At 34.3% G+C, this 72,089-nt stretch overlaps 3 protein-coding genes, 1 non-coding gene and 1 pseudogene across 4 annotated transcripts; all 5 read left to right on the forward strand.

Annotated features, from left to right (window-relative positions):
* Positions 1-9,307: 9,307 nt before the first annotated feature.
* On the forward strand, positions 9,308-10,904 carry LOC127898882 (receptor kinase-like protein Xa21). The gene is made up of 3 exons (XM_052431383.1): positions 9,308-9,421; positions 9,635-10,039; positions 10,344-10,904. Exons 1-3 carry the CDS (start codon positions 9,308-9,310, stop codon positions 10,902-10,904), a joined length of 1,080 nt encoding a protein of 359 aa, XP_052287343.1.
* A 633-nt stretch (positions 10,905-11,537) lies between these two features.
* Positions 11,538-14,966, forward strand: LOC102630271 (probable LRR receptor-like serine/threonine-protein kinase At3g47570). Its single transcript, XM_052444021.1, has 2 exons — positions 11,538-14,257; positions 14,359-14,966. Exons 1-2 carry the CDS (start codon positions 12,991-12,993, stop codon positions 14,736-14,738), a joined length of 1,647 nt encoding a protein of 548 aa, XP_052299981.1. The 5' UTR covers positions 11,538-12,990; the 3' UTR covers positions 14,739-14,966.
* On the forward strand, positions 11,578-12,753 carry LOC102623726 (putative receptor-like protein kinase At3g47110). Its single transcript, XM_052431384.1, has one exon. The coding sequence runs from the start codon at positions 11,578-11,580 to the stop codon at positions 12,751-12,753; it is 1,176 nt and encodes a 391-aa protein (XP_052287344.1).
* A 23,666-nt stretch (positions 14,967-38,632) lies between the features above and the next one.
* On the forward strand, positions 38,633-38,736 carry LOC127899019 (small nucleolar RNA R71). Its single transcript, XR_008050786.1, has one exon. It is a non-coding gene; the product is annotated as a small nucleolar RNA R71 (small nucleolar RNA).
* Positions 38,737-43,737: 5,001 nt separating this feature from the next.
* Positions 43,738-46,009, forward strand: LOC102629977 (G-type lectin S-receptor-like serine/threonine-protein kinase LECRK4; annotated as a pseudogene).
* Positions 46,010-72,089: the final 26,080 nt, after the last annotated feature.

Below are 72,089 nucleotides of genomic sequence, written 5' to 3' on the forward strand. Positions count from 1 at the left end.
GGATTGCAATTGCAAAATTTTGAGAAGTTAAAAAACTAATTTTGTTTTATATATAATTTTTTATGTCTTTTTAATAAAATTACCTCATGGTATAATTAACAGATTTTGAAAAAACGAATAAGAATAGCTTTCAAAATCAAATTTTGCTTGATAATGGATTTTATCTTTACAAGTAAATATGCTCGTTACAGTTATAAGAGAGAGAGAGAGAAAACTCAAGGCGCTTGATACGGTTTTCAATAGAAAACATCATTTAGAATGATATTTAGAATAAAAAATCTGGAATGTCTATCATTATTTTTTTCAATAATCATTTTCATTTATAATGAAGAGATGACAAAAAAATAACATTTTTGAATTGTATTATATATATAAAAATAACTTGTTTGAATTGTATTATATATATATATATATATATATATATATGAAGATCCTTCCGAAAAATGGCTTTTGTAATATTACTACAGTTTTTGTCTTGTAACTTTTAAGAAAATATCCTCTTTTCAAATATTAATTCTACCAAAAACATTCTCTCTATTTCCATTTTTATAAATTAAAAAAATTTTAAGAATCCAAAACATCAAGTTTATTTTTATAAACAAGTTCATATAGTGTTGGAAGACAATTAATAATTGACTAGAGCTTGGGGAATTCTATACATTTTCTGATCATATATGTTTGTGATTCATGATGTTGATGAATTCGCTTAAAATCATAAGCGATGATTGAAATTTTAATCTTTGGCAGGAGTGTGATTCTTTACTGGTCATCAATTTGTTGAGGAGTCGGCGTTTGGCCCTCCTCATGCGTCGAAGTTAATTTCATAAAGGAAAAAAATAAAAAGATTCAACAACATATTCATATAAGACAAAATTTTCATCTTTCATGGCAATCACGTTAACAGTTGGACTGTTTAAGTTTGATTTATGAACTATATTTTCATGGTTCCCAAGCATATTTATCAGGAGGGTAACTCCATTGTTGATTGTTTAGCTAACTTGAGTTTCGAAAAATGATTTTGTCTAGCAGGATGAGCCACTTCTTGTTCTTATTGGGGAGCATTTACTTGAAAATTCTTGGGATATTCTAAAATATCGGTTTAAGTAACCCGAACTTTTGATTCTTTTCTTAATAAATTTTTATTCTCATTCGTAAACTACATATTGGACTTCTAACATATTAATTATAACAAAATAGTTATACAATCTCTAAACCAACATAATTATATGTAAAACACTTCATCACAAGAACACTGGTGGCAGCCAACTCTTAAAATCTCAACCGACTAATTATTCATCTGTTTTATGAACAACATATAGTTCACACAAAAACACTCGAGCAACATCTTTCTATAACACTTGACATTAAAGGAAATTACACCAATAAAGGAGAAAGAAAACCCAATACTTCAAAATCATCAAGATCAAAATGAACCACACCCATCTTCAAAATCATAAGAGAATAAACCACACCCATCTTCAAAATCTTCAAGATGATCAAATGAATTGTACCCACTTAAATAACCATCATGATCATCAAACGAAAAGCACCCACTTTCAAAATCATCACGATCATCAGACGGATTGTATCCACCTTCAGAATCATCGTGATCATATGCATTAATGTACCCTCTTTCAAAATCATAGCGACCATCTAAAGAACTGTACCTACCTTCAAAATCACTAAACGAATCATACTCATCTTGTAAATCTTCAAAATAAGGTAAAGTATATCCATCTTCAGAATCGTAATAAAACAAACCATATCCATCATCAGAATTGTCCTAGAATGAACAACGTCCATCTTCCGAACCATCAAGATCAGATGTGCCATAAACATAATCAAATATTGTAGTTAGATCCATCTTTCGATCGCTTGCCTGGATCTTCAAGGTGTAGCATTTCACACATTTACTTATATACGGGTATATATGTCAGCAGCTATTAATTAATTTTCTAGAAAATCTAAGTACTTAATTAATAGTTTTCTTTTCGGGTATCTCAAACGTTTTTCAAAGATTTTTATTATTGAAGGCATTATCTACAAGATAAGACTACAACTCTAATTTTCATTTCTTGATTAATGTTCCAATGTTCAAACTCCTTCAAGTTCCAATGTTCAAAGGACCGAATTTTGTTGAAGGCTTAGGGTATTTTAATTTAATTTTTTAACAAAAAGTTTTGACACAATCTTGAGTCATTAATTTCAAGAAATCTCAATAAACATAATTAATTAAATGTTAATTTGATTTTCAATATTTTATCATTAGATTGTTTAAAATTAATAGTTTAAAATTTGTGGTAAGATTTTAAATAAAAAAATTTAGTTTGAAATCTGTAATGTACTAAAATTATTTCATAAAAATTTTTGACCAACAAGTAATGTAATTACAAATTTTTTTTGGGGGGGGGGGAGGGGGGAGGGAAAAGACCATTTGATTGGCTATGTGACAGCTGGCAGATAGTTCAGTCTAGAAATGAGGGCGAAATTTAATGAAGTAGGGGACCAAGACTTAATTTTCAGTTACTTCAATAGACCCCCTTTTGTTGAACAAAATGATGTTTGAGTTTTATTTTTTATTTTTTTATTTTTCATTAGTTTATTATTTGTTTTCAACCATTCAGTGTCCGATGCTCTTGCTTTTTTCTTGTTCTTGTTCAATAATCTTAATTCAATTCAATACCGTGAACATAAAATATCGCAGCACGTAAAATTGTACTTGAGCCTTGGGTGAAGTCGGACATTAATTTTTGAGGTCATACGAAAATAAGAAAATGAAAATGGTGATCAGAATCAGCTTTTACTTTAAGAAAATCAAATTCTTTTCAGAACTTGAAATTGAATAGCTTAGTTTGGCTCTAACATAAAATTGCGATTGAAATTGAATCGACTTTAGCCTACTGATCATTTTACTTTCCTCCATTGACACTGATGCATTCAAAGTTCAATGATATTATGATTAAAATTACAGCACCAATGTCATGATAAACATAAATTTTGTAAATTACACTTAAAATTAATAAATGAATGGTAAATAAGTAAATTAATATAAAGTGGTAAATTAATATTTTAAAATTGTAAATAAAAATATTTGTAAAAATAACATAAAACTTGTAAATTAATATTAAACTTTAATTTAAAAATAATTTATTTATTTAGGAAAAAAAATTACTCATCAATTGAAAGTAAAAAATTTGTATTGAAAACAATTAGAATAAATTATATTAAATTAGCTTAACCATAAATTCTATATTCTTACTAGCACATTTATAAATTTTTATTTTTCATTTTCTATCATAGTATTTGTTTACTATACAAGTTAATTAAGCAAAATTATTTTTCTTAATATAGATCAAGCTTAAACAAAATACAAAGATATTCTTTTATTACTAAGCATATACGAAATATCCAAAATGTGGATCTAATTTTTAGCTTTATACATATTTCATGTAGTTTTAAACTAGAAAATAGAACCGCGCTTCACGCGGCTTTAAAAAAAGAATTTAGTATTATTCTTTTTTCTTACTTTACACTTGATGAAACTGATAAAAAATATGAATTGACTTTTTTTAAAGATGAGGCAGCCTTATAAAAAAAAAAAAAAGCTATTAGCCAGCAATACAAATAAAGAAGCAACGCAAGATAAAGAATAAAATGAGAGAATAAATTATAGAATGATTTTATTCATTCCAATTGTGTGTGTACAAAACAAAAAGATGAGCTCTCATTTTATAGTTATATAATCACTCCATGAAATTAATGAAAAATTATGGATAATAATTCCTTGTGAGATAGTGGAAGTTATAGGGAAGCTAAAGGTTGCTAATGGGAGATAGTGGGGAGACTAAGAGAAATATGTTATGAACATCTACATTTATTTTAATAAATTCATAACACTCCCCCTTGGATGTTGATTACAAAGAATATGGCTCATTAAAATCTTTACATAATTGTTATTATGTAATAACAATCAAATTAATTATGAGAAGATGAAAAGCCAAATCTAAAAAAAAAATTCTTTATTTATTAGATAATAGAGAATATACAAAGATGAGAAATGGTGATGCCACATCACCTTCTTAAGTCCCAGCTTTATATATATATATTAGAAAATAGAATCACGTTTCACGCAGCTTTGAAAAAAGAATTTAATATTATCTTTTTTTTCTTAATTTATACTTGATGAAACCGATAAAAAATATGAATTGATTTTTTTTTAAGATGAGGCAGCCTTATAAAAAAAAAAAAGCTATTAGCCAGTAATACAAATAAAGAAGCAATGCAAAATAAAGAAGCAATGCAAGATAAAGAATAAAATGAGATAATATATTATAAAGTGATTTATTTATTCCAATTGTGTGTGTACAAAACAATAAAATGAGCTCTCATTTTATAGTTACGTAATCACTCCATGAAATTAATGAAAAATTATGGATCATAATTTCTTGTAAGATAGTGGGAGTTATAGGGAAGGTAAAGGTTGCTAATGGAAGATAGTGAGGGGACTAAAAGATAAATGTTATGAACATCTACATTTATTTTAATAAATTCATAACACACCCTCTTGGATGTTTGTTACAAAGAATACGCCTCATTAAAATCTTTACATAATTGTTATTGTGTAATAACAATCAAATTAATTATGAGAAGATGAAAAACCAAATCTAAAAGAAAATTTCTCTATTTATTAGATAATAGAGAATATACAAAGATGAGAAATGGTGATGCCACATCACCTCCTCAAGTCCCAACTTTATATATATACTAGTGGCATTGTTGAGGGAAGATGAAAGAACCTCTCTTCCTATGTTAATTAATTCATGTATTTTAAGCCACTAAAGTTTAATTGCTAGCATAATAAAATAAATGAATGTTTCAAAAGACTTATAATTAATTATTATTAATGGTTACATATTGTTGGATTTAAATAGAAAGAGGAAGAAATATGTACAAAGAATATCCACCAATATTTTAGATATTTTAGATAATAGAGAATATAAAAAGATGAGGTTGAGGGAAGATGAAAAAATCTCTCTTCCAATGTTAATTAGGTAATGTATTTTAAGGCACTAAAGTTTAATTGATAGTATAATAAATTTTGAAGAAGCCAAAAGACACTCAACAAAAGGTTGCATAATTAAATATGAAATTATGGCATTAAAATTAAGCCTTAGTGGCATTGTTGAGGGAAAATGAAAGAACCTCTCTTCTTATGTTAATTAATTCATGTATTTTATGCCACTAAAGTTTAATTGCTAGTATAATAAAATAAATAAATGTTTCAAAAGACTTATAATTAATTATTATTAATGATTACATATTGTTGAATTCAAATAGAAAGAGAAAAAAAGTACAAATAATATCCACCAATATTTTAGATAATAGAAAATATAAAAAGATGAGGAATGATATATATTAATAAAGTTACTATTTATTAAATGAATTAAATACAATCAAATTAATTATGAGAAGATGAAAAGCCAAATCTAAAAAAAATAACTATTTATTAGATAATAGAGAATATACAAAGAAGCAAAATAGTGATGCCACATCACCTCATCAAGTCCTAACTTTATATATATATATATATAGATTTTACTTTTTACTTATACTAAAAGATCATTTGGAGTTGCTGTCCAAGAGATTTATAAGGAGGACAAAACTATCTTGCAATAGTGGAAATATATTAGACTTATAGGCTTAAATTTCAAAACTTTTAATTATTTTTTTATTTTTCAACAAATAAGAGGGACTGAAAAGTAATTTATCAAAAACCAGGGGTACCTGGTAGCCGGGGCACCATAGCTTTTTACCACAATAATGCTTTATTACACAATAGTCCTTCTTGTTTTATGAAATAATAAAAATTGTAGGTTTTGAAATTTTAACATATAAGCTGTAATTTAAAAATGATTTATTATTTTCTCTCTCTTATTTTCCATGGTTTAATATTAATCATGGTTTATTTTTTTCTCCTCCACACTTCTTTTTTTTTTAATAAAAAAAACTAGTTTCTTCTTCTCTTTCTTTGTTTTTTTTTTTATAGAATTTCGTAGATAATTTTTATATTTTTGAATTTTCAAAGACAATAAGTGGATTTATTAAAAAAGAAAATAAAATCAAAATCAATCAATTGGATTTGATCTAATAGTGGTTGTGTTTGGTCTCTTGTTTTTAAGTTGATTTTATCATAGTTATTGGGTGGTCTTCTCTCAAAGATAATAAGCTTATTTGGTTAATTTTTAATACAATCAATTGGTTTAGTGATCAAATTTTGCCAACTGAATCTAACTTATCCTAGTATTCTAAAAATCTCTTGACACTTGTCCTTTAGTGTTAGTATATGATTAGAATATAATTATCTTTATTTTTTAATTCATTAACTACCAATTACTTAGTATTTTTTTCTGGGAAAATATTAGATCATGAAAGAATCCTGATTTAACTACCTTTAATCACAAAGTTTCAATCATTAACATTAGAAAGAAAATCTTGTTAAAAATCTTGTTAGGATTTAATTACATTTATTTAAAATTAATTGAATACGTGCAAACACTAAAACAACTTACTCATCTCAACTTGTATTATTATAATTATTATTAAAAACTTAAACCATAGATTTTTTGCCTAATATGAAAGAAGTTTAACTAAACACTGAATAACTTTTTTAAATTTTGACTAATCAAACAAACTTTACTTTATTTATTTCTATCCCTTTTACCCAAAAAAAAAAAAACTTTTTCAATTTTCATTTTGGTTCATAAAAATTAAATCGATAAAGCTATTAGAAATCTTTACATGAATTTTATCTTTATTAAACTCATTATAAGTCTCTACAAATTTTACCAAATAAAAAAAAAAGCTAGCAAGATTATACGATCAAATAAACATGATAAAGGTCGTATGAAAAGGGAGAATTAGGTTAATCTATTGAACACATTTCTAGTTACCAACGCCACCACTTAGCATTTAATTGCATGAACAAATTGTCAAATAAATTTTCCTATTTCATCTTCACGCTTTTGCTATGCAATTACTTCGCCGAATTCTCTTTAATATTTTTTCACGTTCAGGTCAAATTTCCAATACATACTTACAAAAATTATTGGAATATAATTGATTGTCCAGGACAGTCAATTACTCGAATGATTGTCCTTTTCTTTTTCTTTCTTTCTTTTGAAGTAGATTATACGGCTTACTTGACTGGAAATGATTTTTTATTATCTTTTTTTGTAATTTTTATTATTAATAAAATTCCCCTGCCTCAGCCAAGGTTTGCGAAAAGAAAAAAAATTGTTTTTCTTGGTTGACCGTTAAATTGTATTGACGAGTCCTATTAAAAGCAACAAAGAATGTAGGGAAGTGCATGTCGTAGCGATAATAATGCTTGTTATTTTCCTGGCGTGTTCAAAAAGCAAAGTGCATTTATATTTTCGTATCTTTTTAAAACTAATTATTCTAACAATTGACTTTTCAACTTAGAAAACTTTTATAACTTATGATCAAACAATCTAACTTGGCATGTTTTGTTATACTAACGTATTAAACATATTTAAATTTAAATTATTTTGAATATTATGTAAAATAATAATTTTAATATATAACATTTAATATTCCACGTATACTAGAAAATGATTTATTAACAAACAAAAACTTTTTTGACTAATGATGAAACAATCAACTTTTTTTTTTATTTAAAAATGTTAGAAAAGATTCTACCAATAAAAATATTTTTGGTGAGTTAAGATTGTTTTAAAATTATTGATTAGCTAATTTTCAACTTAGCGGTGCTCTTCTAGTTGCCTCATTATTAAGGGCCCTTTTGAGATTGTTATTAGGAGGCCTAAAAGTGTTTTTGAAAATTTAAAAGCTAATTTTAGTTTTTGGTTAAAAAAATAAAAATCACTTTTATTAAAATCAATTTCTCCTACAGCTGATTTTGAAAAGTATGGAAGAAGCAACTTTTAGAGTCTGATGTTGAGAATCAATTTTATCCTTTAATACAATTCCAAAAATATCCTTAAAATTATTAGGTGAATATCCTTATTCAAATTGTAAACAAAATAAATATTTTAATAAACTTTTATTATAATTCATCAATATAAATTTATTAATATTAATTTGTTGGTTGAATTATTTTTAAATTTGTTTCACTATATTATTAATTTAATTATCAATTTTTAAGATAAAAAAGTAAAATCAATATATTATAAATTTTATTTTTAGTAAAAATTATTATAATACACAATTAAAAATATTTTATGTACATGTTTTTATAAGTAAATTTTATCTTAAATTATGTATATTTTAGTAATTTATTTCTCTTAGCAGTTTAACAGTAAAATTTACCAAATGTTCATAATTGTTTTTAAAACTCACAGTACTTCTGAAAATAAAATTTACCAAATATTCAACTGATTCTCTTCACAGTTGATTATTTATACAGTACAGCTAACAACAATTATTTTAAAAGGTACAACATTCCCAAACTGGCCCTAAGATCGATGTTTAAGTTTTTGTATCTTTGAATATGTGTTGTGGCAATATATTTTCTTCTTTATAATGTGTATATTTTCAAATTTACCAGCTTCTACTTGGATGCATCATAATAGTGAGATTCAGAGAGATTTATAATGCATCGATGAGTTATATAGCCCAATACTTTTGCATGAACCAATGATATTCTCGCAACTATATTAGAATCATTTGCTTATTCTATAATTGGAGAAATTGTAGAATACATCAGAGGTAACATGTCAGTCATTCAACAAACAAATGATGCTATGACATATATACATTTATTTTAAAAAATCATCATACAAGTGATGATTGTATTAAATTCAATTATACATGTCATGCATGCATCAATTGGTTGTCGTAAATTAGAAGTACTCTATAATTTCTCCTATAACTGATATGGTACTTTAGACGTATTATAAAATTTCTCAGCAACTTGATTGCCGTCAATAGATGCATTTGCTATTGGCTTCGTTCTACCCCACGCAAACATCTATCAATGAAGAAAAATCTACATTTTTGTGCTTGAACAACCCTCGATAGGAAATTGAAACAATCATCCACACGTTTTGAGAGAAGAGCCTCAAACGTCAAACATGCTAAATTTCATTTCCATTACCTACCTTGCCACTTCCGTTTGGTGCTTCGTCTTGTTTTTGCTTGATTCTCATAGTTGTTTTGGCCTTCATTCAAACGAGACAGACCGCCTCGCTTATCTAGCCATAAAGTCACAGCTTCAGGATCCACTTGGGGTTACAAAGTCATGGAATAATTCTATAAGCTTGTGCCAATGGACAGGCGTGACTTGCGGTCATCGACACCGACGAGTAACCAAGTTAGTTCTGAGAAACCAAAGCATAGGAGGTTTCTTATCTCCTTACGTTGGGAATCTCAGTTTTCTCAGGTTCGTTAACCTGGCAAGCAACAATCTCCACGGTGAAATTCCCTATGAACATGGTCGTCTTTCCATGCTTGAAACTCTGGAGCTGGAAAATAATTAATTTTCAGGTAAAATTCCAACAAATTTGTCCCATTGCTCGAACCTCATTGATTTTTGGGTGCGTAGAAACAAGCTTGTTGGGAAATTCCAGCTTATATTGGCTCCTATTGGTTATAGCTTGAGAACTTAGTCCCTGAATACAATCAGTTAACAGGACAGCTCCCGCCTTCCATCGGGAATCTTTCGGCTCTTCAGAATATTGATATTGCTGGGAATAGATTACACAGTAGAGTTCCTGAGAGTCTTGGGCAACTAAGAAGCTTAAGCTTTTTAGACATATCTGAAAATGCTTTCTCTGGTATGTTTCATAGTTCCATTTTCAACATCTCTTCCCTCGAGTTAATCTATCCTCTAGAAAATAGATTAGAAGGAAGTCTTCCGGTAAACATCGGTTTCAGTCTTCCGAACCTTGAAGATCTTAGTGTTCGTCAAAACAATTACACAGGTTCTCTCCCACACTCATTATCCAATGCTTCAAATCTTCAATTGCTTGACCTTTCTCTGAATCATTTCAGTGGACAAGTAAAAATTGATTTTAACCGTCTCCCGAATCTGTTTAGGCTTAATTTTGGTAAAAATAATTTAGGAACTGGGGCAATTGGTGATCTTGATTTTATAGCCCATCTCACCAACTGTAGTAAATTGGAAGCGTTTGGTCTAGATACGAATATATTTGGAGGAGTGCTGCCACTTTCTATAGCCAATCTCTCTTCAACAATAATCTTATTCACAATGGGACTAAACCAAATATATGGCACCATACCTCCTGAAGTAAAAAATCTTGTCAATTTAAATGGATTTGGATTGGAGTATAACCAATTAACAGGGCCTATTCCTCATGCCATTGGCGAACTCAGAAACCTACAAGTTCTCTTCCTGCATGACAACAATTTTAGACGGTAATATCCCTGTGTCTCTTGGCAACTTAACAATACTGAATTCCCTTCACTTAGGATACAATAAGTTGCGAGGCAACGTACCCTCATCCCTTGGCAATTGTCAGAATCTGATGTTATTGAGTGTCTCAAACAATAAACTCACTGGTGCCTTGCCCCCACAAATTCTTGGGATATTGACCCTTTCAATTCTACTAGATTTGTCTGGTAACCTTCTTACTGGATCTATTCCCACAGAAGTGGGCAACTTGAAAAATCTCGTACAATTGGATTTATCTGAAAATCATTTTTCCATTGAGATTCCTGTTTCTCTAAGTGCTTGTACAACCTTAGAGTATCTTTATATGGAGGGCAATTCAGTCACCGGAAGCATTCCTCTCGCTCTGAATACCTTGAAAAGCATTAAAGAGCTAGATCTCTCACGCAACAATTTGTCTGGACATATCCCAGAATTTCTTGAGAATCTATCATTCAAGTTTTTGCATCTTTGAATATGTGTTGTGGAATAGATCTTCTTCTTTATAATGTGTACATTTTCAAATTTATCAACTTCTACTTGGATGCATCATAATAGTTAGGTTCAGAGAGATTTATAATGCACCTGAGTTATATTGCCCAATACTTTTGCAAGAACCAATGATACTCTCCCAACTATCTTAAAATCATTTGCTTATTCTATAACTGATATGGTACTTCAAATATATTTTAAAATTTCTCAGCAACTTGATTGCGGTCAACAAATGCACTTGATACCGGCTTCCTTCTACCCCACGCAAACGTCTATCAATGAAGAAAAATCTACATTTTTGTGCTTTAAAAACCGTCGACAGGAAGTTGAAACAATCATCCACACGCTCTGAGAGAACAACCTCAATTGTCACCACAGCAAAATGAATGAGACAATTAATGATTTCTGCCACCACAAACCAAAAGTCTTTGCAAAAGTCATTGGCAAAATAATCTTTAATTGCAAAAGTCTTCAATTTCGTCCAATGAGCCAAAACGTTTTCATGGTTTTTGATTTTAACAGCTACTAGTTTCCTTCTACTCCACACAAACATCTATTAACGAAGAAAAATCTACATTTTTGTGCTTTAAAAACCTTTGATAGGAAGTTGAAACAATCATCCACACGTTCTGAAAGAGCAACCTCAAAGCTCAAACATGCTGAATTCCGTTTCCATTAGCTACCTTGCCACCTTGGTTTGGTGCTTCAGCTTGTTTTTGCTTCATTCTCATAGTTGTTTCGCTCTTCATTCAAATGAGACAGACCGCCTCGCATTGCTTGCCATAAAGTCGCAGCTTCAGGATCCACTTGGTGTTACAAAGTCATGGAACAATTCTATAAGCTTATGCCAATGGACAGGCATGACCTGTGGTCATCGGCATCAAAGAGTGACTGTGTTAGATCTGAGTAACCGAAGCATAGAAGGTATTTTATCTCCTTATGTTGGAAACCTCAGCTTCCTCAGATTCATAAACTTCGCAAACAACGGCTTCTCTGGTGAAATTCCTGGTGAAATTGGTCGTTTGTTCAGGCTTGAAACTCTAATACTGGCAAATAATTCATTTTCAGGTAAAATACCATCCAATTTGTCTCGTTGCTCTAACCTTATCAATTTTCATGCACGTGGAAACAATCTTGTGGGACAAATTCCGCCAGATATCGGCTACAGCTGGTTGAAGCTTGAGTTCTTAAGCTTGAGAGACAATTTGTTAGCAGGACAGCTCGCTCCTTCCATTGGAAATATTTCAAATCTACAGGTATTAAGTATTGGAGAGAATAGATTAAGCGGGAGACTTCCTGATAGTCTTGGTCAACTAAGAAGCTTATACTATTTAAGCATATCAGAAAATGCTTTCTCTGGTATGTTTCCTAGTTCCATTTTCAACATCTCTTCCCTCGAGTCAATCTCTCTTCTAGGAAATAGATTAGAAGGAAGTCTTCCGGTTAACATCGGTTTTAGTCTTCCGAACCTTGAAAATCTTAGTGTACGTCAAAACAATTACACAGGTTCTCTCCCACACTCATTATCCAATGCTTCAAATCTTCGATTGCTTGACTTTTCTTTGAATCATTTCAGTGGACAAGTAAAAATTGATTTTAACCGTCTCCCAAATCTGTTTAGGCTTAGTTTTAGTAAAAATAATTTAGGAACTGGGGCAATTGGTGATCTTGATTTTATAGCCCATCTCACAAACTGTAGTAAATTGGAAGCGCTTGGTCTAGATACGAATATATTTGGAGGAGTCCTGCCACTTTCTATAGCCAATCTCTCTTCAACAATAATCTTATTCTCAATGGGACTAAACCAAATATATGGCACCATACCTCCTTAAGTAAAAAATCTTGTCAATTTAAATGGATTTGGATTGGAGTATAACCAATTAACAGGGCCTATTCCTCATGCCATTGGCGAACTCAGAAACCTACAAGTTCTCGACTTGCATCACAACAATTTAGACGGTCATATCCCTGAGTCTCTTGGCAACCTAACAATACTGAATTCCCTTGACTTAGGATTCAATAAGTTGCGAGGCCACGTGCCCTCATCCCTTGGCAATTGTCAGAATCTGATGTTATTGAGTGTCTCAAACAATAAACTCACTGGTGCCTTGCCCCCACAAATTCTTGGGATAGTGACCCTTTCAATTCTACTAGATCTGTCTGGTAACCTTCTTACTGGATCTATTCCCGCAGAAGTGGGCAACTTGAAAAATCTCGTACAACTGGGTTTATCTGAAAATCGTTTTTCCAATGAGATTCCTGTTTCTCTAAGTGCTTGTACAACCTTAGAGTATCTTTATATGGAGGGCAATTCACTCACCGGAAGCATTCCTCTCGCTCTGAAAACCTTGAAAAGTATTAAAGAGCTAGATCTCTCACGCAACAATTTATCTGGCCAGATCCCAGAATTTCTTGAGAATCTATCATTCTTAGAATACTTGAACCTGTCTTACAATCACTTGGAGGGCGAGGTACCGAGAAGAGGAGTTTTCAGCAACAAAACAAGATTTTATTTCACTGGGAATAAAAGACTTTGTGGGGGTTTAGATGAACTGCATTTACCAGTCTGCCACTCTGCTGGACCAAGAAAAACAAGAATCGCTCTTCTCAAAGTCGTGGTTCCAGTGACGGTAATATTGACGATCATAGTAGCATGTTTGATTGTTCTCTATACTCGAAGAAGGAAACACAAACATAAATCATCTAGTATGTTGCTGATGGAACAACAGTTTCCAATGGTTTCCTATGCTGACTTGAGTAAAGCAACAAATGATTTTTCATCATCAAACATGATCGGTCAGGGAAGCTTTGGTTTTGTGTACAGAGGAAATCTGGGTGAAAATGAAATGGCAGTGGCAGTCAAGGTAATGAATCTTAAACAAAGAGGTGCAACCAAGAGTTTTGTTGCTGAATGTGAAGCACTGAGAAATATTCGCCATCGGAATCTCATCAAAATCATCACCGTTTGCTCAAGTATTGATTTTGAAGAGGTTGACTTCAAGGCTATTGTTTACGAATACATGGAATGCGGAAGTTTAGAGGATTGGCTGCACCAGAGTAATGATCAGCTCGAAGTGGGAAATTTCAATGTCATTCAAAGACTAAACTTAGTCATTGATGTGGCTTTTGCAATCGAATATCTTCACCATCACTGCCATCCACCAATTGTTCATGGTGATCTAAAGCCAAGCAATGTTTTGCTTGATCACGACATGGTTGCCCATGTGGGTGATTTTGGGTTAGCAAGATTTCTTCCTCCTTGTTCACCTGCTACAATTCTTGAAACTCCTTCGAGTTCAACTGGGATTAAAGGAACTGTTGGTTATGTTGCTCCTGGTAATTATTTTTCAAATTTGATACTTTGTTCTTTTAAATAATACGAATATTAATGTCTAATGCAGATAATCTGACAATGTCTTTTTTCTTTTTTTTCAAAGAATATGGAATGGGCGGGGATATGTCCGCGACAGGAGATGTTTACAGCTTCGGAATACTGTTGCTAGAGATGTTTACAAGAAGACGGCCAACCGATAACATGTTCAATGATGGTCTGACACTCCATGAATTTGCCAAGATGGCTCTACCAGAAAAAGTGATGGAAATTGTTGATCCTTTGTTGTTGTTGGACTTGGAAGCGAGGGCGAGCAACTGTGGGAGTCATAGAACTGAAATAGCCAAAATTGAGGAGTGCTTGGTTGCCATAGTGAGAATTGGAGTTCTCTGCTCAATGGAATCTCCATCCGAGCGAATACAAATGACAGATGTTGTGGCAAAATTATGTTCTGCTCGGAAAATCTTTCTCAGTAATCGAGGTTGAAGCATTCGAAGTAGGAGGGCATGTGCTTATTGTTCACCATCATCGATCGATTTTAACCTTTTATTAAGATTGCAAATTTGCAATTATGTTCATGTTTTGCATGCTCTATATGCACGAATTTTGTTTTTTTATCCAATTAATCATTTCGCGAGACTCCAATTTGTACGGAAAAAATGGTATCTGAAAAAAGTTTAAAAAAGGGGCTCTATCATTGCTCTCTTTCTATTATCTTTTTTTTTTTGTTTCAATTTACGAGAACTTCTAGAAATCATGTCTGAAAATTGTTTTTGGAAACACCTGATCCTCGTTAATTCTTCTGAATCTTACACGATTCCTATAACACCATTTTCAATGTCTTGTTGAACTCTTTCTTTAAATTATGATATGATTTTTTCGTGTTGCACGATTTTCAAAGAAGTACGTCGCCTCTGGGTTTTGGGCTTTTGGCGTCTAAATAATTAATTGAGTTTTGTAAACCTAAGTTTGGAGTGACATGGTCCCGTGTTGCTTTTTCCAATTTCGAAGACATACCACCTAAATTAAAAAAAGAACGAAGATAGTGAAGAAATTCATTATTCTAGGGGTAAGTTTGGCATCAGTTAGATGTATTTTATTATTGGAATTGATTGTCCACAACAGTCAATTACTCGAATGACTTTTTTTTTTTTTTTTCCGTTTTGTACTTATTTTTGGAAGTAGATAGAGGATGGCAAAAAAGTTCAGGTAAGCCTAGCTCATTTCCATGGGTTTTGGCCCTAGTTTCGTACATGAGAGTCTGGATAAAGGTGTAGAAAAAAAAGTCGGGGCAACCCAAGTCCTCTATTTAAAAAAAAATTATAAATTAGAATAATAAATTCAAATTTAAAAAATAATAGAAAAATATAAAAAAGTAAGCTTAAATTCCTGATTTATATATCAATAATGAATAAAAAAAACTTAAAATTATAATACTAAACGGCCTTTTAAGTGTTAATTAGTTAAGAGAGTGCTTGAATTAGATAATCCAATACTAAAAAATTAAATTTCTAAATTTTTATTTACTTTAATTCTTTATTTATTATTTTATTTTAAAATATTTATTTTCTTTAATTCATTGTTAATTATAAGAATTTAATTATTATTAATTCTTTTCAAGTTTACAAAAATTTAAAAAAAATTAAAAAAATAAGTAAAAGCCCAAACCTGGCCTAAGTCCAAGCCTAGCCTAGGCCCGCCTTACACTTATTATCTAATGGGCTTGGGCATGGACTTGAAAAAGCCCAACCTAAGCCCTTAATTTACCAATCCTAAGACAGACTCTATGACTTACTTGACTATAAATATATTTTTTATTATCTTTTTCATAATTTTTATTATTAATAAAATTCCCTTAATCCAACTCGTATCTTTTCCAATCCTAATTGTAAGCAAAAAGCCGTTTATTTTGTTTTTGTTATGTCTCAATCACATTAAGCCATTAGGTCCCAAAAAAGGACAGAGAGAGAGAGAGAGAAAAAAAAAAAAGCTAGCAAGATTATACAATCAAATAAACTTGATAAAGCTTGTATGAAAAGAGAGAATTAGGTTAATCTATTGAATACATTTCGAGTTGGACTATTGGCACTCCTCCAAAATTCTTTTAAAACCCCCTTTTCAATTATACTAAACCTAATGCCAAAATTACCCTTATTTCTAAATAAACACATTTAATTTGTGAATTTTTTAATATTTTTTTCTCGCTCCTCACAAATAATTTTTATCGGTGATAAACTTCTTGATAAAAATCAATGAATCAAATAAATTATCTCAAGATTATGATGTAAAAAGTTAGATAATTTTATCAGAATGTGTTTTATTTATTATCAATAGATTGTCTTATTAATTGAAGAAAAATTATAGAGATTTTGAGAAAAAAAATTACATGTGTGAGTGTGATAGCCGAGAAAATACAAAATTTTTTTTAAAGAGAAAAAATACAAAAATTTGAAGTAAAATAAAATAGATATGAGATGTATTAGAGTATTTGTCTTAAAATGTAATTATAATAAAAGATAGGTTTTAAAAGAATTGTGGAGGTGTGCCAGTAGTCCAACTCATACATTTCTAGTTACCAACGTCACCACTTAACATTTAATTGCATGAAAAAATTGTCCAACAAATTTTCCTATTTCAACTCTCCCGCTTTTTCTATATGCAATTACTTCGCCGAATTCTCTTTAATGTTTTCTCACGTTCGAGTCAAATTTCCAACACATACTTACAAAACTTATTGGAATATAATTGATTGTCCAGAACAGTCAACTACTCGAATGACTGTCCTTTTCTTTTTCCACATAATTTTTGAAGTAGACTCTACGGCTTGCTTGACCGGAAATAAGTTTTTATTATCTTTTTCGTAATTTTTATTATGCATAAAATTCCCTTTCATCAGCCACATTTTGCGAAAAGAAAAAATTGTTTTTCTTGGTTGACCGTTAAATTGTATTGACGAGTCCTATTAAAAACGACAAAGAATGTAGGGAAGTGCATGTGGTAGCGATAATAATGCTTGTTATTTTCCTGGCGTGTTCAAGATGCAAAGTGCAAGTATATTTTCGTTTTTTTTTTTAACTAATTATTCTGGCAATTGACTTATCTTAGAAAACTTTTATAACTTATGATCAAACAATCTAACTTGGCATATTTTATTATACAAACGTAATAAATATATTTAAATTTAGATTATTTTGAACATTATGTAAAATAATAATTTTAATACTATTAGCACGTGAGATATTTTGTTAATAGTAAAATTTATTTAAACCAAAGATTTATATAAAATCTTTATAATAATATATTATTAAAATAGATATAATAATTTACATATTTTAAATTATTTTAAATTTTAAAAAATATTTTAATGTTATTAGTTTACTAGACAGATTATATTATTTCTATTATATTCTTATTTATTAAAAAAATTAAAATCAAATTTTTAGTTAATATTTTTAAAGGGTAGCATGGTTAAAAAAAAATAAAATCTTAGTGTCTTTTCAAAAAATTGGAAATCTATATAAATATTTCCTTAAATCTAGGGGTGTAACTATCCCTTTTCATATATATATATATACACTATACAAACGAGATAATGTTTTAATTGGTTATTGGATATTGATCCAGGTTCAATGATTCTTTGGGTTCAAAATACATGCATCCAGGAGCGAAGATTTATTTTCCAAGTAGAAATTTCCACAAACACACAAAAATAATTGGATTGATGATCAAAATTTCAAATTGTTTACAAGGAGAAAGATGTGAGTATTGCTGACCTTATGGGTCCGAACAATTAAGGACAAGCCGTCGGTGGGTTCTCGGTGGGATGCACTTATTTTTTATACTAAATCAATAGATTTTACATTAGTGGGTTACATAAATCTCAAATCTTATTTATATTGATTGGCCATGCTACGTTGTCATTCTGACATGGTACATTCCACTCACATTATTATTTCTTATTTATTGGAGGTTGAGGACCACCATATACGCACAAAAATAATTGTAACTGATCCTTACCTACAAAAGTCAGTAACTTATGAGCCACCTTTTAGTTTTCATGGAAAGTTTGAACGACTTGTTGTCCGTTAGCTTCAGTAACAAATGAATTATCGTTTCTATTTTCTCATTATCGACTGGTTCTGCTTTTATCAAGAATGATTCTCACCGCATTATTAATTCCACATGTCCGCATTATTGATTGGTCGTACTAGGTCGTCGTTTAGAGATGGTACGTTTCAATCACATTAATATCTCTTGTTTATTGGAGGTCGAGGATCATCATATACACACAACAATAGTTGTAATTGATTGTCGCCTACAAAACTTAGCAACTTATGAGCCACCTATTAGTTTTCACAGAAAGTTTGAATGACTTGCTGTCCGTTAGCTTCAGAAACAAATGAATCGTCGTTTCTATCTTCTCATTTTCGATATATAATGTAAAACCCACATGATACTAATTAGAGAACTAGATTGACTTTAGACATCAATCAGTGAATTGTTAATAGGAGATTATTCATAAAACCATCCCGATTAGTTCATTTAGAGCTTACCCCCATTGCTAATTTTGGAAGAGAAGCTATGAGAAGACGGAGAGTGTCTTCTTTGAAGAATTCACGAGTCAATTGTTCACAAGCATCTGCATTTGGCTCCGACTGATCAGAGCCAAAAAGAACTGTCCTCATCTCCAATAATAGTTTACTTAGCTCACACATCTGTACCACAAATTCCAAACTAAATACATATTTCCACATAAGTTAAACAATAAATAAAAAAGTAAAACTTTCTCGCATTAGTATCCATAGCAGCTCCAGGGAAAAAGGAGCCCAAAAAAAAAAAAAAAATCCATTTACTTATTAGATAGAAAAAAAAATCGTTTCTCTATTCTCATTTTTGATGGTTTAGCTAACTTGAGTTTCCAAAAATGATTTTGTCTAGCAGGATGAGCCACTACTTGTTCTTATTAGGGAGCATTTACTTGAAAATTCTTGGGGTATTCTAAAATATCGGTTTTAGTAACTCGAACTTATGATTCTTTTCTTAATAAATTTTTATTCCCATTCATAAACTACATATTGGACTTCTGACATATTCATTATAACAAAATAGTTATATAATCTCTAAACCAACATAATTATATGTAAAACACTTCATCACAAGAACACAGGTTCCAGCCAACTCTTAAAATCTCCATCGATTAATTCTTCATGTGTTTTATGAACAACATATAGTTCACACACAAACACTCAAGCAACATTTTTCTATAACACTTAGCATTAAAGGAAATTACACCAATAAAGGAGAAAGAAAACCCAATACTTCAAAATCATCAAGATCAAAATGAACCATACCCATCTTCAAAATCATAAGAGAATAAACCACACCCATCTTCAAAATCTTCAAGATCATCAAATGAATTGTACCCACTTAAATAACCATCATGATCATCAAATGAAAAGCACCCACTTTCAAAATCATCACGATCATCAGACGGATTGTATCCACCTTCAGAATCATCGTGATCATGTGCATTAATGTACCCTCTTTCAAAATCATCGTGACCATCTAAAGAACTGTACCCACCTTCAAAATCACTAAACGAATCATACTCATCTTGTAAATCATCAAAATAAGGTAAAGTATATCCATCTTCAGAATCGTAATAAAACAAACCATGTCCATCATCAGAATTGTTATAAAATGAACCACATCCATCTTCCGAATCATCAAGATCAGATGTGCCATAAACATAATCAAATATTGTAGTTAGATCCATCTTTCTATCGTTTGCCTTGATCTTCAAGGTGTAGCATTTCACACATTTACTTATATAAGGGTATATATGCCAGCAGCTATTAATTAATTTTCTAGAAAATCTAAGTACTTAATTAATAGTTTTCTTTTCGGGTATCTCAAACGTTTTTCAAATATTTTTATTATTGAAGGCATTATCTACAAGATAAGACTACAACTCCAATTTTCATTTCTTGATTAATGTAACTACATTCATTTTCAAACTCCTTTAAGTTCCAGTGTTCAAAGGACCGAATTATGTTGAAGGCTTAGGGTATTTTAATTTAATTTTTTAACAAAAAGTTTTGATGCAATCTTGAGTCATTAATTTCAAAAAATCTGAATAAACATAATTAATTAAATATTAATTTAATTTTCAATATTTATCATTAGATTGTTTAAAATTAACAGCCCAAAATTTATGGTAAGATTTTAAATAAAAAATTTAATTTGAAATCTGTAATGTACTAAAATTATTTCATAAAAATTTTAAGCTTTGACCAACAAGTAATGTAATTACAATTTGGGGGGGGGGGTGAGGGGAAAGACCATTTGATTGGCTATGTGACAGCTGGCAGATAGTTCAGTCTAGAAATGAGGGCAAAATTTAATGAAGTAGGGCAAAAATTTTTTCTCCTCCACGCTTCTTTTTTTTTAATTTCTTTGTTTTTTTTATAGAATTTCGTAGATAATTTTTATATTTTTGAATTTTCAAAGACAATAAGAGGATTTATTAAAAAAGAAAAGAAAATCAAAATCAATCAATTGGATTTGATCTAATAGTGGCTGTGTTTGGTCTCTCGTTTTTAAGTTGATTTTATTATAGTTATTAGGTGGTCTTTTCTTAAAGATAATAAGCTTATTTGGTTAATTTTTAATACAATCAATTGGTTTCTGATCAAATTTTGCCAACTGAATCTAAGTTATCCTAGTATTCTAAAAATCTCATGACACTTGTCCTTTAGTGTTAGTATATGATTAGAATATAATTATCTTTATTTTTTAATTCATTAACTACCAATTACTTAGTATTTTTTTTCTGGGAAAATATTAGATCATGAAAGAATCCTGATTTAACTACCTTTAATCACAAAGTTTCAATTATTAACATTAGAAAGAAAATCTTGTTAAAAATCTTGTTAGGATTTAATTACATTTATTTAAATTTGATTGAATACATGCAAACACTAAAACAACTTACCCATATAAGCTTGTATTATTATAATTATTATTAAAAACTTAAATCATAAATTTTTTGCCTAATATGAAAGAAGTTTAACTAAGTACTGAGTAACTCTTTTAAGTTTTGACTAATCAAACAAATTTTACTTTATTTATTTCTATCCCTTTTACCCAAAAAAAAAACTTTTTCAATTTTCATTTTGGTTCATAAAAATTAAATCGATAAAGCTATTAGAAATCTTTACATGAATTTTATCTTTATTAAACTCATTATAAGTCTCTACAAATTTTACCAAATAAAAAAAAAAGCTAGCAAGATTATACGATCAAATAAACATGATAAAGGTCGTATGAAAAGGGAGAATTAGGTTAATCTATTGAATACATTTCTAGTTACCAACGCCACCACTTAGCATTTAATTGCATGAACAAATTGTCAAATTAATTTTCCTATTTCATCTTCACGCTTTTGCTATGCAATTACTTCGCCGAATTCTCTTTAATGTTTTTTCACGTTCAGGTCAAATTTCCAATACATACTTACAAAAATTATTGGAATATAATTGATTGTCCAGAACAGTCAATTACTCGAATGACTGTCCTTTTCTTTTTCTTTCTTTCTTTTGAAGTAGATTCTACGGCTTACTTGACTGGAAATGATTTTTTATTATCTTTTTTGTAATTTGTATTATTAATAAAATTCCCCTGCCTCAGCCAAGGTTTGCGAAAAGAAAAAAATTGTTTTTCTTGGTTGACCGTTAAATTGTATTGACAAGTCCCATTAAAAGCAACAAAGAATGTAGGGAAGTGCATGTCGTAGCGATAATAATGCTTGTTATTTTCCTGGCGTGTTCAAAAAGCAAAGTGCATTTATATTTGGGGAAAGGACATAAAGATCCCCAACGTTTGAATATGAGACATAAAACTCTCTAATATTTTAAAAAAGACACTCAAACCCCCATTTGTTAACAGAAATTATAATTTTAAAGTGCAATTACCATTATACCCTTATGACATATTAAAAAATAATTGTTCATTGTCTAATTTATTCCTATATTATTAATAAAATTACGAATATAACTTAATTACCCAATTTTTCCATTTAAGTTTTGTCAAATTTTCTCTTCAAACTAAATAAATTTAATCCATTGCTCAAGAATAAAAATAAATTAAATTGATTATTAATATAATAAAAATAACAATTCTCCATATGTCAATCTATTGGATATGTTATTTAGTACAATTAAGATTTTGTAATTATTGTTGTAACCAATTTTTTTTTATTTTGTTGATTATATAAGTTTAAATGGAGAATTGTTATTTTTTTTATATTAGTAATCAATTTAATTTATTTTTATTCTTGAGCAATGGATTAAATTTATTTAGTTTGAAGAGAAAATTTGACAAAAATTAAATGGAAAAATTGGGTAATGAAGTTATATTCGTAATTTTATTAATAATATAGGAATAAATTGGATAATGAACAATTATTTTTTAATATGCTATAAGGGTATAATGGTAATTACACTTTAAAATTATAATTTCTGTTAACAAATGGGGGTCTGAGTGTCTTTTTTGAAACATTAGGGGGTTTTGTGTCCCTTATTCAAACGTTGGGGGTCTCTGTGTCCTTTTCCCTTTATATTTTCGTATCTTTTTAAAAATAATTATTCTAACAATTGACTTTTCAACTCAGAAAACTTTTATAACTTATGATCAAACAATCTAACTTGGCATGTTTTGTTATACTAACGTATTAAACATATTTAAATTTAAATTATTTTGAATATTATGTAAAATAATAATTTTAATATATAACATTTAGTATTCCACGTAGACTAGAAAATGATTTATTAACAAACAAAAACTTTTATGACTAATGATGAAACAATCAACGTTTTTTTTTTAAAAAAAATGTTAGAAAAGATTCTACCAATAAAAATATTTTTGGTGGGTTAAGATTGTTTTAAAATTATTGATTAGCTAATTTTCAACTTAGCGGTGCGCTTCTAGTTGCCTCATTATTAAGGGCCCTTTTGGGATTGTTATTAGGAGGCCTAAAAGTGTTTTTGAAAATTTAAAAGCTAATTTTAGTGTTTGGTTAAAAATAAATAAAAATAAAAATCAATTCTTCCTACAACTGATTTTGAAAAGTATGGAATAGATTTTAAGATAAGCCCCTCATTTGAAATGTGAATAAGAGTTAGAGTAATGATAAGTATTCTAAATGTTTTATCCAAATAGCCATTCTAAATAATGTGGTATTTATTAATTAGTTGATAATTCTTTACAAAATCTCTAAATGAATTAATTGTATTATACCACCAATCAATTAATTAATGCTACATCATTTGAGATAGTTATTTGGGATATAAAATTTAGGATATGTAGCACTAGTTTTAAGATTTAAGATAGAAGCTTATAAAAGGTTAATATGATGAGCAACATGGAGGATGATTAAAACTTGAGACCATGACACAGTGGTATCATGTTAAATAAACTACTTAACCGTTAAACTAATAGTGAAGACCTAATTATACTATTTAAAACAAGTATTAACTAATAGTTTAATTAGTTATGTAGTATAATTAGGTTTTCACGATTAGTTTATGTTTTTCGGTTAGGTCTTCGCGGGTAGAGCTTTTGATTTCGACTTTCACGCAATCATGGACTTGGCAGTTGGCAACTTGTCATATGGAAACTAAGAAAACGCCGTGTTAAATAAAACAAAGAACAAGACTTAACAGCGGTAATTTACACCTCATTTTTTTTCCCACATCCATTATTGAGTAGATAAGAGATCTTGAAAGAAAAATGGAAGGTGCAGAAAACTCCATGATCTTCATTATAAAACCTCACTCTTATTGGCAAAAAAATAAACTAACTACCAAAATAATAACTCAATCGAATGGCAAAAAGAATCTATATTTTTCTCTTAATCGTCTATCTGCTCTCAAAATCGAAAGCTCAATCCCCACAGTCAAATAAAAACATAACCCCTGGCTCCATTCTTTACACAAACTCAATTCCAATTTCTGGCTTTCTGCTTCTGGCCGTTTTGCTTTCGGATTTTACCCGAGTGGCAATGGTTTCAGGGTTGGAATATGGATTGTTGGCAGCAGCAGCCCAACAAATAACACCATTGTTGTATGGACTGCTCGACGCGAAGACCCCGTGGTCTCATCCGGTGCGGCTCTGCAGTTCTCTGTAGATGGCAGCAGAGTCCTGCTTCGCAACTTCAATGACGAAGTCCAGTCTATTGCTGAGCCTAATAAAAGTGCTGTAGCTGTTAGATTTATTTCTCACATTATGTGGACTGACATAAATCATTCTAATTATTTTCTATATCTTACAGAATTAATACGTGACTAAAGTCAAATATTGTTGAGCAATTTTGACAGACTCATTTATTAAGTGATCAAATATGGTGTTAATGAGTCTAATTTTGACATACCCTGTACAGTAGTATATTATGGACAAATATATCCTTAATTGTGTTATTTTAGCCCATAATGGGATGGGCAATTTTGTACTAACACATGAGGGGTCCCTGCGCTCAACCGCTGTATTTAAGTAACTTCAGCCCATTGGAAGTTAACTGTTGAAAAATCAGTGGCATGTGTGCAGTGCACCTCTCTCTCTCTCCCTCTCCTTCTCCCTCTCGTCTCCCGTGTGTGTATGTACAGTAAATTTTGAAGCAAGCCGATCCTTGAGCTGAAGCAAGGGAAACTGAATTCAGAAGCTAGATTAAGCTTGTAACAACTCGGTAAAGCTCCATAACAAGCTTCCAAGGTCGGATTCATGGGAGATCATGGTAAAATTTGAAATTACCTAAAATATGTGTTTACTTGGAAATGCACGATTAAGGGCATAAAGTTTGTTATTGTTTCAACAATTGGTATCAGAGCCCATGGTTATGCATTTCCTTGTAAACCATAGTTGATTTTTGGTGAAATCTCACTCATGAAATTTTTCCTTTAAATTCGGATTTTTCGAATTTTTTGAATTTGGGCATATTCGATCAAATCGTTGTTAAATAATGCATGAGTAATGATTTTGGAGCAAAGATATAATTTTTCCGTAATTTTTGGTGGCCAAAATTGGGATGGTATGAATGAGGTTACTGTAGCTTACTGTAGCTACTGTTGAGACATCCTGAGGTTGAAGATGACATTGTGGGACAATTTCGTTTGGATCCCTAAACTTTACGAAATGTCATTATGGCCCAAATTATTTGCAAAATTTTCGTAATGGTCCTTGATCGAAGGTCAACGTGGTCAAACATCATTTGGTGTTTTGCAATTAGATGCCCATTTGTCATTATTGATTATGAATTTTGCAATGAATTGTTATTGTTGTTACCATTATCCATACGGGTGATGATACTGCCCTGTCGGCAAATCACTACTTGGTAGGATACTTGGGAAGATAAAGAGATTTGTTGAGTATTTTCTACTAAGTGGCTTGATTACCCTGTCGGTAATAGGTCAATGTTGGTGTTATATTCAACTTGTCTGCTTTATCTTTAGGTTAGTGCACTCCTATATTGTTAAAGGATGCCTAACATATTGTGTTGCTATTGGAGAAACTTAGAATGAGTAGTAATTGAGTATAGCATGATTTTAATTTTTTGCATGCTTGATAATTCTTTTTTATTGCTTCCTCAGCTCTAGATATTCTTTTATTTCTCCAAGTAGCCTCCCTCAAGAATTTAACTGGGACAAATTTTAAGGACTGGTGTGAGTCCATTTTGTTTTATCTGTCTACATTGAATAGAGACTTGGCATTAAGAGTTGATGAACCAGCCAAGCCCACAGATAAGAGCATTGCTGCTGAAAAAGCAGAGTGGGCAGCTTGGGATGAATCCAATAGACACTGTCTGGATACAATGAAATACACCATTGATAGAACACTAGAGATAGCATTCCTGCATGTGATAAGGCCAAAGATTACTTGGCAGCTGTTGGAAGAACTTTTAAGAAGGTAGATAAGGCAAAAAGGGTAACTATCTGAGGCTGCTTGCTAATACCCAGTATGATGGTGTTTCTGGGGTCAGAGAGCACATCCTTAAGATGACCAATTACCATAAGAAGTTAAAGGACATGGATGTCAATCTGCCTGATGACTACCTGGTCTTCCAAATCCTTGAATCCCTTCCACTACAATTTGGCAATTTGAGAAGCCAATACAATACTCAGAGAGACACTTGGAATATCACTGAGTTGACTACTTATGTGGTTCAAGAAGAGGAATCATTGAAGAAGGGGAAATCTCACACTGTCATGGTGGCAACTACTCAAGAGAGTGGGAGTGTGAAGAAAGGCTCTTCAAAGGGCAGCAATAAGTTTTTCAAGAAGAAAAAGTTTGGAAAGAAAACTTCACATGGTAATTCTTCTACCACTTCTGGTTCCACTTCCGATAACTTTAAGGGAAAGTGTCATTTTTGTAAGAAACCTGGGCACAAGAGAGCTGAATGCAGGGGATTCAAAGCATGGTTGGAAAAGAAAGGTATTCCTGTAGCCTTTGTAGGCTTTGAATCTAATTTAGTTGATGTTCCTTCTGATACTTGGTGGTTGGATACTGGTGCAACCATTAATATAACGAATTCCTTACAGGAATTCAAAAGCAGAAGGGAGCCCAATGAAGGGGAGTTGATAGTTCACATGGGCAATGGAGTGACAACCAAAGTTGAAAGTATAGGAGTTGTCAGACTACATCTAGCCACATGCTATGTTTTGGATCTGTTAGATAGGGTTTATATTCCTTCTATTAGGAGAAACTTGATATCTGTATCTATTTTGGATAGATATGGCTATACTTTTCATTTTGGCGATAGAAAAGTTTACTTATTCCGTAATTCAGAGTTAGTTGGTTCTGACACTCTATATGATGGCTTATATATGATTGATTTATTTTCTCGTGCTGTTGAATCATCATCCAATGCCCATGTTATGCATGTTGTTAGCTCTACTCGTGCCAGGGTTGATGAAAATTCCTCTATGTTGTGGCATAAACGGTTAGGTCACATTTCTAAACAGAGGATGGAAAGACTCATTAAAGATGACATTCTTCATAATTTAGATTTCTCTGATTTTGGCACTTGTGTTGATTGTATCAAAGGCAAACTTACTGCCAAAGTCAGAAAAGAGAGAACTCGGAGGAGTCAACAGGTGCTAGAGTTGGTACATACATACATCTGTGGGCCATTTACTCTTATTGCTATTGGAGGTTATAAGTACTTCATCACGTTCATCGATGACTTTTCTCGTTATGGTCAAGTTGAACTTCTTACTGAAAAGTCTGAATCTTTATCTGTGTTTCAGGCCTTTAAGGCTAATGTTGAACTCCAAAAGGGCAAGAAAATTAAAGCAGTAAGATCAGACAGATGTGGTGAGTACTATGGGCGATATGATGAAACTGGGCGTAATCCTGGACCTTTTGCTAAATTTCTTCAGGAATGTGGAATAGAAGCCCAATATACAATGCCTGGAACTCCTGAACAGAATGGAATTGCAGAAAGGAGAAATCGTACCCTTCTTGACATGGTGCGGTGTATGCTGAGTAACTCCACCTTACCAGATTTTCTGTGGGGTGAAGCCTTAAGAACTGCAGCTTACATTTTGAATCAGGTACCTAGTAAGTCGGTGCCCAAAACTCCTTATGAGTTGTGGTCAGGGAAGAGACCGAGTCTTCGTCATTTCCATGTCTGGGGATGCAGAGCAGAAGTGAGGCCCTATAATCCATAATCGAGGAAACTTGATCCGAAAACCATTAGTGGTCATTTTATTGGCTATTGTATAGGCTCAAGGGGTTCTAGATTTTATTGTCCTTCCCACACTACTAGAATCATTGAGTCTGATCGTGCCATTTATTTTGAGGATGATCACAATAGTGTGAGTTTTGAGCCTCGCAGTCTTACATTAAGAGAAGAACGTGTGGTTTTGCCTATTCCATCTTTTCCGACTTCTGCAACGGGATTACCGCATATTGATGATTCTTCTGTTGATCCTGAACTTCATCATGATATGGAGCCTATGATTATAGAGGATGATGGTACTGATGTGCCATTGAGGAGATCAGAGAGGATCAGGAGACCTGCAATTTCTGATGATTATGTTGTTTACTTGCAGGAGCATGATTTTGATGCTGACTCTTCATATGATCCTATTACCTTTCAAGAGGCCATCAGTTGTTCAGAATCCTTATCTTGGCTACATGCGATGCATGATGAGATGGCTGTTGTGCAAATTTTAATGTACTCGCAAGCGCACGAATCTATTGTAGTATAGATCTATGGTGACGAGTGTCGATCCCACGAGGAGGTGGATTTTAATTGTGTAGAATTAATTTTGTAAATGGGTGATTGGATTTATGGTGGAAATGATTTGGAATATGCTAAAACTTAAATTAAAATGGCGAGAATAAATTCTAAAACTGGAATTGAAATGGCGAGAATGAATTGAAGAGAATTCTATTGAAATGACGTACTTGGGTATCTGGATCCGTATCAACATGCATCATGGGCTAAATAATCCGTATTAATGCCAATTAAATCATGAGGGGGGAATCCACACCTCATGAACCACGCTCTAATCAATATGGTGCTAAGGGCTTATCGTGCCAAATAATAATAACCTTATACTAGAGAGCCGGTGTAACCAAGGCGGTATCTAGACAAGACTATTATTATTTGTCGACGAGAAGTCAAAACATCCACAAAAATTAGAGGGGAAGAGAAAATAAATTTACCAAATTAAGCCCATGACACATGTTGAGACTTCACCTTCAACCCAAGCTTGAAAGAAAATTAGCCACTCATAATTGAACTAGGGGCAAAATGGAAATTTATTAAAATACGAAGAAAATACAAGATGGAGAAGGAATTACAGAAAATGGATCCCAAAAATGGATTCAGAGATATCAAATTAGGGGGGGGAGGCCCCCTTTTTATAGATACATGGAGTAAATCATGGCCATCGGATTAAAAATAGTTTGGACGCTCAGGATTGCGCCACGTCATCAGTCAACAGTCCACGGTTTGACCACGCGGATGAACAGTAACACGGTTTGACCCGACTTTGAACAGTAACGCGGTTTGACCCGGATGAACAGTAACGCGGTTTGGTTGAAAATAATCCTGTGTGATGCATGCACCGTACGCGAGATTTTTCGTCCACTGATATGCTGCCACGTCACCATCAACAGTACATAAGAATTTTAGTCCAACAGGATCGTGACACCTCATCAGTCAATGCCACATCATCGGTCAATGCCACGTCATCATCCGTCTATGTGAACAGTGTCGTGAACAGTAACGTATACAGTACCGTACACGTGAATAGTACCGTACATGTGAATAGTGTCATTTTTCCTTTTATGCTCCTCCTAAGGTTTTCGACCGTCCTGAGTTCAAAAGTGATGTCCGTTTTGCCGTCTGATCTCTCCTTTATTGTGAAATGACTATAATGCCCCTAAAATACATAAAATACTTAATTAAAATAAAACACATGTAATTAAATCACAAGAAGGTTAAATATATAAAAGTAAGGGTTGTTAGTAAGACTTAAAATGTAAAATAACGGTTTTCTCCTTTATAAATATGCATTTTCTAATACTCAACACACCCCCCAACCAGCTTATTGCTAGTCCCTAGCAAATAAAGCGAAAACAAAATTCAAATTCAAAATAATTTTTTTTTTGTTTTAATAGAAACACTCGTATTTATTCCATCAGATTAATGATAACACTCAAATAAAAGTATAAGCATTATCTCTAGTCTAAAGCAACATCACACCCACATCAACCATCCACATGAATTAGCCCAGTAGACTTTGTTTTAGCTACTCTCAAGAATGACATGTCAAACCCCAAAATCTCACTGGAAGTAGTGACACTCTCACAAATAAATTAATCCCAATAAAAATAGTCACTCCAATGAATGGTAATTGAGAGAGAAAATAATAAAGAAGTGATATCACATGCTCTCACCAAGATGAAATAAATATGCCCTCAGCTTAGAAATAATACGATCTCAAGTCAAATAAAATGTTAGTCAACCCACTTTATTTATCTTTTTTTTTTTTTTAATTATGCATCACTACATCTTTTTAGCCCATATAACTAGCTTCTACTTCAAACTATAGTTCCCTAAAATCAAGAAGGACTTTTATTAGGATGAAACGTAGGCTAGGGACATGGCTAACAAAGAAGGAAAATAAGGAAAACAAAGTGTATGTTTGAGAAAAATGCAGAGAAATTTTTTTTTTTTTTTTGGAAGTTGCAAGGTGGATTTCACCTATTTTTATTCTTTTGAAACAACAACTTTTGTTTTTGTTTTTGTTTTTGTTTTTTTTTTGTTTTTTTTTGTTTTTTGGCATAACTTCACTGAACAACATAATTATTTACATTTTCTCAAACATAAATAGGTGATGGAACTTATAAGACATCGGGTAATACTCCAAATCGGAGTGGGTCAAGATGATAAGTTGACAAAGAAAATGTTTTTTTTTTTTTAAAGGCTCAAAAGGGTTAACTATGGATATTTAATAAAAGGGATGGCTAGAAAGGCTCAAACGGATCAAAGATGGCCTTTCCATCGTCTTTTAGGGCTCTGAATAACCTTCCATATCTACTAGTTAGATGGGCCTCCAAATGTAGCAACACACTCTTTTTTCTTTTTCTTTTTTCTTTTTTTTTTATTTTACAATTTTTTTTTTTTTTAGGGTTAACTCAAAAGTAATTTAGAGATCGTGTATAAAATAATAAACTGCTAAGCTGTATAAAGAGTGGGCAAAAGGGTTATTCTCCAAGAAAAATAATAGGCTCAAAAACTCACTTGGTACTTATTATGACATGTTCATTCCTTCAAGCAACTCATATATGTCTCCGACATCAACATGTAGAGTAGCAAACATAATGTAACATCACTTAAGACCAAAGATAATACAAATACTAAAATTTAAAATTAATCATGTCACCCAATGTTAAAACAAATCACACAAATTTTTTTTTTTTTTAAACAACATTCTACCCCCCAACCTATTCTAAACATGAAAGGAAAATATGCATGCAGAAATGTGAAAATGATGCATAAAAACTAATTAGAAAAGTTACACGTAAAATGATAGAAAACGAAAATGATTTTTTTTTTTTTTAAAGAAGATGCGTTTCTAGAGGAACTACACTCCATATTCAGCCATCTTCGACTCAAAAGTTGGAAAATGTATATTTATAGAGGAGAAATTAAAAAGAAGAAAAATAAACATAAACACATAATAAAGAAAAAGAAAATGTCTGAATTTTTTTTTTTTTTTATAAACGATGAAGATGCGTTTCTAGAGTCACTACACTCCATATTCAGCCATCTTCAACACAAAAAGTTAGCAACAGTTAGTTTCTACAACAAAAATTAGTAAAAACTTAACCAAAATTCTACAATTGTCGACTATTCCCTCCCCCCAACCAGAACGAAACATTGTCCTCAATGTTTGAAAGGAAAGAAGTAGAGTTTAGAAGACATCACCTGGGTGGTGCAACACAGAAGAAAATATTTATAGGCGGAGAGTTAAATCTAATTTGTACTTCTTACTGCTGCTACTGTTACCATCATTATTTGGACGCTCCAACACGAAGGTCCAGGGGTCTGGCTCCGGTCTATAAGCTTGTAACAGATCAAGTAGCTCGTTAGCAGTGTGAGCACAAATAAAAAGTTTTTTCACATTAGCGGGAATGAAATAGTTTTTTATTGCATGGTTAAGAAATGCGATAAAGCCATCATAAAAGTTATTGACATTTAACAAACCGATGGGTTTTTGGTGGATGTGCAGATGGGCCCAAGATGCTAGCGTGATAAGTGCCTCTAGTGTTGCAAGATCTCCTGGAAGGAAAATAAATGCATCAGCATGATTAAGCATTTCAGTTATTCTTTCTTGCATACCTGAGACGACTAACTCTTCTCCAGTTGATGAGTCAGACGAACTGCCCAATGGTTTTAGGACTCTTGGGATGATGCCTAACACTTGACTTCCTCTGATAAAAGCTGCTTCGGAGACCATTTTTGATAACCCTCGGTTACCTCCTCCATACACCAAATGTAAATTTCTCGCTGCTATGCTTCGACCAAGATCTATGGCTGCCTCAACGAACTCTTTATGTTTGCCATAGGTAAATCCAGAAAGCACACAAATGTTCTTGAATTGTCTATTGGGAGTAGCTGCCATTGGAATATTTCTCAAAAACAATTTGTGAGTGTTTGACAAAAGAAATCACATTTAAGAGTCTTGGTGATAGTGGGTCACAGCTGTGAATGAGGTAACATGTTAGTGTCAAATAACGCATGAAGCACATGGCTCGCGAGTCAAAAAGAAAACAGTAAAAAGGAAATAGCAAACAATAATAAAATTATTAAAGACAATAATGCAAACAATAAAACAACAGTGAAATGAAATAAAATAACAGTAAAGTAAAAGGATATTTACACGTAGTTGCGACTGTGGCTCACATCTTCCTCTGGTTTTACGTCCAGAAACGGCTTGAACGCCCTCTATGGGTCGAGGATAGGCTTCCCATCCAGTTTTCTTATAAACAGGCAAACAGGGTCGTTTATAGTCAGATTCCCGAGACTATATCGTGCATGCTCTTTCTGGAATAATGGCCATAACTGGAGAATCGCTCCTTGCACATATCCACTGGGATGCGTTTCAAGAGACAAAAGGATATCATCCAATGACTCCTTATTCAAGCCATCCCTAATGAATTGAATCTTATCTTCCCTGTTATCAGACATCATTCCTAAAGAACATGGGTTTTTATTGCAACTCATTCTGGCACACTTATGACAAGCAACAGAAATTCTTCGAGCTCGTCGTTTTCTTGCATAATTTCCTTTACCACAACCAGGCATGTATGCAATAAATTTTGGAGGTAACTCACCTGCCGATCGTACTTTAGCCTCGATTAACCAACGGATGTCAGCAGGTATGTTATTTCTCATGAGTAATCGCATGCGTTCGGACCGAGCTTTATAGATCGTAAGGAGGGCATTCTGAGGAAGTGAAGGGAATCGCTTGTGAAGCTTCGTTAGAATCTCGTTTCTGTCCATACCTTCGCCTCAGAATATCAGTTATTATAGGAAACTGAAGTAACCGACTTGATTGTCACGGAGTACCGTTATCCGCCACTTCACCGGGGTAACAAACTAAAGCACACAAACAGAAAAACAAATTAAAACACACAAAGAAAATTAAAATCGTCCTCTTATTGAATTTACCTCAAGCTCCAACTGGATGTCGTAAACACTTCTCTCAATGTCTCTGAGTTGGCTTTCTAAACCCTCAACATAGGCTACTAACTCTGGTGGTTGTAGAGCCCAAATGCGTTGTGTTTTACAAAATTGAATCTGCCTTTTGAGATGAGTTTTGACACGTTGAAGTGGTTTAAGAATGTTCAGGAGGAACGGCCTAAGTATGAGACTCATGATTAACAATGATAAGAGAAAACTTAATGGTAAAATAAACACACTTATGCAAAAACAATTTCAATTAGCAAAAGAATAATATAAAGAAAGAAAACAAAATCAAATCAACGAAAAGAAAGAAAAAAAAAATCAATTCAAATCTGGTGGGTCACTCAAATTTATTTCGGTGTCTTCTCCACGTGGTTGGTATTCTAGATATGGCTTTAATCTTTGACCATTAACTTTAAACGTGACACCGTTCTTTGGGTCCTTAATTTCAATTGCCCCATGTGGAAAAACAGTATGAACAATAAAGGGACCAGACCAACGAGAGCGTAACTTACCTGGGAATAGGTGCAAGCGAGAATTGAATAAAAGCACTTTCTGACCTGGAGTGAACGATTTTCTCATAATTTGCTTATCATGGAAGACTTTCATTCGTTGCTTGTAAATTTTGGCATTTTCGTATGCATCATTGCGAATTTCTTCAAGTTCTGCCAGCTGTAATCTTCTTTCTGAGCTGGCTTGCTGCATGTCAAAGTTGAATTTCTTGATGGCCCAATATGCACGATGCTCGAGTTCCACAGGTAGGTGGCAAGCTTTTCCATACACTAGCCTGTAGGGTGACATCCCAATTGGGGTCTTGAAAGCCGTTCTATATGCCCATAATGCATCATCAAGTCTTAATGACCAATCTTTTCTGTCTGGCCTCACCGTTTTTTCTAATATGTGCTTTATTTCTCGATTGGAGATCTCAACTTGGCCACTGGTTTGCGGATGATACGGGGTCGCCACTTTGTGTGTGATTGAATACTTTGTCAAAAGAGCCTTGAATGCTTTGTTACAAAAGTGGGCACCACCATCACTGATTATCGCTCGAGGGAATCCAAAGCGTGAAACAATGTTGCTTTTCAAAAATGCTATCACCACCTTGTGATCATTGGTCCTACATGGAATTGCTTCTACCCATTTTGATACGTAGTCAACAGCAACCAATATGTATTGATGGCCAAAAGAAGGGGGAAAGGGTCCCATGAAGTCGATACCCCATACGTCAAAAATCTCAACCACTAAAATTGGATTTAGTGGCATCATGTTCCTTCGTGTAATGCTTCCCATTCGTTGACACCTATCACATGAAGAACAGAAAGTGTAAGCGTCTCGAAATATAGATGGCCAATAGAAACCACATTGTAAAACTTTAGTCGCTGTCTTCTTAGCACTGAAATGGCCTCCACAAGCTTGTTCATGGCAGAATGAAAGGATATTCTGAATTTCACTTTCTGGGACACATCGTCTAACAATTTGATCCGCACAATACTTGAACAAATACGGGTCATCCCAAAAGAAATTCTTTATCTCTGCAAAGAATTTAGCCTTGTCTTGCTTGGTCCAATGCTCTGGAAGTTTACCTGTAACAAGATAATTAACTATATCAGCATACCAAGGTAATACTTCCACACTCATTAATTGTTCATCTGGAAATGACTCATTTAATGGTAATTGTTCTATAATTGTGTCAAAATGGAGACGAGAGAGGTGGTCCGCCACAACATTTTCTATCCCTTTTTTATCTTTGAATTCCAAGTCAAATTCCTGCAAAAGTAACACCCAACGAATTAGTCTGGCTTTTGCATCTTTCTTTGTGAGAAGATATTTAAGAGCAGCATGATCTGTGAATATAATTATTTTACAACCAATGAGATAAGATCGAAATTTTTCCAATGCAAACACTACTGCTAGCATTTCTTTTTCAGTAGTTGAATAGTTCAACTGTGCATCATTCAATGTCATACTAGCATAGTAAATAACATGAGGAATTCGATCAACTCTTTGTCCTAAAACTGCTCCTACTGCATAATCAGATGCATCACACATAAGCTCAAATGGTAAGCTCCAGTTTGGGGCCTGAATGATGGGTGATGATGTCAACAATTGCTTTAATTTTTCAAAAGCCATAAGACATGAATCATTAAAGATAAAAGGTACATCCTTAGCAAGTAAATTGCATAAGGGTCTAGAAACTTTGCTAAAATCTTTAATGAAACGTCTATAGAAACCAGCATGCCCAAGGAAAGATCTTACTTCTCTGACTGTTTTAGGTGGAGGGAGATTAGAAATGAGATCCACCTTGGCTTTGTCAACCTCAATACCTTTGCTCGAAATGATGTGACCGAGAACAATACCTTGTTTTACCATAAAATGGCACTTCTCCCAATTTAAGACTAAGCTCTTCTCGGTACATCTCTGCAGAACTAGCGTTAGATGATGTAAACATTGATCAAACGAGTCACCAAAGACAGAAAAGTCATCCATAAAGACTTCAAGGAATCGTTCAACCATATCAGAAAAAATGCTCAACATACATCGTTGAAATGTAGCAGGTGCATTACATAATCCAAATGGCATTCTCCTATATGCAAATGTGCCAAAAGGGCAAGTGAAAGTAGTTTTCTCTTGATCTTTTGGTGCTATGGGGATCTGATTATATCCTGAGTAGCCATCTAGAAAGCAATAAAATTCATGGCCTGCTAATCTATCAAGCATTTGATCAATAAATGGTAAAGGAAAATGGTCTTTACGTGTGACAGAATTCAATTTCCTATAATCGATGCATACACGCCACCCTGTAGTTACTCTAGTGGGTATCAATTCATTATCTGCATTCGTAACTACTGTGACTCCTGACTTTTTGGGGACAACTTGTACAGGACTGACCCATGAACTATCAGAAATTGGGTAAATGATACCTGCATCTAATAGCTTAAGGACTTCAATTCTAACAACTTCTTTCATATTAGGATTTAACCGACGTTGCATTTCCCTAGTAGATTTAGCATTTTCATCAAGGTGAATGTAATGCATGCAGTCTACTGGATTTATACCTTTGATGTCTGCTATGGTCCATCCTAATGCTCCTTTGTGCTCTTTTAAAACATCCAACAACTTACCTTTTTGTTCGTCATTGAGGGATGATGAGATGATTACCGGTAGAGTACTTTCTTCTCCCAAAAATGCATATTCCAATGTGTTGGGTAATGGTTTGAGCTCGAGTTTCGGTGGTGATTCTGATGATGGGATGAGTTTCTTCTCTGATGGTGCTAGTTGTTCAACTCTTGACTTCCATTTATTAGTGTCCATAGATGGTGCTGAGTCAAGCAGGGCGTTGACCTCATCAACCGATCTGTCAATATCAAAATCAAAACCAAAGTGAGTTAAACATGTTTGTAAAGGATCATCACTAAGGTTTGAAACAAAAGTATCATCAACTAATGCTTCAATTAAATCCACATCAACAATTCCATCATCTGCATTGTGAGGTTGTTTGGCAATGTTGAAGATGTTCAGTTCCATAGTCATGTTGCCGAAGGACAACTGCATATTTCCAGTCCTGCATTGAATGTGAGCATCCGCAGTTGCCAAGAAAGGTCGGCCTAGAATAATGGGGATGTGCTTCCTTGAATCCTGTATTGGTTGAGTGTCAATTACAATGAAATCAACAGGAAAATAAAACTTGTCTACCTGGATAAGCACGTCCTCCACAATACCACGAGGTATTTTCGTGGACCGATCTGCAAGCTGTAACACCACTGGAGTTGGGTGTAATTCTCCCAGTCCAAGTTTCACGAATACAGAGTAAGGCAAAAGATTTACACTAGCTCCTAAATCCAACAAAGCATTCTCAATTGTGTGGTTCCCTATACTACATGAGATAGTGGGGGAGCCAGGGTCTTTGCATTTTAAAGGAATTTTATGTTGGAGTATAGAACTAACGTTTTCTGTTAAAAATGCCTTCTTTTGAACATGCATATTTCTCTTTTTAGTACAAAGGTCTTTAAGAAACTTGGCATAAGATGGAACTTGTTTAATAGCATCAAGCAAAGGGATATTAACACTTACCTGTTTGAAGATTTCGAGAATCTCACCTGTGGATTTTCCCTTCTTTCCTTTCGCTAACCTTTGAGGAAATGGAGCTTTCGGAACGTATTCTCGTGGGTTGGTTTCTTCTTTCTCCTCCGGTGATGAGTCTTCAACATTCACAGGTACAATTTGATTTTCTTTTGTCACCAGCATCTCCACTTTGTTGTCGACTTCCTTTCCTTTTCGCAAGGTCATTACTGCTTTGACCTCTCCATGTTGCTGTGGTGAACTAGTACTCGCTTCATGCACTCCTTTAGGATTAGGCACTGGTTGACTTGGAAATTTTCCTTTCTCAACAGTCATTGCCAAGGTCTGAACTGAAGAAGCGAGTTGTCCCACCATCTTCTCGAGGCTTGAAACTGATTGGGCTTGTGAGTTGAAGCCCGCTCTCAACTCATTTCGTAGTCCATCAATGGTGCGGTTCTGTTGCTCAATCGTGGAGTGAGTAACATTCTTGAAATTTTGGAATGCATCCTCCCATGGTCTGGGTTGAGAGTAGTTCTGATTCTGATTGAATGGTCTAAATGGGGGCTGAGAGGCTTGAGGATTTTGTGGAATTGGTGGAGCTGGAGCTGTTGGTCCATTCTGTTGGAATCCTTGAGACCATGAAAAATTGGGGTGGTCTCTCCATCCAGGGTTATATGTGTTGGAGTATGGGTTGTAATTTGATGGCTTTCTCATTACACCTATGGCATTGGCTTGATCTGAGTATGAGTCATGGTCATGTGGCTCTGTTGATTTAGCAGTCGATAATGATGCTATTTGTCGAGAGAGACCTTCAATTATCGCTTTGACTTCTTTAATTTCTGAACTTGATTCGCCAATTTGAACCTCATTCACTCCTTTAATTCTTCTAGTAGTCCTGAGTGATCGACTCCGTTGTTGGGAATTATCTGCTTGTCGCTGGAAGAATTCCCAAATCTCTGATGCACTTTTTGACATTAGCTCTCCTCCACTCGTTGCCATTAGCCATTCTTGCACATTCGGCAATAATCCCTCCAAAAAGTATTGGCATTGGTGCCATTTCTCGTACCCATGATGTGGACACTTCAAGAGTAGCCCATTGAATCGCTCCCATGTTTCGAAAAATTGCTCGTCATCTTTCTGGGTAAACTCCGAGATTTCCCTGCGAATAGCATTGGTTTTATGCACTGGGAAATATTTATTTAAAAATTTTGTAACCATTTGTTCCCATGATGCAATGCTATTAGCAGGCAATGTATTAAGCCATGAACGAGCTCTATCTTTTAAAGAAAATGGGAATAGTCTAAGTTTAACATCATCATCTGAAAAATTCTCATATTTGAATGTTTGACAAATGGCATGAAAATCATTCAAATGATTATATGGATCCTCATTTTCTAGGCCATAAAATGTAGGGAGACAATTTAACACACTAGGTTTTAATTCAAAACTCCTAGCAGCTACATTTGGGTATCTTATGCATGACGTGCTCAAATTAGCTAAGGGACTAAAATAGTCCTTAAATGGCCTCTCCTGTGGTGCTTGTAAATCCATTTTATTTTTAACGTGTTTGTGTGTGCGAAGTGTTTTTTCTAATTCAAGGTCTATAGGTTCAAGATTAGGTAATAATGACCTACGACCATGCATGCAAAATAAATAAAATAAAAATAAAGATGCAAACAAAACAAAAATAAAGATGGGAACAAAACAAATAAAAATAAAGAAGAGGGAGAAATTACGATACTAACCTTATTGCGCTATTACAACCTTTCTATAAAAATACACAAAAATAAATACGTGAAAGAAATTAACTAAAAATTAAATTAATAAGATAAACAAAAAAAATTACAAAGAAAAATAAATGGAAAATTAAATTACAAAATTTTAAAGAAGAGAAAAAGAAAAGAAATACTAACCTTTAAATGTAGATTCACTTTTTTTTTTTAATAATAAAAAAAAATACAAGAAAACAAATAAAAGAAATTATTCACAAAAATTAATTCTATGAATTAAAATTACTTACCTCCCCGGCAACGGCGCCAAAAACTTGTTGTGCAAATTTTAATGTACTCGCAAGCGCACGAATCTATTGTAGTATAGATCTATGGTGACGAGTGTCGATCCCACGAGGAGGTGGATTTTAATTGTGTAGAATTAATTTTGTAAATGGGTGATTGGATTTATGGTGGAAATGATTTGGAATATGCTAAAACTTAAATTAAAATGGCGAGAATAAATTCTAAAACTGGAATTGAAATGGCGAGAATGAATTGAAGAGAATTCTATTGAAATGACGTACTTGGGTATCTGGATCCGTATCAACATGCATCATGGGCTAAATAATCCGTATTAATGCCAATTAAATCATGAGGGGGGAATCCACACCTCATGAACCACGCTCTAATCAATATGGTGCTAAGGGCTTATCGTGCCAAATAATAATAACCTTATACTAGAGAGCCGGTGTAACCAAGGCGGTATCTAGACAAGACTATTATTATTTGTCGACGAGAAGTCAAAACATCCACAAAAATTAGAGGGGAAGAGAAAATAAATTTACCAAATTAAGCCCATGACACATGTTGAGACTTCACCTTCAACCCAAGCTTGAAAGAAAATTAGCCACTCATAATTGAACTAGGGGCAAAATGGAAATTTATTAAAATACGAAGAAAATACAAGATGGAGAAGGAATTACAGAAAATGGATCCCAAAAATGGATTCAGAGATATCAAATTAGGGGGGGGAGGCCCCCTTTTTATAGATACATGGAGTAAATCATGGCCATCGGATTAAAAATAGTTTGGACGCTCAGGATTGCGCCACGTCATCAGTCAACAGTCCACGGTTTGACCACGCGGATGAACAGTAACACGGTTTGACCCGACTTTGAACAGTAACGCGGTTTGACCCGGATGAACAGTAACGCGGTTTGGTTGAAAATAATCCTGTGTGATGCATGCACCGTACGCGAGATTTTTCGTCCACTGATATGCTGCCACGTCACCATCAACAGTACATAAGAATTTTAGTCCAACAGGATCGTGACACCTCATCAGTCAATGCCACATCATCGGTCAATGCCACGTCATCATCCGTCTATGTGAACAGTGTCGTGAACAGTAACGTATACAGTACCGTACACGTGAATAGTACCGTACATGTGAATAGTGTCATTTTTCCTTTTATGCTCCTCCTAAGGTTTTCGACCGTCCTGAGTTCAAAAGTGATGTCCGTTTTGCCGTCTGATCTCTCCTTTATTGTGAAATGACTATAATGCCCCTAAAATACATAAAATACTTAATTAAAATAAAACACATGTAATTAAATCACAAGAAGGTTAAATATATAAAAGTAAGGGTTGTTAGTAAGACTTAAAATGTAAAATAACGGTTTTCTCCTTTATAAATATGCATTTTCTAATACTCAACAATGGCATCTATGTATCATAATGGGTTTTGGGATTTAGTTGAGTTACCAGATGGATGCAGGCCAATTGGTTGCAAATGAGTTTTCAAAACCAAGAGAGATGCCAGAGGTCAGGTAGAGAGGTACAAGGCCAGGCTTGTGGCTAAGGGTTTCAGTCAAAGGGAAGGCAGTGATTACACTGAAACCTACTCTCCTGTTTTTACCAAAGACTCTTTTCGTATTATCATGGCATTGGTAGTTCATTTCAATTTAAAATTGCATCAGATGGATGTGAAGACAACTTTTCTCAATGGGAGCTTGTCTGAAGATGTGTACATGGTGCAACCTGATGGTTTTGTTGAGACTGGTAGAGAAAACATGGTGTGTAAGCTTAAAAGGTCCATTTATGGACTTAAACAAGCATCCAGACAGTGGTATTTGAAATTTCACGATATTGTCACCTCTTATGGGTTCCAGGAGAATGCCGTTGATCAGTGTATATACTTGAGAGTCAGTGGGAGCAAGTATATCATTTTGGTGCTTTATGTGGATGATATCTTGCTCGCTACTAATGACACTAATTTGTTACTTGAGACAAAGCAAATGTTGTCATACAGCTTTGATATGAAGGATCTTGGTGAAGCCCATTATGTATTAGGGATAGAGATTCTTCGTGATAGATCTAGAGGAATTCTAGGATTGTCTCAAAAGACTTCCATTGATCGCATTTTGAAAAGGTTCAATTTGCAGTCTTGTGCTCCTGGGAAAGCTCCAATTTCGAAAGGTGACAAAATTTCCAAGTCTCAGTGTCCCGATAATGATGTAGACAAAGCTAGAATGCAAACAGTCCTGTATGCATCCGTTGTGGGTAGCTTGATGTATGCTCAAGTCTGTACTCGCCCTGATATTGCTTTTCCAATGGGAGTACTTGGAAGATACCTAAGCAATCCTGGATTTGAACACTGGAAGGCTGCAAAGAAAGTACTTAGATATTTGCAAGCCACTAAAGATTTTGTATTGACATATCAGCAATCTAACCATTTGAATATAGTTGGATATTCTGATGCTGATTTCGCAGGGTGCTTAGAAGACAAGAAATCCACATCAAGTTACATCTTTATGATGGCAGGAGGAGCTATATCATGGAAAAGTGTCAAGCAGACACTCATAGCTTCTTCAACAATGGAAGCAGAATATGTAGCCTGTTTTGAGGCTACGCGTCATGCTTTATGGATGCAGAATTTTATCACAGGGCTAGATTGTATATTGGCCGTTCCGAGGTCATTAAAGATATACTGTGATAATTCTGCGGCTATTTCTTTTTCTCACAACACAGGGAGTTCCTCACGTTCCAAGCACATTGATATTAAATATTTGTTTGTGAGAGAGAAAATTGCTCTATCTTGTGTATCAGTAGAGTATATCCCTACAGAACTCATGTTAGCCGATCCACTTACGAAAGCTTTAGCTCCAAAAGTATTTAGGGAGCATGTGACGCATATGGGATTATTTGAATCCACTTATATATGCTGAGTCAGTAGGAGTTCTGGTTTGTATTATGAGTTGCAACTTAAATGAGCTTATGTATTACTCATTTTGTTATCATGCATGCATATTGTTATGTGATATGGATATGCCATATATTGTGTACACATTTGGTTGCGTATGGCATTATGTATAGAATGAGGATACGATGGTCCGAGACATTTTGCTTAGTCTCAATATGGACATTAAAGACTGAAGCATTATGACTTAGCTTCAGTGTGCTTTCTGGAGACATTTTGATTCAGTCTCATTATGATCATAAGAAAGCACGAATTCCATGAGATATCTTGGTATTAGTCTCATTATGATGAAAATGGAAACTCGCTTCTCGAGACATTTTGCTAGACTCTCATTATGGTTATAACGAAGCGATGGTCTAGGAGACATATTATTTTCGTCTCATTTTGCTAGACATGTGGACTTTATGGAAATGAGCATGTTGATCACATTGTCATGTTATTTCCATAATTATACTTGTATACTACTACATAGTCACGTGTTTATAGGTGTCTTGTTATATGGAGCATCCTGTCGGTGCACATATGATTTGATATTTATAGCACATTTTAGACTTATTTATGTTTTGGGTGATTGCTTGTATTTGACCTTTTGTTATAGTCACATATTGATTAATTCGGTTGTTTTCAAAATATTATTTTATTTTAAATTTATCATTAGAGTGATTTCTATCGTCCAAGTGGGAGATTGTTAGATTTATTTCTCACATTATGTGGACTGACATAAATCATTCTAATTATTTTCTATATTTTACCGAATTAATACGTGACTAAAGTCAAATATTGTTGAGCAATTTTGACAGACTCATTTATTAAGTGATCAAATATGGTGTTAATGAGTCTAATTTTGACATACCCTGTACAGTAGTATATTATGGACAAGTATATCCTTAATTGTGTTATTTTAGCCTATAATGGGATGGGCAATTTTGTATAAACACATGAGGGGTCCCTGCGCTCAACTGCTGTATTTAAGTAACTTCAGCCCATTGGAAGTTAACTGTTGAAAAATCAGTGGCATGGGTGCAGTGCACCTCTCTCTCTCCCTCTCCCTCTCCCTCTCGTCTCCCGTGTGTGTATGTACAGTAAATTTTGAAGCAAGCCGATCCTTGAGCTGAAGCAAGGGAAACTGAATTTAGAAGCTAGATCAAGCTTGTAACAACTCGGTAAAGCTCCATAACAAGCTTCCAAGGTCGGATTCATGGGAGATCATGGTAAATTTCGAAATTACCTAAAATATGTGTTTACTTGGAAATGCATGATTAAGGGCATAAAGTTTGTTATTGTTTCAACAGTAGCTGCTTCAATGCTTGATTCAGGTAACTTTGTGTTGTACGACTCAGGCCCTCGGATTGTTTGGGCTAGTTTTGATCAACCAACAGACACCCTTTTGGTAGGCCAAAAGCTATCTCAAAATACTGCTCTCCGTTCGAGTACATCTTTAACGAATCAATCTGTTGGAAACTTTGAACTTTGGATGGAACCATGGGGAAGTCTCACTGCATTCCCAAAGAAAAGTATTCCAGTGACGAAATATGCTTATTGGTCGTCATTTACTGATTCAGCTACTGGACAAAATGTAACATTGAATTTAGGCGGAGACGGGCGTTTATATCTTGAAAATTCAACTGGGTATACTGTAAAGAATTTAACTGAAGGGGGTCTTTCAGTTAATAGGACAAATTTGTATCGAGCTACTCTTGATGTTGATGGCATTTTCAGGCTTTATCAGCATCAAGTTGGGACTAATGGTAGCTTGAGTTCCAAGATTGTTTGGGCGGCGATCAACGAAGAAGATCGTTGTCAAGTGAAAGGAACGTGTGGGTTGAATAGCTATTGCAGCCTTCGTGCTTCCGGAACTGCTTGCCTGTGTGCTCCTGGATTCATTTACAATGATCAGCAACGGCCCCAGGACGGCTGCAAGTTAAACTTTCCCACTGGAGATGATTGCCTTGAAGATCAGGGTAGCAACATTTACAACATTTCTCATCTAGAAAACATCTATTGGGAGCCTGATGAATATGAACTTATCAATCTTACACCTGATGAAGAAGCTTGTTCAAACGCATGTTTGGGTGATTGTAATTGTGTTGTGGCAAAGTACAAAGACCCAGTGTGCTGTAAACTCAAGCTTCCATTGAGATTTGGAATGAAAAATGACTCAAGCGGAATCAAATCTCTGGTCAAAGTTAGAATTGGCGGCTTTCCTAAAGCGAGGGATAGGATTGTCAACAAGAAAGTTGGCAAGGAATTTCTAGTAGTTGGTATTGTTCTAATTGCCTTTTCTTTGATTGTGTTAACGTTTGCTCTCTATATTCTTTGTGCTCATCACAAATGGAGCTACGGCATCATCCCATGGCTAGCAAGTCCCCCGGATGTAGTTCAAGAAATCAGTTTGAGGTCATTTAGCTATGAGCAGCTGGTTTCGGCTACCGAAAATTTCAAGGAAGAGATAGGCAGGGGAGGATCAGGGAGGGTCTTCAAGGGTTATATAAATGGTGGGAAAGAAATTGTGGTGAAGAAGCTGATAAAGTTGGTAGAAGAAGGAGAAATGGAGTTTCGAAACGAAATGAAGATAATCGGAAGAACCCATCACAAGAACTTGGTTCATTTGGTGGGTTTTGCAGTGAAGGATCAAACAGGCTTCTTGCATACGAGTTCATGAAAAATGGTTCTTTGGGAGATCTTCTTTTCAAATCCGAGGAACGTGTGAATTGGAGTGAAAGAAGAAGGATCGCGTTAGAGATTGCGAAAGGGCTACATTATTTACATGATGAATGCGACACCAGAATCATCCATTGTGACATCAAGCCGCAGAACATCTTGATGGATGAATCTCGGACGGCTAAGATATCAGATTTTGGACTTTCCAAGCTGTTGAAGCCTGATCAAACAAGAACATACACGATGGCAAGAGGGACAAGAGGCTATGCAGCTCCGGAATGGTACAACAACAACGCTCCAATCACTTCAAAAGCAGATGTGTATAGCTTTGGAGTTATGTTGCTTGAAATTATTTGTTGCAGAAAGAAGGTGGATGCTTCTCTGAGAGATGAGGAAGTCGTACTAGTTGATTGGGTTTATCAATGCTATAGAGCTGGTGAGCTTCAACTTTTGAAGAGTGAAGAATTAGATGCTAGCATGGAAGAATTTGAGAAAATGGTAAAGATTGGACTTTGGTGCGTGGAGCCTGAGTTGAGTTTAAGGCCTGCAATGAAACAAGTGATTTCGATGATGGAAGGAATTGTCGTTACTCCACCTCCCCTTTCATATTCTTTTGTTCGAGGCTAATTATATATTTGTGCATATAAATTAGATAATTAAGTAGCTTTTGATTATGTCCGTTAGGCAATCTATATATGTAACACATGTGCTTGAGATTAGCCACTAACCTGCATGCTTCATCAATTTCAGCTACCTACTTCACTTAAACTATAGTCCTGCTTGCTTCATCTATTTCACATGCCTGCTGCATTGTTTTAGCCACTATCCTGCATAATTTGATGATATTTAAAATGAAAAATTGAAAGCGAATATAGTTAAGAAATCGAATTGCAGTTTTAGGTAAACGATCTCTTGTTCCAGATCTACTAAAAAAAATACTCAATTGTGTAATGATGAGACTTGAAAAAAAAAAGAAGTACTTACCTAATATATGATCCTTTATCAATTTTAATAATACATATCAATTACATAATTCTAGCCCATTCCCCTATTTTAGTTAAATTTAATAAAAATAAATAATTTTTCTAAGAAACTAATTTTATCTCAATTGCATATTCTTTTAACGTTTATATTTATATAACATGCAAGAGGTTTAGAGTTGAACTTTGCCCGCATGGATAATTAAAGAGTTGATTTGCTAATGCTGTACCTAAAGAAATATATATTAATTACAATTTTAAATTTTAAAAATATTAATTGTAAATTTGTATTTCTTTATTATCACCTGAGTTATATCGAAATTGCTGTGGATGTCGAGTTTTTCATCTGTATCAAATCACCATTATCATTTTTATTTGTAAAGTGGTGCCATTTTGACCAAATGGACCCGGCAGATTGTGGTAATACCTAAAGTGCCCCTACGATGCTAGTGTATATTTAACGGTGTTTTCGGCGTGCTGGTAAATTGATACAAAATAAAAAAAACTACGGTGATTCAAGTTATCTTCAGAAATCTTTAATAACAAATTGAACTTTCAACGGTGATAAATTGATAGTGTAATGATATACTGAAAAAAGGGATTTCCCTTACTACTAATGTTATGAAATTACATTAATAGTGTAATGATATACTGAAAAAAAGGATCCAATTGTATAATGCTCATCCTGAACTATGCATTACATTACTCTTTTATTAGTTTTTTTTCCGGGTGATGTATTTAAGAGAAGAAGACAACATCACTCCTTTAGTTCGAAGAAATGGTCCTGGAGAGCATTTTTTATTAGAGAGCCCCTATGTTACAATTAATGTAACATACACACTCAACAACAACCACACAAATGATGGACCCACTCAATTTGTGTGGTTGTTGTTGAGTGTGTATGTTACATTAATTGTAACATAGCATTTGCCTTTTTATTATTATTATTTAGAAATAATCAAGCAGACCTCCTTTTTAAGATTCACAACTCCTTTTTAAGAAATAGGTAGATGCAGTTCTATGCTTAAAGCTCGGTGTAGCCTTGAAAAATTCCTCTTATACCCCTTTTTAAAAAAATTTACATAAGGTAATATAAGTTTTATTTTATTTTCAAGCATGTCCCAAATTCATTTTTTTAAACATTAGAGTTAGAGAATTAGGAAGAGTTTGTTTTTTTATTAAAAAATTATATAAACCTAAATTCATCTAAAATATAAATATCCTGAATGTTTGAATTTAAATAATATGTTTGTTTTTTATCTGAATCTCTGAAAATAAGTATTAAGTTGTTTGTTTTTTAACTTTAAAAACTAAAAACATATACTTTTACATTTATATTCTTATTAAATTTGAATGTCAAATAAAAAAAGATTATATATATATATATATATATATATATATATATATATATATATATATACCATAATATTTTACCATATATAAGCAAAACCACGTCCAAGTGAATACATAATTATTTTGAAATTATAATATATAATTTTGTTAATTAAAAATATTATTTAATTACATAAAAAAGCTTAAGAATAATACCTTTGATTACTGATAATGGGAAATTCAAGAACTTGATGAGAGAAACAAGGTTAGGAGGAATTCCACGACAGCTAAAAAAAAAATAAAGTCAAGATTATTGGTGAGTAAATGTGTATGAATGGGTTTTGGGATAGACATGAAAAGTACATAATAAAGTAAGGATGTTTTTGACATTACAAATTTTTTGGCTTATTCAAATTTATCTATTTAGTAAAAAGCTAAAAACATTAGCTTATTTTGTTAAGTCAAAATTATGAAAAATCCCGTTAAGTTATAAAGCAAACATCTCTAATTAACTTAAGTCACTCTAAATCATTATGTTAGAAAACAAATACCCTCTTATTTTATAAAATGATTTAATTATATTTTATAATAAGGGAATCTTTTACTTAACTAAAGCAACAATTCTAGAGACCCTTTATATTTGAGTCCCCAACTTGAGTTCTAATACTATGTGTCACTTATTTATTAGATGATGAAAGTAAAATTATTTATTACTCTATTTCACCATTCAAGTAATAAATGCAACAACAAATTTGATTCAGATTTTGGAACCACTAGCTTTACTCAGTGATATAGTAACAATTAATAACACTATCATAATTTCATTATTTATTTCCTTCATAGTCATCCTTGCCCTTTTTTCTTTTCATTAAATCAAATTATTTAAACATATCATATTATTTATCACTAAAATAAAAAAATAATTTTATAAATATTCTTTAACTTATAATTTTAATAATATCTATTATAAGTTTTTTCTATTGTTGTTATTCTTTTATTAAATATATGCTTTTTTACAAAGAGTTTTGATGTGACATTACTTGATATATATATATTTTTTACCCCTTCATATAGATCGACATTCACATAAATATTTACAATAAATTTATTAATTAGCCTGAGGTAATAAAAAGCCCTAGGTCAGCCCTAGGACCTTGGGTTTCTTCTTGTTCTCTGTGTTGCTGTTTCTCTGATACAAAATAAATATGTCTTCTTCTTCACATCTTCAATGTGTGAAATAATTCTCTTTATATAGGAGTAGTATTTCACCCATATCTTAGTAGAGGAGTACTATGATACACTTTCTTAAAAGTCAAATATTCTATAAATACTTAATATACTTACCATTGTAGTAGTCATCTTTATTTGGAACTCTTTGATATATATAAGGGAAAATATCCACCGTCCAGCCGTTTTTTCTAACTTTTTCAAAAATACACAATTTTTTTTTTTGGCTGGAATCCACCTAAAGTTACATTTTGTTTCACTTTTCCACTTCCGTTTGGAATCTGTAAAGGAAACTAACGGAGACTTAAAAAAACAAATCATTTTACCCCCAAACAAAATTTACAATTTCACTCTAAAAAAATAATAATAAGATTTAATAATGAATATTGTATAATAATTGAGCAGGGTCGTGTCCACATAGATCGATAATTATTTAAATCATTTTAAATTGTAAAATGCAAAATGGCGGGATTGACGTGAATGGGCTACACACATCAATATGAATAAGTTAGAGTGACTTCTAAGCTCTTGAGTTTGATGCCTTTAGAAAGCTCTTTCTAAACTACTTGCCAAGTAAACATCCTTTATAAATTTGATTGGGATGATTGATTGAAGGTAAGCCTTTCACCATGTTCTTCTTTGATAGTAGTTGTAGTTAACCAAAGTTGAGATGCCTAAATTAAAAATGCCAAATCCAGGTTATATCTTTGTGACAAGTCTTGAGACACTTTACAACATTATTTTGAATATTTAATGGAAACATTTTATTCTTTGACATTTTTACCTTCGTAATTAGGTTTTCTTTGTCATCTCTTAGAAAACGATTATAATTTTTTAAGTGAATATTATAGTATTTTTCCAATAGTTGACCTAAACCGAAGATATTGCTTTCCATACTGGGCGCATAGTAAACTTTGGAAATTAGTTAGTGGCTACTATCTTTTACGTGAAAAAAATGTTACTTTTGTCCTTTACTGGTACTTTTGAATCATCTCCAAAAGTGACATTGCCATTCACCGATTTATTTAGTTCCATGAACATGCTTCTATTTTCGCTCATGTGATTGTTAGCACCTGTGTCAAGATACCATGTATTTTTTTAACCTCCACTAGTGTGCTAGTAAAAGTGTACCATTTTCACCATTCTTCTCTTTAACATAATTCACTCTCATCAATTCTGGTATTCAGAGCTCTACATTCTGAAGTATAATACTCAAACTGTATTTAGGATTTGTCGTACCTCGATCTTGGATTGCCTTTGCCTCGTCCTCTAATTGAGATTTCTTTATAACATCCTCTTTAGGGACTCAAGACCCTTGGTGAGGTTTGCCCCACCATCGCTCAAGAGGACACGCAGAGTTGCTCTGATATCATTTGTCATGACCTAACCTAAACTTGGCAAGATATTTTCTACTTTGGGCCTCAACAAAGCCTGCACAATTTTGTTTCTAGGGGGCCCATACACCCCAAAATGCGTTTTGCCAATTAAGGTGTGGATCACCTCTTATAAACCCAGTATTTCTTCCATGCTTTGTCGATGTGGGATTCGCCTAGGTTGTTACATTCTTCTTTTTCATAATTGGAGTTGTTGTTGTTGAAATTCTAATTTCGTCTATGACCATGACCTCTACCTTGGACATTATGCTTTCTCCCGTTGTTGGACCTTTCTTTTCTATTCTTTCGATTGACTTCCATCTTGAGAAGTTGTTCTTCAATTCCTTACTTCTTTTTCAATTTTTCTTAATAGGTTTACAACCTTCCTTGAAGTTACTTGATCGTCGTAGCCTCCAGATCTTTTGTTTTCTCAATTGTCATAATAATATGGTCAAACTTCGAGTCTACTGATCGAAATATCTTTTCAATGATCCTTATCTCTTTTAACTCCTCACCATTTTTTTTAATTCATTATAAATGGTCAAAACCTGAGTAAAATAGTTAGAAATCGACTCGAATGCCTTTATGTGTTCATAATGTTTAGAGAGGAACCTTCTTAACTTACTCCGCTCTTTTGTAAGAGGTCTCTAGCTTTTCCCTTGATTTTTTTAAGGAGGTTACACCAGCAATCTTTTCAAAAGCATCTTCATCTAATGATTGAAAGATGAGATACTTTGTTTTATTCTTTTTCTTCTTCAAGTTTTTCAAATTCTTCTTTTGTGTCGTAGTTAAAGTAGCTTCATTTTCTAGCACAGTAAATTCTTTTTCCACAACTTCCCATACATTGTGTGCACCTAATAGAGCTTTCATTTTAATACTCTAGTTGTCAAACTTGCTTCCTTTCAATTGTTAAGCTTGGAATGACATCATACCACCATTTGCCATAATTCACAAATTGAGCGAGAATTTGGAGATTTTGAATGGACAGATGAATCCAGAATGTCAAAAACCCTTGGGAGGAACTCGGGTCAACTTTCTATCAATGGTCAATGGTCAACATTGGTCGACAGTCAAGTCTGCTTAATAGTCAACTTTGGTCAACTTATATCTGGCTTGGTTCGATTTAGTTCGGATCAGTGAGTCGACTTAGTTTGAGGACAATAAATTTCCGAAGGCAATTGCAGGCACGTCCGAAATTGGATCTTTATGATTTTTGTGGCGCCGTGTTCCTCTCATCGATCTCTTCGATTTGATATGCTACACGGCTATGTGGACCACTGATTATTAGCTCTGATACCACTTTGTTAGAGAATGAACAAATTAAACACTCAAAATAAATATTATTTTATTTATTCAATTAACACTTTTCAAATACTACAACTCTTATTTTTTCACTTTCTGCAACTTAGAAATTTTGTTGCTTCACTTGATGCTAAAACTGAATACATGAGAGGGTATTTATACATATTACAAATCAATCACAATCATTTATTTATTCAATTACCACACAAATCCTAACCATTCCTTAAAACCTACCACTCATTACTTCACCAACCATATCTACCACAAGAAACTCCTATGGAATGGGCTTGGTTTTCTTCAAATTGGATCAATTTTATGGTCCAACAATATCATGCGGCTAATAAATTATTGTTTTATTCATTTTGCTCCATTTTGATGATCACCAACTTGAACATTTTTAGACAATTCTGCTTGATCAATGCTCCCTCTCTTTCTCAATGGAGTTAAAACAAAAAAAACAAGATAATGTGATCCATTTTCAAAATCATCAAGACCAAATGAAGATGAACCATAGCCATCATCAAAATCTGCACTAAAATAAAAATCCATTTGTTGCTTTCTATAATAACGTCAAAAATTTCTTAATTACGTCTATTTATATACAGATAAAAATGCCAGCAAAGCATCAATAAATCTTAGTGTGAAATTCTAAGAGTTTTTGATATTCGTAATCGTTTTTCAAAGAGTACTATTGATCGTTGTTGCATTCATTAATTATAAACGGGTTTGACATTTAATATTCCACTTATAAAAGTCTTGTGATTTATTTTATCATTAAATTAATTTCATAAATTTCGGAAGTTCAACTTGAGAATTGAGTTCCTTTTTCATGAAAAAAAAGAAACATTAATGAAATTGAATTAGACCCGTTGAATACGGACTCACTAAAAGTTTATGCAACTCTTTCAATCTAATAATTTTTTTACAATATCATAGGTGCAAAAAAAGATAAATATTTTTTTCAATCACTTTTTATTACTTGATCATGATATTAGATGTAATGGTTTAAGAGAGGACAATTCAACAAAAAACTCTGATGAGAAATTAAAAATATATCATTATCTTTTATTAATTTAATCGATTTATAATGCAAGCCACTCCCTAGTTTTGTGATGTCCACGTTTTCGTCGAGTTCTGAGGATTCGAGTCTCTCTGTATTTATTGCAATGATAGGTTTTCTCATGCGTTCATCAACAGTAAGTCACATTTACTCTAGATTTTCTCCATGTAAGTTGTAACCTCAGATAGTCACCCTACTGCGTCATGCCCATCAACCGTACGTGCGTGTCAATTGGTTTTGAAATATGCACAAATTTCAAACATTTCTGTATATTTAAAAATGTAGTCCTAAAAATTGTTCTAATTTTGTTTTTAATCTAAAATGATACGGTAACCAGTAAGTATATTTATCATTACAGTCTGTGATATTCCAGCCAACAAAATGAAAAGAGAAATGGCCTCTTTCAATGAACCTCCGTAGAGAGGAAACAAAGAAATTATATTAAAAATCAGTTAATAATTACAGTGAGAAGTATTCCATACCACGCAAATTCTACGTCTCACTATTATTGGTTTACTAGATAGTGGATGATCCGCGATTTGTTTTTCAAGTAAAAATTTCCACAAGTGTATGTATGTTTCCCTGCACCTAACACATTTACATACGTTTACTTGAAATGAACCCAAAAAAAAAACAAATATGTAATACACGTGGCGTGTATTTATTGAACGGTCTGAATAGACATTTACTTCTACATCCTTAAAAGTTGATTTTTGATTACTTATCCAAAGTCACGTCAAGTGACAGTCAATTGTATCCACTACTATAAATATAATTTGGTCGGTTAGGTTAGGTAGTGGATGACGCACCATTTGGTTTCCATTTACAAATTTCCACAACATAAAATTAATCAATTGTTTATACATTACATTTTTTCGGCTTTAAATACAGTTCATGAGGTTGAAACTATCATCCGCACATTACGTACCCTCAAACTCAATCAAACATGGTAAATTCAATGTTCATGAGCTGCCTTGCCTCGTTGGTATGGTGCTTCAGCCTGTTGTTGCTTAATTCTCATAGTTATTTCGCCTATCGTTCAAACGAGACAGACCGCCTGGCATTGCTTGCCATAAAGTCGCAGCTTCAGGATCCACTTGGAGTTACAAGTTCATGGAACAATTCTATGAACTTGTGCCAATGGACAGGCGTGACCTGCGGTCATCGGCATCCAAGAGTGACTGCATTAGATCTGAGTAACCGAAGCATAGGAGGTACTTTATCTCCTTTTGTTGGGAACCTCAGCTTCCTCAGAGTCATCAACCTCACAGACAACGATTTCTATGGCAAAATTCCTAATGAAGTTGGTCGTGTGCTCAGGCTTGAGATTCTATTACTGACCAATAATTCTTTTTCAGGTAAAAAATACCATCCAATTTGTCTCATTGCTCTAACCTCATTAATCTTTTTTTGCGTAAGAACAAGCTAGTTGGAGAAATTTCAGCATTTATTGGCAACTGGTTAATGTTGGGAAAATATGCTCTTTAAAAGCATATGTGTTTATTTAATTGTAATAAATAATTTTTCTGATTAATAAAATAAATGAGGTATTTTATTCAAATATCTTAATTGCATTAATATTTGTATTAAAGTCCATTTAATCATATTATATGTATTTATGTGATCACCATGTGGATTCACAGAAGACATAAATACAAGTTATCTTATGATTAAATAAATTTAGTTCGCAGTTGATAAATAAAGTTAGGCACTTTATTTAGGTATAGACTGTAATAAATTCATTGAATGATTTGTCTTAATCATGTATGAATTTATTTATGTAGTACAACTACATTGAACAGGATCACATATGAGATTTAATTAACTTTGTAATAACTGTCAGACTTATTAAATCTCATAGGCGTTGATTTTACTGTAATCTTAATCTTGAGTTAATTATGATTTCATGATTGTGATTGTTATTTCATTTGAGTTATCAATGGGCACGACACATCCTTGTGGTCAAGATTACCCGGTATCTTGGTGGGAGCAATTATGAGTATTGGAGTTATGGATTAACAATATAGAATTTGTACAACACATCTCTTGATAGGTTTTCGGTACTTGATCATAGAATTCTCTGGCCAGAGTGTGTCAACATATTTAGTATGTTGAAAATGATCATTAGAGAAAACCAGTAAGGATCAAGGAATAAGATGTTATTAAGTTGATTGGACAGTTGAGATATCAATTTAATTAACGATGTGGTACAAAGGATTGTGCAGTAAAGAAATCAATGTGGCTTGGGACGAATTATTATTCGAGCATACAATTATGGAAGTCAGTTCCAATCTTTTAGTGGAGTAGATTTGGAATTAAATAATTGGGCTAGTTTAATTACATGCCTAATTATTGTAGCCACTATTGTATGTTCCCAAATGATCCCCGGGTTAGCTCATTTAATTGACTGCACCACTACTGGACTAATAAGTAAGATAACTAGCTATTTGGGTCAAAAGCCTAAATATATCATTTAGTGGGAGGCTCCATTTAATTAGCTTTTGTGTAAGGGACCTTATGTTATTTTACAAGGTGGGTCCCTTATTGAAAAGGCAAATAACGTGGGTTTTATTTTTTGAATTATTTGGAGCCTAGAGTTTTCACTAAAGGGTGATATAAAAGGCTTATTTTCTCTAAAGAAAAGAGGGAAGCCACTTTATACAAATCAAAGAATAAGATTTTTCTCTCCATGATTGAGAGAAAAATTTTCTCGTGCTAGTTGCTTTGGTAGTGATAAAGGTGCCCACACGTCAAGTGCAGATCGAACCTGAGTCATAACCTGGAAGATCATTGGTGACAGTTCGTGATCTAACAAGCGTGGTGGTGACAGATCGTGATCTAACAGGAGTGGTGGTGGCAGATCGTGATCTAGAAGCCTAAATCACTTCAGTGGAAAAGCCAACTCGGATTTTCAAGGTACGATTTCTAGAATACGAATTCTTATATATTATATGAGAGCGATCTTCAAAAGGTTTTATAAAAATTTAAAAACCTGATTTTTTCCCAACAATCGGTATCAGAGCCTCCTCATATTAATATATAAGAATTTCGTATGAAATTAATCTTGAAATTTATGTATTAGAGTGGCATAATTTATTCAGATATATATTATTTGTTTAATATATGAATAAAGCATGTTTTGGTTTGTCTTAATTTATGGTTAGATTTTCCGTTGTATTTTTTCTTTAGATCTGTAACAAGAGGGGTGGTTTTTTATCATCATGTTTCCCTCTTGATTTATTTTACAGTTATAGAATTTTTGTAAGCCAAAATTTGGCCTAGGAAATTTGTAAATTAATCTCGGATGTCAGATCAGAGGAAACGGAGGTCGGAAATTTCAGAAACATGCTGCCAGCAGCCACGAGCAACAGCAGCGCGCGCGGCCCGCGTGGGCAGCAGCGCACGCTGCACGCCCAGCAGTTGCCGCATGCGCGCTGCAAGCGCGCTGTGTGCGCAGTGGCTGGCAGCTGCAGCACGCGACCAGCAGTTGCAGAGTGCAACCAGCAGCGTGAGCAAGGGCTTCCAGTTGCACGCGCGTCGGTTGATGTTTTCCGGTGTGACGGCGGCAGCAAATCGGCGTCGGAGAGGCATGAACAGTCGCTGCCCTTTGTGGAGATGGCGGCTGGGGAAGATGAAAGAAAGAAAAATATGATTTTAGGGTTTCATGGTTTTTATCATGGAGATCCCTATAGTTTCATAAGTTTTCTTTTGGGCAGAAATGTTTCAATTTTTTGCGTTTAAATCCAAAAATAGTTTTGGGCTTAAAGAATCTTAGTTTTAGGCCTAATTAAAATTTGGGCTTAATGGATTAAAATGCATAGATAAAATTGAACACATTAAATTTATATTTGGTCCAAAAGTTTTATTTTAATAAAAACAAAATTTAATTATTTATTTATTTTCTTTCAAAATTAAAATTGGACCAATTATAAATTTAAAAACCTAATTTTTCCTAATCCATTAACAAAGATAAGATTATGGAAGATGGACATTGACAAGAAGCCCAATGAAGATTAGGCTTAGGGTTAATGTATTTTTCATTATTAGGAAAGCCATGAATTAAGATTATTTAATTGTTTTTCTATATGTTATGTTTTGGATGATAACATGCCTTGATAACATGCCATGATAACATGTCATATAGAATAGGTAGTGCCACTCTATGCATAATGATACATGTCATTCATTAATAATGAATTTCATTATATTGTTTGAAATTTGCATATGCTTAATAATATTGGATATCATCTAGATAATATTATAGGAAGCATGCAATTAACAATATGTATGTTTTAAAAAGAAAAAACCAATTTTAAAATATTGAGTGGGAGAGGGAAAATTTAAGATAATTTTCCCACATGCTCCATTGTTAGTTCAATAATAAAATTATATATATACCTCGACTTCATGATACGGTGATGCTCCCTTCGGAGGGTATATATATTAGATATTTTATTTGATGAACTTCTTCAAAGATAAAATTGAAATATTTTTCAATCGATTGTTCACCCCAACGGTGACTATTGAAATGAAAAATATCTAAATTGAAACAATGGTTATACACTCAACTAAAATTTGTTATTAACCTTCCCAACGAAGCTCTGTTAACAAATTTAGGCCCAAAAGGATAACGATAATTATTTATCATGTCTCTACATGAAAGTAAATAATCCAATGGGTAATTGGGTCTAGTAAGTATAGACATGACTTTCCCACTGGATAGCTTGTCAAAGCGGAACTAGATTATCGTTACAATAAATTAAAATGCATTTATGGTTTTATGCATTTTTGTCATTTATTGTCAATATTGTTTCAAATTATTTATGCATGGATGTTTTATTTTTCAGAAAATGTCTTCCCTGAGCCCACTTACTATTATTCTGAGTCAAAACAAACTCACTGGAGAGAACTATATAGATTGGAAAAGAAATCTATTCATTGTCCTGACTGCTGAAAATTATAAATATGTCTTAACCCAGCCATGCCCTCCAATTCCAGCGGATGATGCTCATAGAAATCAGAGGAGGCTTTATGAGAAATGGCAAAAGGCCAATGAAATGGCAAAGTGCTACATTTTAGCCTCGATTTCTAATATTCTGCAGACCAAACATCAAAACTTGGAGACTGCTACTGAAATAATGGATAGTCTCCAACAGATGTTCGGGCAGAGTACTCGCTCAGTGAGACAAGCAGCGCTGAAAGGAATTATGAACAGTAAAATGAGGAAGGGCACAAGAGTTCGTGATCATGTCCTCAAAATGATGGACTATTTGAATGAGGCTGAGATTCAGGGAGCACAAATCGATGATAACTCAAAGATTGACATGGTGCTAGAATCTCTACCAGAAACATTCAAGGAGTTTAAGGTCAATTATAACATGAACAAAAGAAACATGACCTTAACTGAATTGATGAACGAACTCCATTCTGCTGAAGAGATCTATCGTACTGAGAAATCTCTGGGAAGCATAAATATTACTGAAAAAAGTTCATCTTCTAGGCCTAAGCCGAAAGGCAAAGGTAAGAAGAAAGCTGAGAAAAAGAGACCGTCTACCAAGCAAGATGGCAAGCCGAAAGGCAAATGCTTCAAGTGTGGACATAAAGGTCACTGGAAAAAGGATTGCCCTAAGATTGTGAAATCAGGTATGGGAAATCTTTTTGTAATTGAGGCCTGTTTAGTTCAGAATCCTATTGACACTTGGGTGTTGGATTTAGGAGCAACTAATCATATTTGTAATTCACTTTATTGGTTTCAGGAAACCAGGAAAATAAGTGAAGGAAGCGTCAAGCTGCAGTTAGGGACAGGACAGTTCATGTCAGCAGTGAAGATTGGATCTGTTTTATTATTTTTTAATAATGAGACTTTAGTTTTGAATAATTGTCTTTATGTTCCAGACATTAAGAGGAATTTAATTTCAGTAGCTTGTTTGTCAAAGCAAGGGTACACTGTAAATTTTGGATCCTCTGTTTCTATTTTTCATAATAAGAGACTAATTTGTTCTGGTACATTGGAGGATAATTTATATCATTCAAGTCCAATGATCCATTCTATGCATGACACAGTGATAAATAATGATGAGCATACACATTTATCTGAGAAAAGAAATATTTCTTCCAACCAATGTTACCTCTGGCATTTACGCTTGGGTCATATAAATCAAAATAGGATATAGAGAATGATCAAAGATGGGCTCTTGGGTCCATTAGAAAATGAATCGTTGCCACTCTGTGAATCCTGTTTAGAAGGAAAAATGACCAAAAGGCCATTCTCGGCCAAAGGAGTATATGCAACAGTACCACTTGAATTGGTACATACAGATGTATGTGGACCAATCAATGTACAAGCTCGAGGAGGTTATGAATATTTCATCACTTTCACTGATGATTACTCAAGATACGGTTATGTTTATTTGATGCGTCATAAGTCTGAAGCTCTTGAGAAATTCAAAGAGTATAGGGCTGAGACAGAAAAGCAATTAGATAAGAACATAAACAAACTTCGATCTGATCGAGGTGGTGAATTTCTCTCAGGAGATTTCAAAGAGTATCTGGTTGAAAATGGGATTATATCTCATTTGACTGCCCCGGGAACACCACAACAAAATGGGGTAGCTGAAAGAAGAAATAGAACTCTTTTGGATATGGTGAGATCTATGCTTAATTATTCTTCATTACCAATCTCTTTTTGGGGACTAGCACTGGAAACTGCAGTTTACCTTTTGAACTTAGTTCCATCTAAGTCAGTGCCTAAAACCCCAATAGAATTATGGTCAGGTCGCAAACCAAGTTTACGACATGTCCGTATTTGGGGATCACCAGCACATGTGCTGAAACCAAAGGTAGACAAAATGGATTCACGTTCTGAGGTTTGTATGTTTGTGAGGTATCCCAAAGGAACAAGGGGAGGTTTATTTTATAGTCCTCAAGATAGGAAAGTGATCGTGAGCACACATTTCACTTCCCTTGAGGAAGACTATATGAATAACTTTAAACCTAAGAGTAAGGTAATACTTGAAGAACTGTCAGGTGATCAGGTTGATGCTCAGCTTTCAGTGCCTGTTACAGAACAGGAAGAACATCAACAACCAGATGATCAACACAGGATTAACCCTGAACAACCATCACTTTTAGAACCTCGTCGTAGTGGGAGGGTAACTAGGTTACCTACGAGATACATGCTTTTGGGAGAAACCTATACAGCTATCTCAGATGAACATGTACAAGATCCCACTAGTTACAACGAAGCTCTAATAGATAGAGATGTTGAATTTTGGAAAAAGGCCATGAATCAAGAAATGGAATCTATGTATTCCAATAAAGTCTAGGAACTTGTAGAGGCACCAAATGGGGTAAAACCTATAGGATGCAAGTGGATCTACAAGAGAAAAAGAGGAGTAGACAGAAGGGTGGAAACATTTAAAGCAAGATTAGTAGCCAAAGGGTTTACTCAGAAAGAGGGAATCGATTATGAGGAAACTTTTTCTCCGGTTGCTATGCTTAAATCCATCAGGATTCTGCTCTCCATTGCTGTAGTGCTAGATTATGAAATTTGGCAAATGGATGTCAAGACTGCCTTTCTTAACGGGCATCTTGAAGAAAACATTTACATGACGCAACCAGATGGATTTATACAAAAAAGCCAAGAACACATGGTATGTAAGTTGCAGAGATCCATTTATGGATTGAAGTAAGCATCCCGGTCATGGAACATCAGATTTGATCAAGCGATTAAATCGTTTGGATTCATTCAGAACATTGATAAACCATGTGTGTACAAGAAAATTCAAGAAAAATCTGTAGCCTTTCTAATTCTTTATGTAGACGATATTCTCCTAATTGGAAACGATATAGGAGTATTGACTACAATAAAGAGTTGGTTAGCAAAACAATTTGATATGAAAGATCTGGGAGAGGCAAGTTATATTCTTGGTATCAAGTTACTACGAGACCGGAAGAATAAAACTTTAGCCTTGTCTCAAGCGGTTTATATCGATAAGATATTGGCTAGATTTAGCATGAAAAATTCCAAGACTGGTTTATTACCATTCAGACATGGAATTACATTCTCTAAGGATCAATCACCTAAAACATCTGAAGAGATAGAGAGAATGAGACGAGTTCCCTATGCAGAAGCTGTGGGAAGTCTCATGTATGCCATGCTTTGCACTAGGCCAGACATATGTTTTGCGGTAGGGATGGTTAGTAGATATCAATCTAATCCTGGACCTGAACACTGGACTGCGGTCAAGCATATAATGAAGTATCTGAAAAGAACTAAAAATTATATGCTTGTGTATTCTGGTGATGAACTCATTCCAGTGGGTTATACTGATTCTGACTTTATGTCAGATAAGGATTTTAGAAAATCAACTTCCGGCTATGTGTTTACATTGGGAAGTGGAGCTATTAGTTGGAGGAGTGTGAAACAATCTTGTATCGCAGACTCCACAACTGAAGCTGAATATGTGGCTGCATCCGAAGCTGCAAAAGAAGCTGTATGGCTCCTCAAGTTCCTACAAGATCTTGAGGTGGTACCTGCTGTAACTGCACCCCTTAAACTATTTTGCGATAATAGTGGTGCGGTAGCTCAATCTAAGGAACCAAGGAACCACAAGAAACAAAAACATATTGAGAGGAAGTATCATCTTATAAGGGATATAGTGCAGAGAGGTGATGTGGAGGTTACTCAGATTGCGTCACAGCAAAACTTGGCAGATCCTTTTACAAAGGCCATACCTGGAAAACCTTTTAACTTGCACTTAGAATCCATGGGCATGCGTGAGATGCCAAATATGCTTTGAGAGCTAGTGGGAGATTGTTGGGAAAATATGCTCTTTAAAAGCATATGTGTTTATTTAATTGTAATAAATAATTTTTCTGATTAATAAAATAAATGAGGTATTTTATTCAAATATCTTAATTGCATTAATATTTGTATTAAAGTCCATTTAATCATATTATATGTATTTATGTGATCACCATGTGGATTCACAGAAGACATAAATACAAGTTATCTTATGATTAAATAAATTTAGTTCGCAGTTGATAAATAAAGTTAGGCACTTTATTTAGGTATAGACTGTAATAAATTCATTGAATGATTTGTCTTAATCATGTATGAATTTATTTATGTAGTACAACTACATTGAACAGGATCACATATGAGATTTAATTAACTTTGTAATAACTGTTAGACTTATTAAATCTCATAGGCGTTGATTTTACTGTAATCTTAATCTTGAGTTAATTATGATTTCATGATTGTGATTGTTATTTCATTTGAGTTATCAATGGGCACGACACATCCTTGTGGTCAAGATTACCCGGTATCTTGGTGGGAGCAATTATGAGTATTGGAGTTATGGATTAACAATATAGAATTTGTACAACACATCTCTTGATAGGTTTTCGGTACTTGATCATAGAATTCTCTGGCCAGAGTGTGTCAACATATTTAGTATGTTGAAAATGATCATTAGAGAAAACCAGTAAGGATCAAGGAATAAGATGTTATTAAGTTGATTGGACAGTTGAGATATCAATTTAATTAACGATGTGGTACAAAGGATTGTGCAGTAAAGAAATCAATGTGGCTTGGGACGAATTATTATTCGAGCATACAATTATGGAAGTAAGTTCCAATCTTTTAGTGGAGTAGATTTGGAATTAAATAATTGGGCTAGTTTAATTACAGGCCTAATTATTGTAGCCACTATTGTATGTTCCCAAATGATCCCCGGGTTAGCTCATTTAATTGACTGCACAACTACTGGACTAATAAGTAAGATAACTAGCTATTTGGGTCAAAAGCCTAAATATATCATTTAGTGGGAGGCTCCATTTAATTAGCTTTTGTGTAAGGGGCCTTATGTTATTTTACAAGGTGGGTCCCTTATTGAAAAATCAAATAACGTGGGTTTTGTTTTTTGAATTATTTGGAGCCTAGGGTTTTCACTAAAGGGTGATATAAAAGGCTTATTTTCTCTAAAGAAAAGAGGGAAGCCACTTTATACAAATCAAAGAATAAGATTTTTCTCTCCATGATTGAGAGAAAAATTTTCTCGTGCTAGTTGCTTTGGTAGTGATAAAGGCGCCCACACGTCAAGTGCAGATCGAACCTGAGTCATAACCTGGAAGATCATTGGTGACAGTTCGTGATCTAACAAGCGTGGTGGTGACAGATCGTGATCTAACAGGAGTGGTGGTGGCAGATCGTGATCTAGAAGCCTAAATCACTTCAATGGAAAAGCCAACTCGAATTTTCAAGGTACGATTTCTAGAATACGAATTCTTATATATTATATGAGAGCGATCTTCAAAAGGTTTTATAAAAATTTAAAAACCTGATTTTTCCCCAACAGTTAAAGCTTGAGATGATAGACGTTGGAGACAATCAGTTAATAGGAAAGTTCCCAGATTTCATCGCAAATTTTTCAGCTCTCGAGGCAATTGATATTTCCGCGAATATGTTAGGCGGGAGAATTCCCGATAGTCTTTGTCAACTAAGAAGCTTAAACTACTTAAGCATAAGTGAAAATAATTTCTCCTGTAAGCTTCCTCTTTCAATTTGGAACATCTCTTCCCTTGAGATAATTTCTCTACATTCAAACAGATTCGAAGGAAGTCTTCCACTTAACATAGGTTTTAATATTCCAAACGTGAATTTTCTTAGTGTAGGTCAAAACAATTTCACAGGTTCTCTCCCACACTCATTTTCCAATGCTTCAAATCTTCAAGTGCTTGACGTTTATAAAAATCATTTCAGTGGACAAGTGAAAATTGATTTCAACCGTCTCTCGAATCTGTCCAGGCTTTTTTTAAGTAAAAATAATTTAGGAACTGAGTCAACTAGTGATCTTGATTTCCTAACTCTTCTCACAAACTGTAGCCAAATGGAAATGCTTTACTTAAATACAAACAAATTTGGGGGAGTATTTCTGCGTTCTATCGCCAACCTCTCGGCAAAAATAACCGTCATCGGCATGGGAGACAACCAAATATCTGGTACCATACCTTCTGAAATAAAAAATCTTGTCAACATAAATGCATTTGGTGTAGAGTATAACCAATTAACAGGAACGATTCCTCATGCCATTGGCGAACTCAAAAACCTACAAGGTTTAGCTTTGGTAAGAAACAGCTTACGGGGGACCATCCCTGACACACTTGGTAACTTAACACTATTGAATCGCCTTTTTTTAGGATTCAATAATCTGCAAGGCAATGTGCCCTCATCCCTTGGCAATTGTCAGAATTTGATGGTATTGAGTGTCTCGAATAATAAACTTATTGGCGGCTTGCCCCCACAAATTCTCGGGATATAGACCCTTTCAAGGCTCCTGGATCTGTCCGGCAACCTTCTTGGTGGTTCTATTCCACTAGAAGTGGGCAACTTGAGAAATCTGGCAGAATTTGATTTATCTGAAAATCATTTTTCCAATGAGATTCCTGTTACTCTGAGTGCTTGTACAACCTTAGAGTATCTTCATTTGCAGGGCAATTCATTCAGTGGAAGTCTTCCTCTCTCTTTGAAAACCTTGAAAAGCATTAAAGAGCTAGATCTCTCACGCAACAATTTGTCTGGCCAAATCCCAAAATATCTTGAGAATCTATTGTTTTTAGCGTACTTAAACCTGTCTTACAATCACTTCGAGGGTGAGGTTCCAAGAAAAGGAGTTTTCGGAAACAGAACAGGAATTCATTTGATTGGGAATGAAAGGCTTTGTGGGGGTTTAGAAGAATTGCATTTACCATCCTGCCATTTCGGTAGACCAAGAATAACAAGAATAACTCTTCTCAAGGTTGTGATTCCAGTGGCGGTAATATGATAGGTCCCAATCAAAGCTGTAAATTATATAGTAACGATAGTATTCTCTTAGGGTGAGAAAAAAGACCACAATAATTTTAATTGGATTCAGCCTCCTTTAATTAATGACTATCAAAGAATTTAAATACAAAAGAAATTAACAACTATTCCTAATTCCTAGATAATATCCCTAAGAAATAGAACATTATCCGGTAGTTAATGACAACAAAATTGCCAAAGATTATTCAAAATAAAATAATCACGACTCAACCTAATTTTAAGCTAACAAACTAGTGGACACGTAGTCAACAAACTACACTCAATAACATCCCAAAGTCCTTGCCATAATAATAGCTTTGCATGCCCCACGAATGACCAATCTCTTGGCTTAACATTGCCCCCTCCTTTGACAGGAACCTTGTCCTCAAGGTTCACATTCACAAACCTCGACTAAATTCCCATTTCGTCCCTCCAAGAGTAGTAGTTGTGGACTCGTACACCTATGACCAAGTGAGAATTTCTCCTCACAATTAAAGCAAGTGTGAATTTTGTTGATGAAGAGAAATCAACAACTGCTCGGTTGAAGGGTCTTGTGGTTTCCCTTTGGCGCATCAGCTGCTCAACTCTCATCCGGGCAAGCCTAATAGCTTCTTTCAATAATTTTGGCTTGAACATTCTAATGTCCTCAGCTAATTCAAGTTTGAGTCCTCCTATGAATGTCCCTACCAAAGCCTTTTGTGTCCAACCTTGTACCCGATTTCTCAGCCGCTCAAATTCCTTTTGATAATCACGTAAGGAGCCCACTTGTTCAACTTTTGACAATGCTTCATCAAAATCCTCACAATCAGTAGAACCAAATCTTGCCCACAGTTCATCATGAAAAATTTCCCATGTCACTTCCTTACCCTCTTCCTTATATGATCTCCGCAACCATTGCCACCATTGATTAGCCTCGCCTTCAAGGTGGAATGAGGCTAGAGATACTTTTTGCTCATTGTTGATACCCTGAAATTCAAAAAATTGATTAACACGATTAAACCATTCAGTTGGGTTGTCGTCGGAATACCGTGGAAATTCAAGTTTTGTCATCTTGGATGAAAAGTTTTGTCGCCCCCCTTCATGCTCCTCACGATTTGGGCGTGATAAGCCACTTTGATCATGGGCGATTTGAATTGATGCTCCTTTGGATGCCATAATTGTTTTCGTTAACTTGTTGAGTGTTTCTTCCAAGTGGTGTAGCCTGTCATTTATTCCAAGCTCCATTCGGTTCATGCCATCCTGCAAACTGCCAAGTCCAGCTTCCAAGAGCTCAATTCTCTCTTTGTTAGTTGCCATGGATAACGTAGCTCTGATACCAATTGATAGGTCCCAATCAAAGCCGTAAATTATATAGTAACGATAGTATTCTCTTAGGGTGAGAAAAAAGACCACAATAATTTTAATTGGATTCAGCCTCCTTTAATTAATGACTATCAAAGAATTTAAATACAAAAGAAATTAACAACTATTCCTAATTCCTAGATAATATCCCTAAGAAATAGAACATTATCCGGTAGTTAATGACAACAAAATTGCCAAAGATTATTCAAAATAAAATAATCACGACTCAACCTAATTTTAAGCTAACAAACTAGTGGACACGTAGTCAACAAACTGCACTCAATAACATCCCAAAGTCCTTGCCACAATAATAGCTTTGCATGCCCCACGAATGACCAATCTCTTGGCTTAACATAATATCGATGATCTTATTAGCATGTTTGATTATTGTTTATACTAGAAGAAGGAAACATACACAGAAATCATCTCGTACGTTGCCGATGGAACAACATTTTCCAATGGTTTCCTATCCTGAGTTGAATAAAGCAACAAATGATTTTTAAGCATCAAACATGATTGGTCAGGGAAGCTTTGGCTTTGTGTGTAAAGGAAAGCTAGGTGAAACTGGGACTACAGTAGCAGTGAAGGTAATGAATCTTAAGCAAAAAGGTGCAGCCAAAAGTTTTGTTACTGAATGTGAAGCATTAAGAAATGTTCGCCATCGAAATCTCATCAAAATTGTCACTGTTTGCTCAAGCATTGATTTTAAAGGGGTTGATTTCAAGGCTCTTATTTACGAGTACATGCAATGCGGAAGTTTAGAGGATTGGTTGCCCTAGAGCAATGATAAACTTGAAGCTGGCAATTTAGGTCTCATTCAAAGACTAAACTTAGTCATTGATGAGGCTTCTGCAATCGAATATCTTCACCATCATTGTCAACCACCAATTGTTCATGGTGATCTAAAGCCAAGCAATGTTTTGCTTGATCATGACATGATTGCCCATGTGGGTGATTTTGGGCTTGCAAGATTTCTTTCTGATTATTCTCCTAGTACAATTCTTGAAACTCCATCAAGTTCAATCGTGATAAAAGGAACCGTTGGCTATGTTGCCCCAGGTAATTACATGTTTTCATTTTTGATACTTCATTCTTTAGTTAATATCAATGTTATAATGCCTGACACAAAGAACTTGAAAATGTTCTTTTTTTTCCCAAGAATATGGCGTTGGCAGGGATGTGTCTATGATGGGAGATGTGTACAACTTCGGGATTTTGTTACTAGAGATGTTTACAAGAAAACGGCCAACCGATAAGATGTTTAATGATAGTCTGAATCTCCATAAATTTGCCAAGACGGTTCGGCCAAAAAAAGTAATGGTAATTGTTGATCCTTCGTTGTTGTTGGACTTGGAAGCAAGGGTGAGCATCCAGGAATCCTAAAAATGAAAGAGCGAAAATTGAGGACTGCTTGGTTGCCATAATGAGAGTTGGAGTTCTCTGCTCAGTGGAGTCTCCATTCGAGCGAATGCAAATGACAGATGTTGTGGCAAAATTATGTGCTGCTCGGAAAATCTTTCTCAATAACAGAGCTTAATGCATTAGAATTGGGATTGCGAAGCGAGAATGTTGGAGAGCTCTGAAAACCCTGAACTCTACGAAAACCCTAGCTTACTGAAAACGATTCCACCGCCGTTACCTGAAGATCGTTCCACCAAAAAGGCTCAGTTTCGTAGCCATGGAGCGGACGCAGATAATCCACCCCCCTCTCTTTCAAGGATGCGCTTGTGCCCCCCAACCAATACAGACAATCTGATGATATTGAGATGGAAGAAGAATGGGACTTTGAACCTGGCGATGTAACAGTAGGCGATGATGGCACCATGCCCACTATCAAATTCTCTAAACGACTCCAAGATAAATTGATTAAACCTTGGCAGAACTCTGTGGTGGTGAAACTGCTGGGGAGAAACATTGGATATAAAGTCTTGTGTAATCGGCTGAAGGTTATGTGGCATCAGATTCACGATTTTTAAGTGACTGATCTTGAAAATAATTATTTTCTAATTCGCCTCGAATCACCAGAGGATGCTGTCTATGCATTAACCGAGGGGCCATGGGTTATCTTTGGGCACTATTTAATAGTACAGCCTTGGACGCCTTAGTTTGATAGCAACATTACTGATCTTGACTCTGCCATTGTTTAGATTCGGCTACCCGGCATGGCTTTTTCACTTATATGATAAGAGAATTTTACGGAAGATTGGCCAGCTTGTGGGTATCGTTATCAAAATTGATTACCTTACTGAACTGCGGGAGAGGGGAAAGTTTGCAAGGATTGCTGTCTGCATCTCTCTTTCTCAGCCTCTGCTATCTCAGTTTAATCTAGACGGGAAGATCCAGAAGGTTGAATACGAAGGGTTGCCAATCATATGCTATCAATGTGGAAAATATGGCCATAATAGTATTGTTTGTCCTAGCAAGCAAAAAATGAATGAGGCTAATAATGTTACTTCTGAGAACACTATACCAGGTCGTACGGCAGGTGAAAAGGATGGTGCTTTAGCTATTAATACAAAAAATAGTGAGAGGTTTGGACTATGGATGATTGTGGCAAGGAAAGGGAAGCCTAAGTTTGTAGTGGAAAGGAGAACATTATTGCTGCAGAGAGGAATCAACGAAATGATATTCCTGTTACCTCTCGTTTTGATGCTTTATCTGAGGATTCAGATACAAATATTATGGTGGAGGTTGCTGTAAAGATCCCTAACCTTGAATCCCCACAACGACAACCTAAATCCATCACCGACCACTTCCACACTTGGAAGAACCTGACTCTGAAAACTCCTAGCATTCTAAAACCTAAAAACCAACTCTCTAAAGCCAAGCAAGTGGCCAAATCAGAGCACCCAATATTGAAACAGCAGAATCTCACAGTTTCCACTTCCAAGCATGCAAACCTACGTCCCCACAATACAAAAATTCTATCCCCCATTGCAAATGTTCCTATCCCGAATCCTGCAAACATTTTACCTAGCTTCCCCCAAGAACCTACTTTTACTTTAACAACCTTAGATCCTCAAAATCATACGGCAATAACCTTTTCCAAAAAAAGCCACGAGACCGTAGGCAACCCACCAGATTTCCCACGTAAACAAGCTTTGGTCAACTCTGAACAACAACCTCCCCCAACACAAATAAATGATCCTCCCGATGACAAGGAGAAAGGGAATATAAAATCAATGGCTGACTCTGCTGGTGATCCTCAACTTGCATTCAGTAATAAAGAGGATGACACTATGTCTGATGATGAAAACTCTTTCGTCAATGAAACCCTGTAAATGCATGGAGAAGCAGATCTGGAGCTTCGTGCGTAAGTCTCTCACGCTCACCCTCCTTATTATATGCTCTTCATGACGATTTCAATACTATTATGGAATGTACAAGGGGCAGGGTCCCTATCTTTTCGATGAGGTTTTGCTACCTTAGTTAAAAGCTACAACCCTACAATTGTTGTGATCCTAGAACCAAGAACAAGCGGTAAGAAAGCAGATGACTTCATAAAAAAAAATGGTTTTGACCGTTCTTACCATGTAGAGGCTACTGGTTTTTTGGGGGGTATTTGGATATTATGGAGGAATTTTTTTGATGTCAAGATTGCTTTCAATCATACTCAGTTTATTCACTTAAAAATCAGTGTCCAGAACGTCATCCAATCTTAGGTCATTGCAGTCTATGCGAGCCCAAATTCAGCTGGACATCGTGTTCTTTGGTATCATTTAAATAGCATTGCGGAGTCGATGCATGATCCCTGGATTGTAGGAGGAGATTTTAATTCAATCTTGTATGCTGAGGAAAAATGTGGGGGTTCGTCTTTGAGCACGGGTATTTGTCCTAACTTTAACTCATGGTTTCATGCTAATCACATTGTTGACTTGCAGTTCAGTGGACCTAGATACACATGGACTCGCGAGAATCTTTCAAAGCATCTGGACCGTGCTATGAGCAACAAGGAGTGGCTTCTAAAATTTGATAATTATTCGGTTACTCACTTACCACAAGTTGAATCTAATCACAGGCCGATTTTGGTCCGTTTTGAGCGTCAGAATGGTTTTATGGGGAGTGCTAAGCCTTTTTTATTTTTTGCTGCTTGGATGACTGATAACCATTTTGGGGAATTTATGTAATATAGTTGGCATAAAAATCTTCCTTACTCGCAAGCAGCTTCTATTTTTACTAGTAAAGTGGTTAACCGGAATAGAGAAGTTTTTGGCAACATATTCAAACGGAAAAAACAGTTGCTAGCTCGTCTTGGTAGGGTTCAGAAGGCCTTAGAGAGTCAACCCCTCCGTAGCTTGTACTGTCTCGAGGCAAAGTTGAAAAGAAGTTAGAAGAAATCCTATCTCAAGAGGAATTATTGTGGTATCAAAAATCTCGCAGAGATTGGATCAATTATGGGGATTGGAATACCTCTTTTTTTCATCAGAAAACTATCACAAAGAGGGCTCGAAATCGTATAAATGCTATTAAGGATGATAAAGGTATTTGGCTTTATGACACCGATGACATTAAGTTCCATGCCGTGTCTTTTTTCTCCACTTTATACAAATTTGATCAAGACTTTCACCGGCTGTATCATGTGCAAGGGTGTTTTCCTCAAATTGATCACACTCATTTGTCAATTCTTGCTAGCTCGATTGACAACGAGGAAATTCGTCGGGCAGTCTTTCAGATGAGCCCATTCAAAGCGCTTGGAATTGATGGCTTCTCTGCCGGATTTTATCAAACCCAGTGGCATATAGTTGGAGATTCTTTCTGTTCTGGCATAAATGATATTTTCAACTCCCATGGTATTCCTAGTGAAGTAAATAAAACCCTCATTGTCCTCATTCCAAAGAATGAGCATCCCACTTCCTTTAAGATGTATCGCCCTATCAGCCTTTGCACCGTATTTTACAAAACAGTGACTAAGATTATTGTCAATAGACTGCAAACTATACTCCCTGATCTAATTGGCCCCCATCAGACAAGTTTTGTCCCTGGCCGGTATATCACTGAAAACATCATCATTGCTCAAGAAGTGGTCTATTCCATGCGACGAAAGATGGGCAAAAAAGGTTTCATGGCTATTAAGGTTGATATGGAAAAAGCTTATGATAGATTGAGCAGGAATTTTATCTATGAGACCTTAACGGAGCTAGCCTTGCGTTTGGATCTTGTTCGCTTAATAATAGAGTGTATTACTTCTAATAGTATGAATATTTTATGGCATGGTGAATTAACGGATGATTTCTCTCTCAGTAGAGGTGTAAGACAAGGTGATCCTTTGTCTCCATATATTTTTGTTCTCTGTATTGAAAGATTAAGTCATGGGATTTATCACTCAATTCAACAAGATCACTGGAAGCCTATCCGCTTATCTCGGCTGGGTACTCCCTTAAGCCACCTTTTTTTCGCGGATGATCTTCTTCTCTTTGCCGAGGCTACTTGTGGGCAAGCTCATTTGATCAATTCAGTCTTAGAAGATTTTTGTTTGAGCTCTGGCGCAAAGGTCAATCAATCTAAGACATATGTTTATTTTTCTAAAAATGTCCCAGATGCTGTTGCCAGCAGACTAGGCCGAGATTTGGGGTATACAGTCACGAAAGACTTGGGCATGCCTTTGTTGCACAGTCATGTTTCTAAGCAAACCTATCAAGGGATTCTAGATAAAATGGATCAAAAGCTTTTGGGTTGGGCAGCCTCTCAACTTTCTCTTGTAGGGCGTATCACTCTCACCCAATCCGTCCTTCAAGCAGTTTCTATTTATACTATGCAGACTACAAACTTGCCGGGTAATATCAAGGCTAAACTTGATCAACTTTGTAGACGTTTCTTGTGGAGTGGGAATGATGATCTACGGAAAATGAGCTTAATTAGTTGGCACAGCATTTGCCAACCAAAAATGGCGGGTGGTCTTGGTTTTAAAAGGTTGGATATCATGAATGAAGCGCTGCTGTTGAAGGTTGCATGGCATTTAATCACTGAGCCTAACAAACTTTGTGTCCAAGTGCTATCCATAAAACATGGAGTTTCTCTATCGGACATTCCTCATGCTCTCCCTACTCGGTATGGCTCCCATTTGTGGAAATCTGTGGGTCGAGTTTGGGATTATGCTAAGCGCGGATTACGCTGGAATATTGGTAATGGGCTGAAAGTTAAATTTTGGTGGGACTGTTGGGCAACGACACCTCATCCTCTTGCGAATTTAGTCTTACAGCCGATACCTCCTGACCTTTGTGATTTGTATGTTGCTGATTTTGTTTCTATAGATGGCTCTTGGAATTGGCCAAAGTTCAATCATATCTTGCCCCATCATGCAATGATGCGAATTGCTTTAATCCACCCCCCGTCAACTTGCAATGGTGTTGATCAAGTTTACTAGGCATCTTCTTCACAAGGAAAGTTCACAGTTAAATCAGCATATGACCTTTTGGATCACTCTCATGT

Source organism: Citrus sinensis, chromosome 7, assembly GCF_022201045.2.
Source record: "Citrus sinensis cultivar Valencia sweet orange chromosome 7, DVS_A1.0, whole genome shotgun sequence".
Lineage (NCBI taxonomy): Eukaryota > Viridiplantae > Streptophyta > Magnoliopsida > Sapindales > Rutaceae > Citrus > Citrus sinensis.

Bases quoted from the DNA above. Each gene is read 5' to 3' on its own strand.
- LOC102630271 (XM_052444021.1), top strand. From the start codon at position 12,991: ATGTTATTGAGTGTCTCAAACAATAAACTCACTGGTGCCTTGCCCCCA. The intron at 14,258-14,358 runs GTAATTATTTTT...TTTTTTTCAAAG, and splicing joins TGTTGGTTATGTTGCTCCTG to AATATGGAATGGGCGGGGAT.
- LOC127898882 (XM_052431383.1), top strand. From the start codon at position 9,308: ATGGACAGGCGTGACTTGCGGTCATCGACACCGACGAGTAACCAAGTT. The intron at 9,422-9,634 runs GTTCGTTAACCT...TATTGGTTATAG, and splicing joins GGGAATCTCAGTTTTCTCAG to CTTGAGAACTTAGTCCCTGA. The intron at 10,040-10,343 runs GTAAAAATTGAT...ACCAATTAACAG, and splicing joins TGAATCATTTCAGTGGACAA to GGCCTATTCCTCATGCCATT.
- LOC102623726 (XM_052431384.1), top strand. From the start codon at position 11,578: ATGCTGAATTCCGTTTCCATTAGCTACCTTGCCACCTTGGTTTGGTGC.